Consider the following 72,089-nt stretch of genomic DNA (forward strand, 5'->3'; position numbering starts at 1 on the left):
CAACTAGATTACTTGATGTCATCCATGGAGCACTAATGGCCTTGTTAACCAAGACATTGGAAATGGGGAAGGCTAAACCCCAAGTTCAAATTGTTCTCTTAGATCAAAAAATTGATATGCTATAAGCCAAGCTCGATAGGTTATAAGTAGCATTTGATATTTTAAACCTCAAGTTTGAGAGGTTGGTTCCTTCAATTGATGCATCTATAAACAAGGCGAACAAGTAAACAATTGCAGAGCCCTGTGAAATTAGATGTTGCACTAGAATGGCAGGTGACAACAACTGAGGCATTAATGGAGTTGGTTTCTACTTCTAGTTAGCCAAGGCTGGAATATGATGGCGCTAAATTTAATCTTGTTATAGGGGATTGTAGTGAAGGGTAGTTTCTTTTTTAAATTTAAATAATGTTATGAAAATAGGTACTTATCTCAGGATTTGTTTTAGAGACTATATAAGAAATGTCACATTAGAACAGTAATTAGTATACAAAGAGCTAAAATATTAAATCTTTTTCATCATTTTTTAACATAATGGAAGAATATATTGTAGCAAAAGTAAAACGTTATAGCCTTCAAACCAAACTAAATCAATAGAAAATCCCTACCCAATCCATTTAAATAGTAATAATAATAGAATAAGGTTAGTGATGGAACCCACTCCATAGAAAGAGCATGGAGGGTACAACCCTGAGGAAAAAGGAAATAGTTACTTTTACAGTGAAATTTACACCTAGGGCCCACATGGATCTAGAGGGTGCCACATGGCAAGGTAAAGCCATGTAGTTACAAAATAAGTGTAGATTCCTATTGTTAGAGAGATAGTATGGGTTGGGAATTCAGTGATGGATTTCAGTTGATTATTCAGCCTTAAGGACTAATGAGCCAGTGAGTCCTAAGGAGTGGACTCTGGAACTAGTTGATGGTGTGATTATTCAGTTAACAATACTGATTGGGTACATACTACTTTTAGAGCATGGTGTATTGGTTTCATGAACCCTTGTGGTTTTGGGAGCTGGTGGCTCTATGAGCTTAGTGGCTCTGAGAGGTTGGTGTTTTGATTATGGCTTGGTGCAATGGAGTTTTGGTGGGGAACTCAGTTTGGAGATAGTTAGAAAGTCACATTCCGGGATCTAGAACCAACTAAGGGGTTTATTTTTCCTTTTTTATTTACACTTGGACATCATACAAGAGTAGAGCTCCTGGAGCCACATGCTAAGACCATTCTGGATAACTATGTCATCCTGGAATGAGGGAACCACTGAGGGACTCGATTTGCTCCACTTGGGTACCAGTCAAGGGAACGTGATCCTATCGTTAGAGGTTGAGGTTGTTGGGGTTGGTGTCATGACCAGGGTTTGTTCTTAATTGACAGTTTTTTCCTGGCACCAAATTCATCTCCTTTAAAAATTTCATATAACAAAAGAAACCTTTCCCTTTTAAAGTGTCAAACTTTACAAATTAATCATAATTACAAAACACATATAATTATATGTGTTTCATAATTATAAAACATATAAAGAATGCATTTCACCTTTTAATCAAAGGTATCCACTTCCTTTTTAAATGTGTAAAGAGAACTTATGACAAATAAGAGTATTCCAGCCATTCTTCTTGGTAACTGATTGATCATACCACCTATTATCAATAATTGATCGACAATACCACCCTTTTTGAAGATTATTTTTGTTTTCCATCCAGTGTTCTTGAAGGTAGCGAATACAGTATGTGAAACACGCGATAGTGAATTGGTTACACTCATACCATTCTGAGCTCACCTATAGAACCAGATTCGTGAGCCGATTTTCTTTACAAAGGGATCAATTCTGTATTTTATAATAGGCCTTATATGCCCTCTCTTGAGAAACTAAGAGACTCAAATCGCCCAACATTTGTGCCCCATAAAATCGCTTCCAGCAGTTGCAAACGATGTCGAGCAATATGATCGAGCTACAAACAGGGGTACCTAAAAGATGGTGCTATGAAATCCAAGGGAGATGGAAGAAGTGCATGCCCTGCTGCTCTGATACCAGTTGTTGACATTAGAGAAACACAAGAGAGAATAAAATTAATCACAGACACATCAGAAGATAATCCTAATAATACGAATAGGCAGATATCATTAAGGAGAGAAAACTACAATGGAGAACCGCAGATTTCTACTACACACACACTTTGGCCTTGGCTTTCATTCTAAGGCTCAGGAAAATATAAATTTATAGATGAGCACAGAGCTGATAAGAATTACCTACATGTAAAATTCATGTGATTCAAATGGACAGTGTGGTAGGTTCTACTACAAATGACGTCGGTCGTGGACAACGATATCTTTTGGCGTAGGTGACAGTCGGTGACGGCTGAAGACAATGGAGTGTTGGCACCGACATTGGATCAGTATGCTTCGAATTTTGTGTTTGGCTTCATGTTTAACATTGTGAGTTGGAATATGTCCTGTATATTTCTCCCAAGTTGAGGTACATCTTGGTTCCACTTAGAGACTGCTCTGATACCATAACAGAGACATGGAAGACTCATAGAAGAGCTTATTCATTGCATTAACAACCATGGAAATTTATACACACAGATAGCCGTAAATTCTATAGCAATCTGCCGACTACCATGACTAGCTGCCGACTAACATTGATGACCCGCCGACTTCTAGAAATTACACTTTGAATATTTGTTGTATTCTCTAGATTAATCTAGCTACTGCATTAATAGAGGTAGTTGGAATTAATACCTTCCAACACTCCCCCTTAATTCCAACTATATACCATAGCACAATATACAAGACACTATACTCTTAATTGTCATGCCTGCTGGTCTAAGTCTCAACTAGGCTTACAACAAAACATTTCATTTTTGACTTCTTGCTAAAGGGTCCATGCTTATGCATTAGCTGGTACAGTTTCATCTTCACCTTCCTGGGTTTCCTTATGAAATTCCTTTGCTCCTTGCTTACATACTTGATGTCAACAACCTCTTCTGGATTGGGATGCAATGCAAGATCCCGAACAAGGTAATCTAATTCATGTTCTCCCCACTTTCCATGAGGAACCAACGAAGGAGCCATCAAAATGCAGTCATCTTTGAACATGAGTGGCCTTCGAACATCATCCATGGTAGTATCCTCTACAGTAGCAGTCATCTTGAAAGCAGATCCAATAAAACTTCTAACAATTAGATTATGAGAGAAGCAAGTTTTACTCTGAGTGATTTCTTCAATGACATGATCCTCAACAACATGATCTTCAACAACATGAGTGATTTCTTCAATAACATGATTCTCAACATGACATTGTTTGTCCAAGAACTCAAAAATACTGCTAATCCCAAATGGGTTCCTGAGAAAATGATCATTGAAAGGATCATTGTCAAAAAAGTCTAAAAAGATAGACATATCAGCTAACTTTATCACACTTCAAACAAAATGCCTCTTCTACTGCCTCTCTCGGCTCTCCTTGGCGCTCTAGGCTCCTCTAATCAGACCAGTGACCTTTTCCTAGCTGTCACAAACGGTGCTCACTAACAGCACTCTCTTGAACAAGACCCACTTGCACGATTTTTGCAAATCATCTCCACGCAGCGCTCACACTCTTTCAACATCAATGCCCTTCAATCCGCAGCAAGATTCCAGGTCTTTACATGCACTCCTTCTCATGGCTAGCTTCTCAGCAGGCAACACACCAGTGTTCAATCATCCAGGCCGCAAGAGACTCCTCACCATGCTTGAAAGAAAAATTCTACCCACAGATATCGGCCCTTTGGCACTACAGCAACAAAAATAGCACACAGTTTCCCTCCGGTGACATATCAACTCTCTACTCGGCTTTACTCCATGACAACAACATACAGCTCCTCCAAATGGCACATAGATTCACTAGCCAAGGTCCCCACAGCCACAATAATACGCTCATCACAGCAACGATCAGATGGCATTCACATGCTCTTCTTAACGCCCAATGAACAACTGTACTGTCTCTTCAGGTGCACACTTGCCCACAGCTCTCAACACATTGGATGCATCAACATCCATACAAGCACAGTAGGAGCAAGCTAGCCACACCGGTCTACCTCACCTCACAGCTAGCTCTGTGACCTCACACGGTGATATCTCCACACACACTAAGCCGAAACCCTCGGCTCTGGTACCAACTTAGAGACTGCTCTGATACCATAACAGAGACATGGAAGACTCATATAAGAGCTTATTCATTGCATTAACAACCATGAAAATTTATACACACGGATAGCCGTAAATTCTACAGCATTCTGCCGACTACCGCCGCTTGCTGCCGACTAACATTGATGACCCGTCGACTTCTAGATATTACACTTTGAATATCTGATGTATTCTCTAGATTAATCTAGCTACTGCATTAATAGAGGTAGTTGGAATTAATACCTGGAACTTGCTTTCATTCGCTGATTGCACTGATATTTATACAAGATGGAGAAACTTCTAGATATCAATTCGGACGGTGGCTTCTTGAAGAAGCTTACCCATTTGTCAACACTTTCTAGATACTGCATTAAAATCACAGTTGAAAATTGGTTCTGGGTAGTTGGAATTACTTCTAGTTTCTTCCAATAGTTCCATCCAAGACTTTGGTGTCCATGAAGTGGGTTTCACTCATATGCGCGTATAGAATAACGGGTTCTACAATGTTTAGATTTCTCTCTTTTCCTTTGAATTTTTCGACATGTTTTCAAATTTCTACACCTTCAACACCTGGATGCAATAACATAACATCATAACATCAATGTTGGGAAAAAAGAAATTTGAGAGTCTCTACAGCAATTTCTTTATGGCTCTATATGTCCAATATAGGGGATTACAAAATGATGGGAAAATTATCCCAATACGGTGTCGACATCAGGAAGTCGAAGAAAGTAGAAATTTGAATGATTGGTATAACACTTTACATTCTGATTTATTACGCCCCATACATAATATATCAAGGGAATGGTAAAATACTTTGATATGACATCAGTGTAAGGGAGTTGAATAAAGAAAAGTTTTGATGATCAGTATAACAATTTGTATTCTGAATTACAACACAGGGCATTGCAAAGCCATAAGGTATTACTCTGATGAGCTCTTTTGAAGCCTTAGAGTCGTTAACTTGGATTCTTCAAAGGAGTTTTTGATAATATACTTAAATCTTGTGGGGGAAATATGGAGGCCCCCTCACAATGGTTTGATCTTTGGTAACTGTGATGGGAAGGTTGTTGGGCACAACAATGAATCAATGAATCACAAGGTGAGTTACTTTGTTGCATCACACCTTATTCTAGAAGTTATTGCAACTACTTCTTCACTTCATTTTCTTCTGAGGCAAACTCTCTATGTAGCCTCACATTTGGAAATGGAGTGTCCATCAATAATTGGATCTATTGTTTCGCTTCTCTCTTGGATGGTATCCCTTTTGGCTTCTAGAACACTCCCTTGTATGCCTATAACAACCCTTCTAGCAAGGTATTTTTTAAGGATTTACTATTTTTCCTACATATAGTATTATAGGCAACTATTCTAGTTTGAAAATTCATACATATAGAATGAAGGCGAATATTCAATAAAAAACATGTAATTTACTATTAAAATAGATACATTTTTGGCAAATTTCATCCATTTAATCATATAAGTGTAAAAAATAGGCATATTTTTAATGAAATTGGTGAATATTATTTTCACAAAATGTCCAAAAAGTAGCCCAATTTCGCCCCCTAAAATTTCCCCTACCTTCTAGTTGACGCTTTTGTTCTTTAGTACACCCATAGGTGTTGTTGTTTCTCTTATTAAATCATTATTGGAGTGATTTTCTCTTAAGAAAATTAAAACATATTTCTTACTAGAATTGATCAACATATTGTCTTAGTTGGCACTTACAAGTGAAATCTTTGACTTGCTTATGTTTGCATTGATGATGAAGGATTTCACATCCTTGATGAGGCTACACTAGTTGGCTTCCACATGAATATTGCATCCCTCGTATACATTTGGGGACTCCTAAACATGAATGCACATGCATTAAGAGTTACCATGTTCAATTCGAAATCGACATAGACAACAAATTTTATCTTTCACTATTTATCATCTTGATCTTTGCATCCTTGCTTACCCATCTCATTGGATGATCATGATCCTCCGATCCAATTTGTTTGACTAGATCCATTCCTATGAGATTAGCCTATCAACCTGAGTAAATAGAGAATCTATCTTGGTCCTATTAACATAGGTCTCAATGTGGAAGATTTGGTCATCTCCTCTTTGTGGTGATGAAGGATACTTATATACACTTCCTTTTGACTGATATGTAGACACTTTTTTCATCTACATTAGAGCTTCTTTTGAGTTGATTGATCAAATTTGTGGCTAGAATCTTTTTTTCCTTTGCATCCTTATTGTGGTTCTTCGAGTTTAACTTTATATGAAGCTTCCAATACTTTTCCTAAGTGTGATCATGAATTTTGCAATGATCACAATGGTTGCTAGGATCCTTGCACTAAAGTGTAGTGGTTGATGTCCTCTTATCCTTTTCCGAGTTCCACTTCTTCTTCCCCCTCTAGAAGATTCTTGGTGCTCTTTCTACCTTGAATCACTTAGTGCAGTATTTTCTTTTGGCTTATGTTTTCCAAATACAATGGCCATACACATGCCTCATCTAGTATCCTTGACTTGAAATGAATCATTTGCTTTCCTAGATTGCTATGTTGACACCCAAGATATTTGAAAAATACATTTTGGCTTTTGGGAGAAACACCCAACATGATGGCCATCTTTATGAACTTAGTGACGTAGTCTTTTATATTTTACGCTGAAGTAGTCTCATTAGATCCATTGGTGCTATACTTACTTGATAGAGTAGAATTAGGAGTTAATGAGAGTTTTGAAATGATCCAAGTTAGAAGATCACCTAGCTCTATAATTGGAAATATGAGATAATTAACCTAGCATATTAACAATAGAATAAACATATTTAAAAGCTATATGAACAAAAACATGTGTGTTTTTTTATGAATGCACATGTGTATCTTACACGAATTTCTTGCAAATGCTCATATCTCTAATCTTAATTAGTAGTAGCAATCAAAATTAAATAAAAAATAAATACCTTATAACTAATTTAAAGATTGATATTATGTATGAAGTTATGAATTTGAAAACGAGGAACATAAATCTATAAATTCATTGTTTTGAACCAAACTACCTATTTAGTTCTCCATGAAAACTAAAGATATATAATATAATTTCTTCATTTTAATTTTATTTTTAATTTTATTATTATTAATAGTAGAAGAAGTAGAAGAATGTGCAACTAACCAATTCCTACAATTAGCACAATTACCACAAACTTTTAGGTCAACTATTCACATAGTTACAATTATAACTCCTAAATAGATCATGTTACCCACTATACTTGGCTTATAAAATAATACCCCTAAATGAATCATATTACCCACTACACTTTGGCTTATAAAATAATACTTCATTTTCATAACCATACTCAATTAAATTAAAAAAAAAACTATAAAATATAAAATATTATTATTATTATTCAAAAACTGGAAATTTAGCTTTGGTCACCAGAGACACCGACGGTACAATTGCACCACACGATACAGGTAGAAGAGGGCATTCACATTTTATAACTATTTGGTTTGCAGATATTTTCTTCCTTATGGGGAGGTTGAACAGAAACATCTACGCGTGTGTTTATCTTCGTCCAATTGTTCATTGGAGGGAGGGCCCGTAGGGTGAGTATTGACCACGAACAGATGGGTTTGGTATGCAATTAGCTTGACAACCGACGCTTTGACAGGGGCGATGTTCTTCGGAATAACCATGCATTTAAGCGAGGCAGGAAATATTAGTAAGGGTTCCACGAATCACGAGTGAGGTTTCAATCTCGAAAGTCACGAACCAGCGTTACAGATTTCAACGTGGCACTTATTGCATGCCTTGGGCACAAAATGAGACGAGATTGTAAATGCTTCCAACAATGTCACTGCTGAGGTGCATTCAATTTCGACATAATGTATCACTACTAGGACGTCGGTGCATTCAATTTCGACATTAATGTATCACTACTAGGACGTCTGGTATTCATTGGGGTATTTAATTTCTGCACCATTTGTGGTCAATGCTTGTTTTATAAGTTATTAATGCCATTCTGACTCGTATCAATCAGGTGAGTGCTTTCTAACGTGTAACCAGAGGGCAACAATTATTCAACTTATTGTTGCGCGGTAGTTAATGAGCAGTAATTGTATAAAAGTATGTTTAGATTTTCAGCTGGCACTTCATTACATTTTTATATAGATTTTCAGCTAGTTCTCTATTACACTTTTTTCAATGGAAAAAATCGTTCTTGAATTCTCAGACAAATCCTCAAAGCAGTAGTCTTTAACGCGACTTTTTGAAAGATTTTCCGGCGATTTTTTCCGGTGAAAATCCGGCAGTAATTTATTGGAATCCAAGTTTGATAGCTAATTTCTGCACAATGAAACCTTCCCAGGGGTTTTTCAGGGTGCTGAATCCGAATATGCAGTTGAAAAACCATTTTAACTGCAACAAATCATGATTTCATCTCAATTTCTTCTGCCGGATTCCGTCACCGGAATCTCAAAAAGTCGCATTATAGACAACTCCATAATCAAACATAAACTTCATGACATTCAAAGTATCAAACACGGTTTTGCCGCTTCATTCCCTCTGATCACATCGTCTGGCTTTCTGCAAACTAGTTGCTACCTTCCATAATTTTCTCCCATCTCTTATTTTGCCCTCCATCATACGTATTTATGATATAATATAAGATAATGTAGACTGCCACTATTGGGATCGTCCTCTCTATATTTAGGTCTGGCATACACTCTCTCTCTGGAGAAAGAAAGGCAGCCCTAGTTATGTAAAGTCTAAATAAAATGAATTTCTGTACACATTTCCTGGGGGTTAAAATGCTCTCTTGAATGGTATAATCACTATAATTTCTTGTGTTCTAAATAAAGAATTTCTTGTATTTCCGAATGGTAAGTGCATATGTGTGGTTTTGTTGTTTCTCTGTAATTTGTTCAACATCCGTTTGGTGCATTTGAGAAAATATTTGGTAATTTTTCATATCAATCTTTGCTGCCAATCGGATGTATTTCTTAAGTAAAGTATTATTATAATTTTTCCATAGAGTTGTTCATCTTTTTAAATAAACTGGCATCTTTCTATGTAGTGTATACATGTAGGGTAGTTTTGAAAGTTATTTTATTATATTTTTAGTAGTTTAATCAGTGGTTTTATCAATTTTTACAATTTTAATTTAATTATTTAACTTCACATATTATTCTATAATATTTATAGTAAATATTAATAAAATTTGAGAGATGTGTTTAAAATAATTATATTTATTTTTACTTAAAATATTTACAAACTTGGATTATAATTTTTCAAACATGTAATAGATATTGGTTTATGTTATTGTAATAAATTCTATTAACAAATTAAAAATTTCCATAATTTTTTTTAATAATATATATTTTTAATTTATATATAATTTTGTTATTTATTTATTAATGATTTTTTATTAAACTAAAGATGTAATTTAAAGGGTTTTTTATATTTAAGAAATTAAGAATTGATGTCTTTCTATTTTTACCAACTATTTAATTTATATAACTATATTAATATTTATCATTTTTATTTATTAAATATGTTTAGTTTCATGTACAAATATAAAAAAAAAATTATATATAAATAATTTTAAATTAATAAAAAGATTTATAGTTATTAATAAAAATATATTAATATATAAATTTTAAATATATTTGAAAAATAAATAATTATTTTTTAATTAATATATCATAAAAAATTAAAATATTAATTTATTAAAAATTAATTAATAAAATTAACTTAACACATTATGACATTAATTATATAAGAAATAGAAAGAGATAATGATAATATTAATATTTTAAAATTTTTATATATTTATAAAATAGTATAACTATATTAAATTAAAGTTTTATAAGATTTATTATATGGTAAATATTTGATTGAAATTGAAAATATTGAATTGTGAAATAAATTACTGTGGATTGATTTTAATTTCAAATTTATTATACATGGAAGGAATCATTTTTTAGAGGCTTAAACATTTGCTCAAATTTCATCCTTTTTGGTATAGGATATAATAGAATAAGAGTTGGGATGAATTTATGCTTGCTTTTAATATGTTATGTGAGAACTCTATGTTGAGCTCAAAAGGATTTACACATTTAGCTTAAATTAGTACAAATACAATTGGAATGTTTTAGCCACCATGCATTGAGAGGGATCAAATCCCTAGAAGTGCAAATCTTTCATCAAATTTTGATTCATGAACATGATATATAGAGATGCTAAGATGATTTACAATGATGACATTGAATAATTTATACATCTCCTTACCAACATACCATTGAAATGTTTATATACATGTGTTTGGGAATATTTCTTTAAAATCAACCATCCACTTTATATCAAAAATTGAATAAATTATATATTTTTAGGAAATATAAAATACCTATTAGCAAAATATCAAATTTTTTATTTTAGTAATTTTTTATCTCATAAAATTATTTTAATTAAAGTGACATTGAAATATAAAATTATTTTAATTAAGATGACATTATATTTTGTTCAATAGAAAGATTAAAATAATTCACATTATTAGAATTAAAAATAGTGAGAGAAATCATAAATCAACAACAATAAATCATATAACAACAACTTTCTTTTTTGTAAGTGTGGTCGCTTTTGCACGTGGTCGTATAGCGGGCGTGGTTGGGATGGCTGGCTTGTGGCCTCCCCACCTGGGTTTGATTCACATTGCATGAAGAGCTGCTCTGCAGCATATGGTTCTATTTCCTCTTGCCGCTTCGCGAGATTTGAGTTGTCTGAGCCCAACAGATGTTTGTCTCATGTTGGGTTGCTGTCACTTGTTGAGTTGCCTGGGCGCAACAGATATTTCTCTCATGCTGGGTTGCTGTCAACTGTGATCCAACAGATGGATTCAGATGTCCAGATGATTGTATATAATGTAATATGTTGCTTCTTCAGTAGGGATGTTGTCTTATGCTGGGTTGCTGTCAACTATGATCCAACAAATGAGTTTCCTAAGCGCAACAGATGTTTGTCTCATGCTGGGTTGCTGTCACTTGTTGAGTTGCCTGCGCGCAACAAATGTTTGTCTCATGGTGAATTGATGTCAACTGTGAACCAACAGAGGGATTCAGATGTACAAATGATTGTATATGATGTAATATGTTTCTTCTTCAACAGGGATGCTGTCTCATGCTAGGTTGCTATCCAATGTGACCCAACACCTGGATTCAGATGTACAGATGATTGCAGGGATGCCCTTCCCCCTAAAAAAAAAATATGGTCACAACTCTATGAGAGTACACTCACCATGTTCATTGATTTCTTTTACCAATGCTTACCTTACCAATGTGATGAAAATCGATCCAGGGGTTTGCTCATTTCAACTCCCTGATGGCTTCATTCTGGAAGCATGTGGGTTATGGGACCACAGAACTCGCTCACTCGAATTAATTTGCAGCAACGAGCTTGCCATCAGAACTCACTCCCTCGAACTAATTTGCAGCAACGAGCTTGCCATCCATTGGGATCTCAAAGCAAAGATTCGTTTCTCACCAGAGTCTCATAAAAGGCTAATGTTCTCGCCATATTCCCTCAAGGGAAATTTACTCGGCGGCTGGACTCGAAGTCCCACCTGGAATCGGGGGCCGAGCGTTGGCGGTTAGTCGGGGGTCGACCTTCTGTACATTCGTTGACCCGTGCTATGCGTCGATCGACCATACTACATGGGTACCGAGTCCCGACCCGAGTCGGGGTTCCGGACTTTAGACGAGGTCGTCCTACTCGGTGGTCGGCGTCTTATTTTTTTTAATTAAGTCGATGTCCTGACCAATGCTATCGACGTTGACAGACACCAACTTATGGGTACCTTTACCTTTGCGGGTTTCGTTTTACGATTGGACATTGTTAATGCCAAAGTACTTAACTCATCTCACATTATTCACATGTGTGGACTACGGGGTTCATGGGTTAACTCATCACTCCACTGGATGTTGCACGCTTGCTCACCTTCCTCGACAATTCTACCTACAACCATAGCTATGGAATTGCCACAACAACTTCTACTCTTGAAAAAAAAAATTCCATACTCTGATACCACTTAATGCGAACCGTTCTAGGGTCTACTCATTTCGATTCCCTAATGGCTTCAATTTGGAAGCATGTGGGTTATGGGCCCATGTAACTCAATCCCTCAACTTAATTTGCAGCAACAAGCTCGCCATCGATTCAAATGTCAATGCAAAACTTCGTTTCTCACTAGAGTTGCGTACAAGGCCAATGTTCCTGCCATATTCCCTCAAGTGAAATTTCCTGGGCAGTCGGATTCAAAGGTGCCACTTGGAACCAGGGGTCGAGCATTGGCGGTTAGTAAGGGGCTAGCTCTCTGTCCATTTGTTGACTCGTGCTATGCCTCGACTGACCCGACTACATGTGTAAGGCCTTCGTGAGTGAAGTGCGACGGGCAACGGTGACTCATACACAAGAGCGGGCACGCGGGCGGGCGCACGGGCACGCGAAGGAAATGTGCGACGGGTGCGACAAATGTGCGACGGATGCGACACTTGTGCGGAGGAAATGCGACGATATATGCGACGTTAGAAAAAACACTTATGCGACTAAGTGTTGAGCTAATGCATATATATATGCGATGTTGAAAAGAAATGCAAGCCGACTTGTGAACGTTAACTTGTGGGCGTGCGTTGACAACTTTGGGGGTCGACCATGGGGCTGCACACCCCTTTAAACCTACGCAAGGATGGATATATATTAGTGGAGCTTGAGGCTCATTTCATCATCAAACAAACTCATCACTTCTACGCATAAGAGAGGGGTAAAATCTGCGCAAGGAAGAGATAGAGCTGCGCATATCTCATGCGCTCTATCAAGGTGCAGTTTTGGTGTATTCTTGTGCCGGGTGAGGTGTAGGCAAGCGTGTCGGGGTTCAGTTTGGATGCAGATTTGTGCAGGACTTGGTAGAGAGGAATAAGTGGCTCGGGTGAGCACTTCTCTTTGTGCAAGGGTGCACATGATTGTAAAAGCAGGTTGCTTATCTTTGTAAATTTGTCTAAGTGTGAGACTTGGTTCGGCCAAGACACACTTGTGTTGTAAATCTGATATTCTTAATAAAATTGTCGGGCAGACTCACATTACGGGGAGTTGCCCCTCCCCTTTATACTTGTTGCAATTGTTGTTGTTCTCGGTATAATTGCATGATGATAATGAATGAGTATGGGCTTCATTAAGTATAAAGGATAATTGCTTTTACTTAGTTGCGAAACACAAGCTAAGTATGTTAATGTGAAAGTAGGTGTAGTCCACGAATGTTAGTATTGGTGAAAAGAAAGCGTTCGGTGGTGTCGCACCTTGCTACAAGCGGTTGGAAGACTACCGCAGGTGTAGGGGCGTGACAGGTGGTATCAGAGCTCGAACAGGTTCGGGTGTTGGATGGTGGAGACTAGATCGCAAAGGAAGAAGAAGCTGTTAGAGATGGCAGCCGGGTCTCAAGTTGGGTCTAGCCATGAAGCCGGGACTTTATCACTTATGGAAAGAATACTGCAGAGGATGGAAGCCATGGAGTCTTCCTGCGATACGAGGGAGGACTTTCTCACTAAGGAGCGAGAGGTCAGCTCGAAGCTAAGGGAAGAACTTGATGAGATCCGAACGCAGCATGAGTACATTGATCTTATGTGTACACAACTTGAGATAAGGGTCAAAGAGGTCGAAGAAGCAAGGGATCAGGGTCTTGCAGAGATCGTGAACTTGAAGGGATCTCTTGACAGGGTGAATAAATCTCTTGATGAAGCCAAGGATGAGATCGCAGTGTTGAAGAAGGCCGTGAGGCATAACTCAGGTGGAGGAGTGCCTCATGTGAAGGTCAAGGAACCAGAATCTTATGATCGCACAAGGAATGCAAAGACTCTTGGCAACTTTCTATGGGACATGGAACAGTACTTGGAACGATTGAGTCTACCTGATGGTGAGACACAAGTCAAGGTGGCCGCTCAGTTCTTGACAAAGGATGCTAAGATGTGGTGGCGAAGGAGGGTGGATCAGATTGTCAATGGCAGTGCTGATGACATCACCTCGTGGGATGACATGAAGAAGGTTTTGCAGACCCATTTCAGTCCTCAAGATGAAACGTGGGAAGCAAGGACGAATATTAAGTACATCAAGCAAACCGGAAGCCTACAAGCATACCAGCGAGAGTTTGCAAGTGCAGCTCTGGAACTTCCTGACATGGCGGAAAGGGACAAGGTGTTCAACTTCACTATTGGGTTGAAGCCTTGGGCATGCAATGAGGTGAAGAGGCAGAAGATTAGGACACTTGAGGAGGCTTTTGCTGCGGTTGATAGGTTGGTGGATCATTATGATGAGACTTCTGATGAGAAAAAGAAGTCCGACAAGCCGAAAGAAAAGAATAAGGATGATGCTTCGAAATCGGATGATGGTTTGAAGACAAAGAAGCCTTTGAAGTGTTGGATATGTGCAGGACCACACATGGTGAAGAATTGTCCCTCTAAACCGAAGGTGGTCGCTATAGCACAATCTGATGGAAAGAATGAAGATGCTTCTGTGGGGATGATGTAGATACTTGGTGCTTCTGCTACTACCGAAGTAGCCTCTAGAAGGGATCCTGAAAGGAACAAGTTGGAGTATGTTCGAATGAAGGTTGGAGGTGCTGATGTGCTCACTATGGTAGATAGTGGGGCTTCTCACAACTTCATGGGTGAAGATACTGCGAGAAGAATTGGGCTGAAATTTGTACCGGCAAAGGCACAAATGAAGACAGTGAATTCTCCTCCTATTGAGATACTTGGTATAGCTGAAAGGGTGGACACTACACTTGGTGAATGGACCGGGAAGGTGGACTTCACTATAGTGCGGAATGATGACTATGAGGCTGTATTGGGGATGGAATTCATTAAACAATTTGATGCTATGATCGTTCCACATTTGAAGAAGCTCTACATTTATGATGGAAGGGAAGATGTACCCATTGGTGTGCCAACCATTGGTGTGACAAGGCCTGATTGTAAATTAGGAGTGATGCAAATGGAGGATAAGGAGAAGATGAACAAGCGATTGTCTAGTGTTGAGACAAAGCTTGTGGAGCAGTCATTGGTCATCAAGACACTTTCAGATAGCATCTTGGATTTGACAAGAAGGCTAGAGTTGGTGGAGGATGATGATGATGATGATGAGGTATATGTGAGGCCGGATGTCCAGAAGGAAGACCGGGTTGCTTATCTACAAAGGATGGAGGTTGAGGATCCTGATAGGTGGATCGAGTTGATTAGTGAGGGAGAGCCTTCAGGCTCTACTCCCTCTACATCTTCTTAGATGGATGAAGAAGATGGGGCTCATTGTTAGCTGCTCATGGCAGTGAGTCCTTAAACATGTTTGAGCAGGTATGATTGATGGTGCAGGGATGGCTTGGCATCAAGCATCATGACATGTTGCAGATGAGATGGATGGAGTTTCCATGGACCTGAGCATGGACTATGGAGATGGATTCTTGAGGAGTCAAGGATGTGGCAGATGTTTGAGGAACAGCTGATGATGGCATGAGGATGTTCACTCTTATGGTTTGAGCATATGGTTGGACTGATCACCCGACTAGTTCAGACATGAGGTCCGGAAGTGTACATAAATGTGTTGGCATTATGCTGGAGTATCATGACGAAGGTTAAGATGGGGACACATGATGAAGACAAGAGGTCAGAAATCATGGATCAAGAAGATATCTGATGGAGAGCATACCGTGGAGGTGCATGCCTTGGTATGGTGAGCTTGGTGGCAGCTGGTCATTGAGCCGGGACATAGTGGAGAAGAGTCTCTACATATGTTGCAAGGATGTTTGCCTTGCGAAGAGGAGTTCACATCACGGATGAGTGATGATCTTTGTGGATGGCTACCGGGATGGTATGTTGTCGAGGACGACAACGATTTCAGGTGGAGGAGAATGTAAGGCCTTCGTGAGTGAAGTGTGACGGGCACCGCGACTCGTGCACGAGAGCGGGCGGGCGCACGGGCGCGCGGAGGAAATGTGCGAAGGGTGCGACAAATGTGCGACGGATGCGACACTTGTGCGGAGGAAATGCGACGATATATGCGACGTTAGAAAAAACACTTATGCGACTAAGTGTTGAGCTAACGCATATATATATATATATATATATATATATATATATATATATATATATATATATATGCGATGTTGAAAAGAAATGCAAGCCGACTTGTGAACGTTAACTTGTGGGCGTGCATTGACAACTTTGGGGGTCGGCCATGGGGCTACACACCCCTTTACACCTATGCAAGGATGGATATATATTAGTGGAGATTGAGGCTCATTTCCTCATCAAACAAACTCATCACTTCTATGCATAAGAGAGGGGTAAAATCTGTGCAAGGAAGAGATAGAGCTGTGCATATCTCATGCGCTCTATCAAGGTGCAGTTTTGGTGTATTCTTGTGCCGGGTGAGGTGTAGGCAAGTGTGCCGGGGTTCAGTTTGGATGCAGATTTGTGCATGACTTGGTAGAGAGGAATAAGTGGCTCGGGTGATCACTTCTCTTTGTGCAAGGGTGCACATGATTGTAAAAGCAGGTTGCTTATCTTTGTAAATTTGTCTAAGTGTGAGACTTGGTTCGGCCAAGACACACTTGTGTTGTAAATCTAATATTGTTAATGAAATTGTCGGGTAGACTCACATTACGGGGAGTTGCCCCTCCCCTTTATACTTTTTGCAATTGTTGTTGTTCTCGGTATAATTGCATAATGATAATGAATGAGTATGGGCTTCATTAAGTATAAAGGATAATTGCTTTTACTTAGTTGCGAAACACAAGCTAAGTATGTTAATGTGAAAGTAGGCGTAGTCCACGAATGTTAGTATTGGTGAAAAGAAAGCGTTCGGTGGTGCCGCACCTTGCTACAAGCGGTTGGAAGACTACCGCAGGTGTAGGGGCATGACAACATGGGTCTCATCCCGAGTGAAGGGTTGGCACTTCAAATGAGGTCAACCTACTCAGGGACCCCACTCTTCTTGTATTTTCTTTGAATTAAGCAGATGGCCCGACCAATGCTTTCGACGTTGACTCACACCAAGTTTTGGGTACCTTAACCTTTGCGGGTTTTGTTTTACCGTTGGATGTCGTTAACTCCCCAAGTCCTTAACTCATCCCACATTTTTCATTCATTTGGGATATGGCGTTCCTACCCTCTGGATTGAAATCCTCAGTGATAAAACATTCCAAGAATCGATGTAATCGGGTTTGTACACATTTAATAACCACACAAAAAATAAAAATAAAAATAAAAACATGATCATATATCATGGCCTCTTAGGGCCTGGATTCAAAACAAAATTACACATTACGACCTCTTGGCCTGATCTACATTAGTTCTGGCCACTGCCTCAAAGCAGACATGCCAGCAGATTATAAAACAGAGAGAGATAACAAACCCTTAACAAAACATTTAAAATTACATAAAATTCAAAGGAATCAATGTCCTTTGTTCAAGATTGCCACGTTAATCAATGTCCTTTGTTCAGGATTGCCACGTTGCTCCTTCAGGAGCTTTTGAAATCAAGTTTGATTAGCAGTGGGGTTCATGCCCGGCATCAAAATGCATTTATGCCATTATCTCACCTTGCTATGTTCATCTTCCAATATGTTTTGCACAACCTCCTGCTATATCTTTCACTTACAACTCTTTGAAAGACGACTTTTTATTGAATCATCAAAGTTTTTACATCCATCCAACTACATAACCTCATTCATCAAACTAGTTCCCAACGATATCATATGTCTTCGTATGTTCGCATTTAATCAAAGATTAAACATCTCCAACATCAAGCTAACATACACGTACACCTAATACCCTCATGCCTAGGTGGTTCAGTAAACAACTTGATCCTACATCTTCTTTTTGTCTAAGATGAATAACTCCATGGGATGCCACATTATGACATTTATGCTTGAATAACAAAGCTTACAACAAACATATGGAATTCAACCTACCAATAAATCTTGAGTAGAGCTTCAAATTTGATTACTTACAAACCCCAAACCCTAAGTCCTTCACAGAGACACCTAATATGATACTAGTTGTTAGAATTAAAAATGAAAGAGAAATAATAAATCATCAATAATAAAACATATAACAACAACATATAGTTCATGACACATGATTTATCTTGGACAACCCTCCCATCTCCCTCCATTGTAAAAGCACCTTTACAATGAGATTTTTTTAACTATATATATAGAAGGGAGATAGAGAAAGAGATTTTATTTAATATAGATATTCAAATATTTTATTTATCATTTAGTTTGAAAGGGTTTTTTTATTAATATTTTTTAAATGCTACCTATCCATTTCATACTAAGCAATGAAAATTTTGAATTATGCATCTTTCTTATATATTTTTATTATAATATTTTTTTAGATATTCCCTGTCCACACCATACTAAGCAATAAACAAATTACACATATCCCTCATACTAGAAAGTAGAAAATAGAAAATGTGATGCACAAGAATTTCTTCAAGCCAACAAGATCTAGGAGGATTTACCACATTTACTAAAGGGAGTGGATTCCCTTAATTTAATTTAATTTAATTAAGGTTAGAAATTCGATTTTCTAAATGAAATGGGGATTAATTAGAGAAATGAGGGATCATTTCCTCATCGACAAATAATGCACTATTTCAGGTGATTTATTGAAGGAGTTAGAGGTTTTAGGATAGATTTGATATTTTCAATGTATGGATTATTAGATACATCATTAGTGGGTCTCAACAAAACCATTATATTGTATATAGACAAATTAGTAATGACTAGAATAAGATAGGGCAATAGAGAAGAGATAGAAGAGAGAGTTGAGAGTGGCTAAGGACTGAAAGAGGTCTGAGAGAGTGAAGAAGACAACCAATCAATTGTGTAATTGGGCCAATTTGTATGAACTGAGAGGTTTCTTAGGAGTCATTAGTGTAAATGTATGTACATACATATACTTGACGAAGTGCGTGCAAGAGAATTTTGAGTTTTCAGTGTCAAAGAGGAAGACTATACAGTTCCTGTAATTTTGTAGTCTTTCTTTATATAATGAGTTAATACATCTACATTGTTCTTGTTTACTATACGAATTGAATGCATAAATGATCAATTTCATGTTATTTTAAAAGGATCATATCTTGTAGTTAAAAATAGTTTGATCTTAGATCCTAGAATCCACTATTAGAAGACATAGGTTCTAATTTATTCACATATCCAATTTGGATTTAAGTTTGTAAATACTAGATCCATATCAAGTCCAATTTACACCAAATTTGTTAATAGACAAAGACATGCATAGTTCTATCAAGCGAAGTGAATCAATATAGCTGGTAATGTATCCTGGTGAATAAACATCTGACCTTTGCAACCTTTCGCAATACGATTTAAAACTAAATCTTCATTCAAATAGGAGTGGACCCACAACAATTGACCAAGGTGCATCTAGTCTTATGGGGTATCCAAATGTTCAAGCGAGTGTGAAGTGAAGCAAGGGTCATATCTCAAATCAATTTTTATTTGGATCATATCATATCTAGTTGATTCAGGTGAATATTGATGGTCATCCACCTACTCCACTTATTCAAAGCATAGTTCTCCATCTTGGAATTTTTTCTACAATTTTTCAGGTCATAAAAGTTCCTAAGCCATTTTAAGGCCCTAAATGACAATTGTTTGACATGGCAAGGGCCCAAGCAATAGCCATAGGGATTCGCATGGACTTCAGTTAGAATGTGTACTCTCAACTAATCTCTCCAATGGGCTACCAATCATGTCAAGTAGAGATCGTACGCAAAATTTACAACCCTGGGAAGTTAATGTACCAACTAACCCAATTAAGGCCCGTAAACCTGTTAGCATTTCATCTTTTAGGGTTATGTTATTGGGCCTCTAGGCTTCTATATTCATGTTAACGGCCATTCTCTCAACCTCTTGTAATATATTTTACGAAAGAATGTAATTGTCATCTCTTTCTTTCATAGATAGCTACCACCATTCTAGCTAGTCTATGTTATACAATATTTTGAATTTCATATATTAACAGAAGATGGGTTTTCACTACATTATTTTAATTCCTACTATATTTCTATATGTTTGTTCCATTTATTTTCCTGCATTTCATTTCACTCCTTGTATGACTTATATTAGCGGTATCAACATAATGTTCTCCTTGTTGTTTCTCATTGCATGTCCCTAATGAGTTCATGCTACAAAAACTTGGGTCTCGAGCTAGTTTCACTTAGGAAAAATCACTCTCGCAAACCCAAGTGGCCTCCCATCGTGGAAGAAAATAGAGATAATGGAGCAGGATATCTTATGAAGTTTTTTCTCAAGGAAGTACTCACGTGAAAAACGAATGAGATGATGGACAATTTCACCCACATCTTTCAATGACTACCAATAGTGATTAAGGCACCTTCAACGATTAGTGAGTGAAAGGTACAATTTAATTTTCATGTCCTCTTATTTGAAGGTCCAATAGATGCATAAGATCTGGAGAAAAGGTTAAATCTAGAGGGCTATTGCTCTATCCAAAAATATGATAATGAGAAGATGACCTTCGCAATACTAAAAGTCATTCCCCCCACAAAACATTGGTGGGAAGGTTACAAAGAGAGAAGTAGTGAAGATGAGTCTGCAATGTTCAATGTAGGACCAACTTGGGCCACTTTTTTTGATGCCCTTAAGTAGGAATTATACCTTATAGGGAACTATGATGACCAATGCATGAGATGAAAAACACTATAACAAGAGAGAGACTAGATAGTGTTAGAGTACATAAATAATTCCATACCTTGTGCTCAAAGTTTGGTATCAGAGACTCCGAGTGGAATCTATTATTCAAGTACCATAGTGGCCTACGTAGTTACATCCAAACGAAGATGGATTTCTTATAAATCTCCTCATAAGGAGCCACTTACTGATATGATTTCAAAATTGAGTAGAAGTTGAAGTAGCAGAATAAGTGGCAATTAAGGCCTACAAATCTACTGCGATAGAAGCTCAGAAAAGGAAACCCTACCTAAAAAAACAAAGTAAAAAGCAAGGGGATTCAAACTCAAGACAACCATTCCAATTCACATGCAAATAAGGGTGATGGGAAATTTAAAAAGAACACTAGAAAGTAGTGTGAGTTCCAAAAAATCCCCTGGAACAACACTAATGAATGTCACTCGAAGCAATCACTATTAGCAGAGTTGAAAGAAAAGGAAAAAGAATCTAGCTCTAATTCTAATTCTAATATAGAATAGTATAAATGGAAGCATATCATTGATGTAAAACCCAGTGCTACTGTCATGACCTAGAGGATCCAACTAGAAAATCTCAGGGATCTTGAAGAGGGTGAGCGCCTCTTCCACTCACAAATGTGGCTGAAGGGGACCCCATTCCATTTCATCCTTGATAGTGAAACCCAAAATAACCTTATATCAACTGATGTCATCAAGAGATTGAAGACTTTGATAGAGTTACATCCCCAACCATACACAATTGGTTGGTTGAGCCATGGACAAGACATTTGTGTCATCCAACAATACCTCATGTCCTATGGCATTAAGCCCTTGAAAGATGACACGTTGTGTAATGTTTACCCACTTGAAGTTTGTGATGTTCTTATATGACAACCTTATATGTTGAAACATCATGATGTTTATATGTCTCATCCTCTTAATGTCATTGTTACTTTCAAAGTTAAACCCTACATGATACCATAGGTAGTCCCAACTATTGCAATTTCATTCATCTCAAAAAACTAGTGCCAAAAACTAACCTCTTAAACTACAAAGTTTGTTCTCTTCATGGTCCATACAAAAGTTGAAAGGAAGGTCACTTCAACCACCACAACCTTTGCACGAATCCTCTCTACAGTATAAGAAAGTAGACAAGATTGTAGAGACATATAGAGATATCGTTGCTCCACCTATGGGTTTCCTCTACACCGCCATGTCAAACACCTAATTGAATTGATGCATGGTGCTCCTTTACTTAATTTCCCAATATATAGAGTCTCTCTCTTGGAGAATGAGGAAATAAAATGTTATATTCATGATCTCATCCAAAAGGGCCACATTCGACCAAGCTCCTCACCTTATGAGATATCAGTTGTATTGGTGCAAAAGAAGGATGGGACATAGAGACATTGTATTAATTATCGAGCCCTGAAAATAATCATTGTCAAGAATATCTAGCTAATTCCTACGATTGAAGATCTTCTTGACCAACTTAAGGGTGCCAAGTTCTTCAGTAATATTGACCAGAAGTTAGCCTACCACTAGGTTCCAATTAAATAAAGTAATGTATGGAAGACATCATTCAAATCTAAAGAAGGAATTTTTGAGTGGTTGGTCAGGTCCTTTGGCTTGACTAATGCTTTAGCAACATTCATGAGGATATGGATGATATCGTATAGTAAAACACTATTTTTTGGTTGTATACTTGGATGGCATCCTCATCTTTAGTAAAACTTGGTGAAACATTTGCGGGACACTCAAAAAGTTTTGAACATCCTACACTAACACAATTTGTATGCCAATTTAGAGAAATGTTAATTTGGCATGCAAAATATTCAATATTTGGGATATATTGTGGATGTGCATAGGGTGTGTATGGACCTAATCATGATCTAAGTCATTGGGGATTCACAGGCCTCGATGACTCTAATAGAGGTTTGTAGCATATTGGACCTTGCTAACTTCTATTGAAGATCTGTCTGAGTTCTATTATATTGCTTGGAATTTGAGTCAAGTGACCAAGGGACGAGAAAAATAAAATTTGTCTGGTCTAAGTCACAATAGAAGGCATTCGAGGATCTAAAACATCGCCTTTTCTCTACACCAATCCTCACCATACCATACTTGCAACAACCATTTGAGATTGAGACTAATTCCTTTTGACTATGTTATTGGTGCATTCTTCACTCAAAAAGGACATTAGATGGTTTATCATAGTGAAACACTCTTTAATATTGTCCAGAGATACCCCACATATAATAAGGAGATGTACTCCATCGTGCAGGCCTATTGATAATGTAAACATTATATTATAGGGAAGAAGATGATCATCCACACTAATCATAGGTATTTGCAATTTATGAAAACATAAGGAAATTTATAGAAGGATTTCCATAAAAATATATCCACATACCTACAACATTTCCATTTCAACATTAAATACAAGAAGGGTGGCACCAAGCATCTCGCAGATTGCCTCAATCAACACCTAGTTATGGCACTATGCATGGTTCTTAACTCTTATGGGCACGAGACCTCTAAGAAGCCACCATAACACAATAATGAATTTGGCTTCACTGCCACATACTAGATGTTTATGGAAGGGAAGCAAGTTTTAGAATTCCACCTCCACGATGCACTCTCATGCTACTTAGGCCACCTTTTTCTTTCATCAAGTGAGAATGCTATGCTTATACGGGAGGAAAATTATGGTTGGGTGGAACGCAACTTTGGTGTGGAGAATATAGTAGTAGTTCTTCAACAATATTTCTACTGGCCAAAGCTTCAATAAGATGTCTAGCAATATATTATATCATGCACTACCTATGTTATTGCTAAAACAAGCATCAAGAAGCAAGGGTTGTATGCTCCTATACCTATCCGATCTTGAGAAATCTTGGGCATCAATATTTAATTGATTTATCTACTTATGATAATTGCTTGTGATAGACTTTTTCTTCTTGATTATGATCTTCGGTTTCTTGTAGTTATTGTTTTATTCTTTTCATCAGGACAATTACCTTATCATGAACAATAAAGAGGCAAGAGACATAGTATATAGGCTTGTCATCCAGGGCTAAAACCTCTCACTCTTTGAGAGCAAAACCCAATCTAAATTCCACTTATAGAGATTCCAATTGATGACTACGAAGACCAAGACCCTTGACTTATTATCCAGTCCAAGACCAAGACACTAGTTCTCTATCCTTTTCTTCTTCGACCTTCTTAACACAGAGATCATCTCCTCAACGAATTGTGTCTTCTTTATAACACCACACAGTAGTTTCCATGATAGCATTGGGTTGTGATTTCTTCAAAGGATCGAGCTCTAATATATATATATATATATATATATATATATATATATATATATCCCTCTATCAAATAATGTTCCTTTTATGTAGCACCGAGATTCTTATCTCATGAAATCTGAACTATTATTCCTATACAAAACTTTGATGTCCCTTCATCACTCCTTGCTGTCCCTTTATCACTTCTTGTTGTCCCATCCAAACTATTCTCCATTTCTATGATCTTAATCTTAAAGGGATTTGAATTCCCTGGACTATGAGACAACACCAAATTGTAGTCTCCTTTCCTTTACTTATTACTGTAGTCTCCACAGAGATATTTGAACTAGGCCACCTCAATTCAGAGAGATCGAACTTGATTACTACCATTGCCCATCCAAAAATATTAGAGATACATCTGAACTGTTGACTTTGATTGTCCTCTAAAATGACAAAGAGATATGCGAGCTTCTTCGTTGTACTCCTATCCTAACTTCAGAGAGATATGAAAATTTTTGTTTTTGCAATGTGAAATGCCTTCACCCATATATAGTAGTCTTCCTATTAATATAAGCTGACATAATGGTTCGAATAGGCGTGTCTCCATATAATGTGAGCCGACATGAGTTTCTTCTACATCTTGAGGCCGACTTTAAGAGGAGAAATAACACTTGTCTATGGAGGGCTTCATGAAAATTATATAGACTCATATACATTCATTATATGCCCAAGAAGGGTTATTCATACATGAAATTGACTCTCTTTGATTTTTATGACTAGATGACGAATCCTAAAGGCTCTCAATGGGAGCCATCTAAAATAAAACCTCTTGCCCATGAAGCCCATGAAGCAAGACATTATAATAATAATTTTATTTTCTCCTTTCCATCACTTGAAAAAATAAAAATTGCATGTCATTATGAAGACCGAACCTAGTTACACTTTTCAACACTCCCTCTTAAGTAGGGAGGTATTCATAATGGTACTTGGTCATTCTCAATCTGAATAATTTCTCATAAGAAGAGTCGGAATGGTAACCCATCTGTATAGGATCATATCAACCAACATTGTTACATACCAAGGCCTTGACTAACAACTCTATCTGTCCACAAGATATGAGTTCAATGTTGGCGATGTAGATTTTCCTATAGATTCACAAGCTCATGCAATTTACTAAAGCACAAGACAAGAATCTACTTCTACTTTCAACCAGCATAAGCCAATATATTGATGAAAACAATATGAATAAGAAGAAGAAAAATCAATGGCACATAACACAATAAGTTTTCCTGGGGAAAGCCACTACTCAAAACCCCACCTATCTGTATTTCATTAATCATAAATATGAGTGAAGATACAAAACATGTTCTCACTAGAACAATTCCGCACAAGTATTCTTAACTCTCTGCCTCACAAGCTTTCTCTTAGCAAACACTTAGCCAATTTCCACTGCATTCCAAGCCCCTATTTCCTTGTACAAATCCTAGGATGAATAGCCCGTATTTAAAGTTAATTAATGCTTCCAAAATGTGAAATCATAATTAGGTCCTCTTACTGATCGCATGCATGATATTTACAACTCAGTAAATCATACAACTAATAGTACATTGTCCCTGCACTCTAGTCTCAATTGGGTATTTCTCAGAACTGACATGCATGAATTTACGATGAGTGAATCTTTAGTTATCTGGAGTAGCACTTATGGATGCACCAGTGCACTAACTAACAGCTAATCCTCTACTAGTTCAATAGAAAGTTAGAACTAGTTTAACTTACTATAACTCAGTAAACTGAGTTATATAATTACAACTCAATCTAAACTCATACTGGACCCCTCAAATTTAGGCAAAACAATTACATGACTTCCAAAAGACTTCCAACTCGAAATTCCTAAGATAATTAAGTTAATTAAAATTAATTAACTATTCACAAGTTGCTATGAGAATAGAATTCGATTTCAATTCATAGTTTAATTCAAGGACAAATTAAACTAGAATTTCTTGTTTCCATTTCTCAACACTCCCACTCAACAAGAAAGGGATTATCTGCTTACCCTCATCTTGTCTCTGTGAAACTTGAATTCACATCTTGACAATGCCTTTGTCAAAATGTCAACATCCTGCTCCTCCATGGAAATGTACTCTAACAACATGATTCACCTTAATACACAATCTCGTAGATGATGATATCAGATATCAATGTGCTTGGACCTATCATGAAAAATTGGATTTTCAAAAAGTTTTATACAACTCTGATTATCGAAATAAACCAATCCATCTACTCACCAAATAGATCAATCAGGATCTTCCTCATCTAGATGGCCTCACATGATGCTTGACTTGTAGCCATGTACTCTGCCTCTTCTGAATTGAGTGCAATTAATCTATGTTTCCTATTGTACTAGGAAACTGACGCTGACCCAATACTAAAAATTCCTCCTGATGTGCATTTCTAGTCAGATGGACTCCCCAACCAATCAACATCCGTGAAGCCTTGAAGCTTCACTCTCTCTATCTGTCTCTACCATAATCCATATTGAGTAGTTCCTCTGAGGTATCTCAATACATGCTTTGTCGCCTTACAATACAACTTGGTAGGCCTAACCATCACTTGACTAAGTTGTTGAACTGCATAGTATAAATTTTGTCATGTGTTCACCAAGTACGTGAGAGAACCCACAAGCTACCTATAAACAATAGCTTCCACTACATATCCAAAAGTAGCATCCTCCTTCCTCGAATTACCAACTAGAGGAGTCTCCATATGATTGCATCTCTCCATGCCGAACTGATGCAAGAGCATACAAACTTAGCCAGCAATGTGAAAGTTTGTTCACATGTTGTGGCTAAACAAGTTGAAATTCATTGACCTGATGGGTCAAAAGGCAGTTTTACTGAGAGGGTTTGATCTCTCAAGAAATGAGTTGTATTTCATTATTGTAATAAGTTAGAAATTGTCGTATTTTAGGCTAAAGAATGAGTTGTTAGCATAGGTGTGAGATAGAGCTAGGAATTAGAAGATTTGTTGTTAGATTTATTAAAAATAGGGATTGATTTGTTAGATACAATTAGAGTGGTATTCAAATTATAAAAAGGAGGAAAAATGTAATGAAACAAATAGAGGATTGAGGAGTGGATTTAGTGGAGCGAAAGCAAAATTGTGTGGGGATTTCATAGGAAACAGAGGTATTTTATTTTGTTGTAATCAGGCCCAAGGCTGAGACTCTATAAGTAGCTTATTATGAATAAATCATGATGTGTGTAAAGCTGGTTATCGAACCGTGGAAACCCTTATTTGCTTGCAAATCCTTTGTATTCGGTACAAATTGTTATTTCCTTTATTATTCTGCGTTTCATATCTAAATCGTGGGTTTTATAGAAGTCCGAGGCCTTTTTCTTTAAATATCATTGCTTGATCTGCTTAAATCCTGACCGTCGAATCACGTTTATTGGGTCAGCAGATTTTATCGTGTAGTTTCGACCTCGCAAGTGTGAAGCCCAGTTTGCACTAAAAACAAGTGCAAGCCATAGTTGGATTTGGAATCTGGACTTGAAACAATTATAGGTGAGGATCTATACCATATCGGGTCCATAAGACCAATATCGGATCAACGCTTTGAGTCGGATCGACGCTTTGAATCAGATCAGCACTTTGAAGCATAGGAAGCCTGGCAATTGGACATTGCGACTTGTGATCAAGCGATTAAATCACAGCCACTAGATCGCGACCAATCGCGACCATTGGATCCCCAAGTGGTTTTTACTATAATGGATGGTTATCGGGCATGTTAAAGGTTGTAAGTGGTTTTGAAGGTCTGACCCCCGATTCCATTGAAACGTCGCCACGTAGCAAAAGTGGCAGGGAATAAAACCGCTTTATCGAGTGGTTAACTCCCGATCTACTATTCTACCCGAAATCTCTGACAGCCATCAGATCTCACAGATCCAGATCAACGGTTCCAAAGCAACGGTGCATTGACTTTCGGCGTACGATAAGCGCTCCAATATAAAAAGGTAAATATTAACGTTTTGAATTGTTTTCAGTGTATTCCGTTAAAAAGAAAAACAGTCGGGTTTTAGTTGAAAGAGGATCCACAGAGTGATTTTGGGGTTTTTGTGAGGTCCACTTCCGCGTTGTGCCATTTTTGGTATCAAAGCAGAAGAAAGGGTTGTTTGCAGCCAAAATGCCGCCAAGGAGAGGCATTGGTTGAGGAAGACCTGAAGCAAATGCAGTTCTACTGGAAGAGGTATGGAGTCTACATATGAGAATGGAGACAATTGAGACTGCCGAGAGAAGAGCACCTGATGAAGGAGATGAAAGTTCTTTAGAAGAATCTCCTGCAGAGGAGGTAGTAGAAGAAGATAATGAAATTGCCAAAGTCATTAAGATGTTGGAGAAAGTAGGAGGAAAACCTAAGGCGAAAATTCCTATGTATGAAGGGATTTTGAACGCAGAAGAGCTAATGGATTGGATCAGATCCTTAGACTAGTACTTTGACTATGAAGAGGTTGATGCGAGGAAGATGGTGAAGTTTGCAATTACTAGATTGAAGGGTCATGCAGCTATCTGGTGTGACAAGTTACAGACATCAAGAACGAGGAAAGGAAAGTCCAAGATCAAGCTATGGGACAAAATGGTAAGTAAAATGAAATCCAAGTTTTTTCCTAAAGACTATCATTTCAATCTTTTTAAGCAATTGCAAAATTTAAGGTAAAAAGGAATGTCTGTTAAGGAATATACAGAAGAGTTTATAGGTTGAATATTAGAGCAGGACATGTAGAGGATGATGTGGAAAAGGTAGCTAGATATATCAATGGCTTAAGGTATGATATACAAGATGAAATTAGCTTGTTAAGTCTAAATAATATTGAAGATGCCTATCAAGCAAGTTTGAAGGCAGAAGAGAAGATATTGAGGAAACAAAGTCAAAGGAATAGAGGAAAATCTCAGCAAGAGATAGGGGAACTACCAGACCAAGGGGACAATAGCATCAGCATGAAGCAAGAAGCTCAAGTAGCAAACCACCACATAGTGGAGAATCTAATAGAGGAAGATTTGTGCCCAGAGGAAGAGGGCGAGGAAGAGATGTTCGGTGTTATACATGTGGAGAATGGGGACATATGTCATTGGACTTTCCTCATAATAAACCAGCAAGTCAGAGGAATGTGAATGTGGTTGAGGCAAAGCCAGAACCACCTCGACTTATGGAAAAGGAATAACCCCCTAAAGAAGGTGAATTACTGTTATTGAGAAGGACTTTGCTTAGGGCAGAGCCACAGATTGGAGAACCAGCACAGAGGAAGAATTTGTTTGGAACTACCTGAAAATTCTTAGGTAAGTGCTACAAAGTAATAATTGACAGTGGAAGCACTGACAATCTTGTTTCTACAAAGATGGTGGACAAGCTCGGACTAGCAAAGACCATGCACCCTACTCCTTACAAGGTATCATGGTTACAGAAGGGACATCAGATTATTGTGACTGAACAATGCAAGGTGGAGATACAAATTGGTACGTATAAAGATGTGATGTAATGCCCATGGATGTATGCCATGTATTGTTGGGAAGACCGTGGAAATTTGATCGAAAAGCTATTCATGATGGAAGGAGAAACACTTATACTCTGGAGAAGGATGGAACTAAACACACATTGCTGCCATTGAAGGACGATGCTGACAAAGGAACACCTGGAAGTAGTATAATGTTGATAAATGGAAAGGAGCTACTACAGGAAGTAGTGAAGAATGAGGAGTTTCATTTTTCTATTATGGGAAGACCAAAGGCAATTTTGGCTTCCACAAACTTGGATGATTTGCCTGAAGAAGTTAAAATGTTGTTAGTTGATTTTGCTGATATTATTGTGGATGAGTTTCCAAATGCATTTCCACCGATCAGGAGTATTAGTCATCATATTGACCTAATACTAGGAGCAAGTTTGCCAAATAAAGCAGCATAAAAATTAACTCAAGAGATTGGAGAAGTTGGAAGCCAAGTGCAGGAGCTGATGGATAAGGGGCTAATCAGAGAAAGTCTTAGTCCATGTGTTGTACCAACAGTACTCAATCCAAAGAAAGGAGGATAATGGCATATGTGCACAGATTCCAGAGCCATCAACAAGATTACAATTAGGTACAGATTTCCTTTGCCATGCATGGATGATTTAATGGACTATTTGAGTGGATCAAAATACTTTACTAAAATATATTTGAAGAGTGGATATCATCAAATAAGAATCTGAGAAGGCGATGAGTGGAAGACTACATTTAAAAAAAATAGTGGGTTGTATGAGTGGTTAGTGATGCCTTTTGGACTCACTAATGCACCTAGCACATTCATGAGATTAATGAATGAAATCTTGAAGGAGTATGCAGGCAAGTTTGTTATTGTTTATCTTAATGATATTCTAGTTTTTAGTAAAAGTAAAGAAGAACATTTAGAGCATCTTAAGTTGGTCCTAAGAACTCTGCAGAAAGAGAAACTACTGATAAATCTAAAGAAATGTAGTTTCATGAAGGAAGAGCCGGTTTACTTGGGATTTGTAGCTTCTAAAGAAGGCTTGAAGATGGATCCAGAGAAAGTCAAAGTAATTTGGAACTAGCCTACTCCCAGAAATATATTTGAGGTAAGAAGCTTCCATGGTCTTGCAAGTTTTTACAGAAAGTTTATCAAAAGCTTTAGTCAGGTTTGTGCACCAATCCTTGAGACAATCAAGGAAATCAATCAGCCATTCAAGTGGATAGAAGTAGCAGACAGAAATTTTAATTGGATGAAGAAGAAGATCACAGAGGAACCAATTTTAGCTTTACCTGATTTTGAGAAAGTAAGTAGAAACAGATGCTAGTGGAGTTGTAGTTGGAGCAGTTCTAAGTCAGGAGCAAAGACTAATAGCATACTTCAGTGAGAAATTGAATGATGCAAAGAAGAAATATTCTTCTTATGATAAAGAGTTTTATGCTATTGTGCATGCCTTAAAGAAATGGAGACATTATTTGCTGCCAAAAGAGTTCATATTGTATTCGGGCAATCATGCCTTACAGTTCATCAATAACCACCCAAAGTTGAATCAGAAAGATGCCAAATGGGTAGAATTTTTGAAAAGATTTACTTTTGTAATAAAGCACGAGAGTGGTAAGTCAAATAAAGTAGTAGATGCATTGAGCGGGGTAAGTTTTATTGTGCGATAATTCAATGTGGGCATTGTAGGATTTGAGGAAATGATTGAAATGTACAGGGATGATGCAAATTTCAAAGATATCTATACAACAGTTTAGAATCCAATGAGTCATAACAGAAGACAGTGGTTGGACTATCTCATACAAGGAGGCCTATTGTTTAAAAGCAACAAGTTGTGTATTCCCAAATGTTCCATGAGGGAAAAAAGACTATCTCATACAAGGAGGCCTATTGTTTAAAAGCAACAAGTTGTGTATTCCCAAATGTTCCATGAGGGAAAACATAATAAAGGAGAAACATAGTGGAGGATTATCTGGTCATTTTGGACAAGATAAAACCTTTGCTCAGGTGAATGCTTTTTATTATTGGCCAAAAATGCAGACTGATGTTAAGAAGTTTGTTGAGAAATACAGGATATGTCAACATGCAAAAGGAAGGAGTTAGAATACAGGATTGTATCAGCCATTGCCAATACCAAACTGGCTGTGGGATGCAGTTAGCATGGATTTGTTTTGGGATTACCAAAAACCTAGAGAGGGAATGATTCTATTTATGTTGCAGTAGATAGATTTTCCAAAATGGCAAATTTCATTGCTTGTAAGAAGACTAGTGATGTAACACATATAACTAATTTATTCTTTTCAGAAATTGTAAGATTACATGGATTGCCTGTAAGTATTGTTTATGATAGAGATACAAAGTTTGTAGTGCATTTTTGGAGAACTCTTTGGAAGAAACTGGGAGCTAACCTCAATTTTAGTTCAGCATACCATACTCAAACAGATGGACAGACCGAAGTAGTAAACAAAAGCTTGGGGAATATATTGAGGAGTTTAGTGTATCAAAAACCTAAGCAGTGGGATTTAGCACTAGCTCAAGCTGAGTTTGCTTATAATGATACTCCAAACCGAAGTACTGGAATGAGTCCATTTCAAATTGTTTTTGGAATGAATCCAAGAGGTGTGTATGAGCTTAGGGATTGGGTAAACAGGAGACCAGAAGTGAAAAAGCTGAAGAGTTTGCAGAAAAGATGCAGATACTATAGGAAGATGTGAAAGGAAAATTATAGGAAAGAAGCAAAAAATACAAACAAAGGGTAGATATGAAAAGAAAAGAGAAAGAATTCCAAGTGGGAGATTTAGTGATGGTATATCTAAGAAAATAAATATTTCCTGTTAAAACTTACAATAAACTGAAAATGAAAAAGATAGGACCATGTAGAATTAAAAGAAAGTTTTCAAGTAATGCATATGAAATTGAGTTGCCGGAAGGGATTGGAATATCCCCCATATTTAACGTTGCAGATTTGTATCCATACAAAGAGGCAGAGACAGAGCTACAAGAGGAAACTATAGGAGATGAAGTTCAAATTGTGAACTGGGAAGAACAAATGCCAAAGACAACTAAGAAGGAAGTGGAAGCTGTTTTGGAGAAAAGAGTATCCAAAAGAACCAGAGGACAAACTTATTTTCAATATCTAGTCAAATGGAAAGAACAGTGAGTGGAGGATGCTAGCTGGTTGACAACAACAAAATTACAGAAGTATGGAGTAAGTCCTGACAGTTTGAAGGACGATTCTTTTCTTCCCTGAGAGTCTAATGCAAGAGCATCCGGACTTAGCCATCAATGTGAAAGTTTGTTCACATGTTGTGGCTAAACAAGTTGAAATTCATTGACCTGATGGGTCAAAAGGCAGTTTTACTGAGAGGGTTTGATCTCTCAAGAAATGAGTTGTATTTCATTATTGTAATAAGTTAGAAATTGTCTTATTTTAGGCTAAAGGATGAGTTGTTAGCATAGATGTGAGATAGAGCTAGGAATTAGAAGATTTGCTGTTAGATTTATTAAAAATAGGGATTGATTTGTTAGATACAGTTAGAGTGGTATCCAAATTATAAAAAGGTGGAAAAATGTAATGAAGCAAAGAGAGGATTGAGGAGTGGATTTATTGGAGCGAGAGAAAAATTGTGTGGGGATTTCATAGGAAACAGAGGTCTTTTATTTTGTTGTAATCAGGCCCAAGGCCGAGACTCTGTAAGTAATTTATTATGAATAAATCATGTTGTGTGTAAAACTGGTTATCGAACCGTGGAAACCCTTGTTTGATTCCAAATCCTTTGTATTCAAGACAAAGTGTTATTTCCATTATTATTATGTGTTTCATGTCTAAATCGCGGGTTTTATAGAAGTCTGAGGCCTTTTTCTTTAAATATCATTGCTCGATCTGCTTAAATCCTGACTGTCGGATCACGTTTATGGGGTCAGCAGAGTTTATTGTGTAGTTTCAACCCCGCAAGTGTAAAACCCAGTTTACACTAAAAACGAGCACAAAACATAGTCGTATTTGGAATCTGGACTTGAAACAATTATAGGTGAGGATCTATACCATATCGGGTCCATAAGACCGATATCGAATCGGCGCTTTGAATCGGATCGACACTTTGAAGCATAGGAAGCCTAGCAATTGGACATTGCGACTTGTGATCAAGTGATTAAATCGCAGCCGTTGGATCACGATCAATCGCGACCGTTGGATCGCCAAGCGGTTTTTGCTACAGTGGATGGTTATCGGGTGCGTTAAAGGTTGTAAGTGGTTGTGAAGGCCCGACCCCCGATTCCATTGAAATGTTGCCACGTAGCAAAGGTAGAGGGGAATAAAACCACTTTATCTGGTGGTTAACTCCTGATCTATTGTTCTACCAAAAATCTCTGACAACCATCAAATCTCACAGATCCATATCGACGATTCCAAAGCAACGGTGCATTGACTTTAGGTGTAAGATAAGCACGCCAATATAAAAAGGTAAATATTAAAATTTTGCATTGTTTTTTAGTGTCTTCCATTAAAAATAGAAACAAACGGGTTTTAGTTGAAAGAGGATCTGAGGGGTGATTTTGGGGTTTTTGCAAGGTCCACTTCCGCGATGCATCAGGAACCCCTTTTGTATCTTGTTGGCATACTTGCCTTGAGACACAAACAACTCCCCATCACCCTGCCATACTTCCATGCCCAAAAATTAATGCATGAGCCCCAAGTCCTTCATCTCAAACTCTCTTGCAAGGTCCTCCTTGCAAGTTTTGATCAGCTGATCATCACCTGTCAGTATGGGATCATCAACATAAAGTACAATGATAAAAAATTTACCTTCCACCACTATGTGGTACAAGTTTGCATCCACTTCACTCTTCATGAAGCCCAACCCAGCAAAGTAGCCATTTATCCTTGTGTACCAAGCACGAGGTGCTTCCTTCAGCCCATACAATGCTCTCTTGGGCTGACACACATGTGACTCACGGTCGAAGGTTTCAAAACCTTCAGGCTACTCTATGTACACCTCTTCCTCAATCATGCCATCAAGAAAGGTTGTCTTTACATCCATATTATGTATCTTCCAAACCATCTATGTTGACTGTTCCAATATAGATTTGATCGACGAGTACCTTGCAACAGGAGCAAAGGTCTCATCACATTCAAACCCCTCTACCTGTGAAAAACCACAGGCCACAAATCTAGCCTATGCTTCTCCACACTACCATCTGCAGCGTGCTTTACCTTGTAAATCCAACAGGAGCTCACCATGGACTTATCCTCGGGTCTTGGGACCACAACCCAAAAACTATTATGAACTATGGAGTCATACTCCTCCACCATGGCATCAACCCAAATTGGTTGTTGCATTGCTTCCTCAAAGGAAGTTGCCTTTTCACAACACATCCGCTCATAAGATCCATGTATCTAGTGTACCTATCAGGTGACCTCCTATGTCTGTGTTGTGATGTGGGTGCTCCCACATTCTCTCTATCATCCGACAAGAATCTATCCACCTATCTATTGTGCTTTCTCCCATCTCTGGAAGACTCTACCTGAGTGGATGTCTCCACTCCCGGATCCCTTGCATGTGGCTGCTCCACATCAATCTGAGGCTCCTCAACCTTAGGATCTAAATGCTCCTCAACCGCATGTAGTTGAAGCTCCCTCTCAAGGGAAACTCACATAGCCTTCTCCTCACTGAATCTGACATCCTTTTGAACCATTTTCATTCTGCTGGTCGACAAATACACTTGATAGTTGTGAGCTATATCAGTGTACCCCACAAATATCCACAAATATGTTGTCAGCTCAAGCTTATTCTATGCATCTTTGGTCACATGGAAATATACCAATGACCCAAAAATCCTAAAGTGACCAACATCTGGCCTCTTACCAGTATAAGCCTCCTCTGATGTCTTCATCCCAAGTATCTGATGTGGGCTATGGTTCTGAACATAAATCACTATGGTGCATGCCTTAGCTCACAATTTTAGTGGGAGACCCTGGTCATGCAACATCTCCCTCGATGGCCCTACTATGCTTTTGTTCTTCCTCTCATCCACCTCATTTTTCTGAGGGTTATGGGGTGTCATTGACTCCCGTATAATCCCTTCTGCTGCGCAGAAGTTCTTAAACTCATTTGAGACATACTCATCACCATTATCCCTCCATAAAGATTTAACGTTCTTATCAGACTCTTTCTCCACCAATTATTTTAACTCACAAGACTTTGGGAAGCTTTGATCCTTTTTTGGCATGAAACATATCCAACATTTTCGAGAAAAGTCATCACCAAATATAACATAATACCTATGTTTGGTCGTGGATGCTGTTGAGAATGGTCCACACACATATGAATGGACTCACTCTAGAATAGCCTCTTCTCAATTGTCTCTGTTGTGAAAGGAAGACTTGGTGTATTTAACCAAAGTACACCCCTTGCATGTATCAACTTTCTCAAACATACCTTTGGGCAAACCGGTTGAGATTTGTTCTATGATCTTCAAAGCCCCATGATGCAAATGACCCAATCAATTGTGCCACAACTCGCCAACGTCTTGGCTCTGCACAATCTTTGCTTTCATGCTCAAAGCAACAAAATCATCTACCTCTAGCTTATAGAGATTCTTAACTCGAATTCCTATCTACTTTACTTGACCTGTGGTTATGTGTCAAAGGAATGCCTTTCCTTTTAATAATATCACATCATAGCCTCTATCCTCAAGCATGGCAATGGATACCAAGTCCTTCTTTAGCCCGGGCACATACATAACAGTCTTCAAGGTGAGTGGATCCCCATGCTCCCTCTGAAAAGTAACCGTGCCCAATCCAATAGCACTATACCTCCCATTGTCACCCATCTCGATATGCATCTGGAGATCTTTCTCCTCTAGGCCATTGAATAGCTCCTTCTCGCCAGTCATGTGGAATGAAGATCCATTGTCTAAGTACCATACACTTCCAATCATTGATGATGCAATGCATGTAATGAGGGAAAAGTCAAATTCAAATTGAGAGGCCAAAGCCTCACCCATCGCTTCTCCTGAGGAATTGTTCTTGGACTTCTTGAGTGGAGAATTTGTAGCAAAAATGGCCCAGCTCATGAAAATGAAGGCACTTAACTTTCGTCATGTCTTTCTTCTTACCTCCATGGAAAGAATCCAATTTGGAGTGGGAAGCATTCCATTTCCCCTTCTTCGCCTTAATCACTAAGGCAGAATTCTCTTCATCATCAGTCTTTGATGAAGTCATCCTTGGTGTTCCTCCTGATCTCCTACTGCATTAAATCCGACCACAGTCGTTCCCAATCTGTTAGCTTCTCCCGACCATTGACATAGTCCTGATAACTATGCCAACTCTTTGGGAGTCCCAGAAGTGCAAGGCTCACCATATCATCCTCAGCGGTCATGATTCCAACACTTCCAAGTTCATAACGACATTAAGTGAACTTGGTCAAGTATTTTGGAATAGTCTCGCCTTTCTCCATTTTGATTTTTTATAGCTTGTCCTTTAGTGCCAATTTCCTTTGGTCACTGCTATTCTAATACAAGTATGTCAATTCTTTCCACATAGCATACAAATTTCCTTGCCATGGAGACTCCAGACAATGTGGTCTCGAACTCCCTCAAGGATTATCCACCTCGCCTTCACCACAAACTTCTTCCATTTGGCTAGATTATGGGCATCCGATGTTGCTGGCTTAGGAATGTCTTGATCAACGAATTCCTTCAAGCCATTATCCTCTAGCATGGCCTCCATTATGTCCCTCCATGCTATATAATTCGAGTTTCCTTCCAAGCCATACTCGAGTTGCAAACTGTAGAATGCCATGTGTCAATCTCGAAGTATGTATTCCAAATTCGAATTTCACCTATAACCCAAAACTCAAAACTTCAAAATATCCTCTAGTATACTATCTTTAGCTCTGATACCATGTAGAATTTCTTGTAGATTCACAATCTCATGCAATTTACTAAAGCATAAGACAAGAATCTACTTCTACTTTCAATCAGCGGAAGCCAATAGATCGATGAAAATAATATGAACAAGAAGAAGATAAATCAATGGCACATTACACAATATGTTTTCCTGGGGAAAGCCACTTCTCAAAACCCTGCCTATCTATTTTGCATTAATCAGAAATATAAGTGGAGATACAAAGCTTGTTCTCACTAGAACAATTACACACAAATATGCTCAACTCTCTGCCTCACAAACCCGCTCTTAGCCAACACTTAGCTAATTTCCATTGCCTGCCAAGCCCCTATTTCCTTGCACAATTCCTGGGATGAATAGACCTTATTTAAAGGGAATTCATGCTTCCAAGACTGTGAAATCCTAATTAGGTCCTCTTCCTAATTGCATGCATGATACTTACAACTCAATAAATCATACAATTGATAGTACATTGTCCCTACACTCTAGTCTCAACTGGGTCTTTCTCATAACTGACATGCATGAGTTTCTAATGAGTGAATCTTCAGTTATCTGTAGTAGCACTTGTGGATGCACCAGTGCACTAACTGATTGCTAATCCTCTACTAGTTCAACAAACAACTAGAACTAGTTTAACTGACTATAACTCAGTAAACTAAGTTATCTAATTACAACTCAATCTAAACTCATACTGGACCCCTAAAATTTAGGGATAACACTTACATGCCTTCCAAAATACTTCCAACTTGAAATTCATAAGCTAATTAAGTTAATTAAAATTAATTGACTATTTACAAGTTGCTATGAGAATAGAATTCAATTTTAATTCACAGTTTAATTCAAGGACAAATTAAACTGGAATTTCTTGTTGCCATTTCTCAACGGGCGAGACCAATGATTTATAGAAACTCTCATCATTGTCTCTCTTAGAAAATACCCCACCCAGGTTCTCAGAGTGTGTTCCATCAGGACTATTCTTATCTTGGACTCCCCAGTCCTCAAAGAATATTAGTCCTTTATGACTACTCTTATCTTGGATGCCCTATCTCATCCTCAAAGAATATCAGTCCTCTACAACTACTCTTATCTTGGATGCCCTATCTCATCCTCAAAGAGCATCAGATGCCAAATGATTACCCAATCCTCCATTCTATCTTCCTAGGTGAAGACTAGAATGATGTGTCTATCTCTCCCTCTTAATTAGGGAGGACATATCTATTCCAATAAAGGAATGTACTCATTCCCATAGAACTAAGCTCCCTCTTGGCTTAGGAATTTCCAATTTTCTTCCAAGTAAGAAACTTTTTTCCAGGATCCCTCTTAATTAGTGACGTACAACAACTTAGGTGGAGATAATGGGACAATCAACTACTTGAAGAAATCCTTCCTTCGATGCCATGAATTCTTTGTCACAGAGTCTTCATCTTTTGGGACTTCTTCATACGGAACAAACCATCCATCATTTTCATTCATGAGTCAGTCATGTCATATTTTATTTCATCAGGAAGTGATCCATTAGTCTTCATCTGGCCTTGCTTTATGTCATGTCTCCTTCTTCATGTCATATTTTCTAGAAGGATCTTACATCCTTCTATATGGTCCTCGTGTAAGACATCCACAGTTCTTCCCTTGGTAGACCTGCATAAACCCATCCAGATATTCGTTCAAAAAATAAGAAGTGAACAATTAAATAAGAATTACCTTTGTGATGGTCTTTCATCATGACATCTTCTAGTTTGAATTAGTATCCTACATACATGTTGACATATCTCTGAAAGATATTCATTTTCAAAGGTCTCCATCTTTTTTAGACTTCCATCCAAGTCTTCATATCCTTCCAAGAGATTTCCTAGTCAAATATTCTTGGTCTTTCGGATGTTGATTTCCTTTACCATGGTTGCATATCTCATGATATCTTCCTTCCTTTATTCACACATTTCATTCTAGTAGCTTCAAATCATATTCCCTACCTCATACTTCATATGAGGACATATTACGTTGATTCCATCTAGTGTGACCCATGCCTTTCGACATCCTTTTAGAGGAGGAGATCCTTTTCCCTTGCTCATGCTTCTCAAGATAGAGAAGTGATCCATGTTACCTACAACCATTCAACATGACATTATAGCACTAAATACAAGCATACATGCCATATTTACCTTTAGGTCATCTATGCTTCTTTCAGCAGCTTCCTTAATTTAAAGGAGCTTCAACCCCTCGATCTGCTTCATCTCTTATTTCATCATACCATCATCCTGTTAATTCCAAAAGTTGGAGTTCCTGATGAAACAATTGCTTCCTCTCTAGATTGGTGAACCTTCCAATGAAGATTTCATCAGAGAATCTTGAGGATCTTATATATCCCTATCTATCATATGTCACCTTTTGATGTATGTTGAGCCTTGTCCTAGATGAATTCTTCCTTTCCTTAAGTTTCCAGTGAGGTTCCCAAGAGCTATATGACTACCAGACATCCTTCATGTTTCCTATGGTTATGTCACGAGCTCTTACTTCTAATTCTTTTCCTCTTCCTTGGACTTCCTTTTTTTTTAGCTTCCTCCACTTCTTTGGTGAAATCGAATTCTTCTCTATCTTCCTTGTTATTTCCCTTCTTAAGATTAGGACAATATTTCATGTAATGATCATAGAATTGATTCTTAGCTATGTTCTTCTTTCCTTTTGACAAATGTATGAATATTTTTTTCTCTCAACCTCTCTTCCTCTATCTTGCATAGAAACCACAAGTTCTTGAATGGGATAGCCTTTTATCCTCATAGACATTTGTCACCTTGTTCATCAATTATTGCATTTAGAAAAAAAAATATATTATTTCCTTATCCAAAATTGAAAATATTAATTTTATTTGGTTTTATCCTCTAAGTATGATGAAAGAACCTCTTGATCTAGTTCATGTGCAAAGGGAACTAGAACCATGGAGAATACCCCAGGAGGAATCCAAGGAAGAGGACATGGATTACAAGATTGTGTAGTAACTAATTCAGATTATGAGTAAATCATGCACTGAGGAAGGTGCATAAAATCTAGGGGGGAGGAATGTTACACCCCTTCCCGACCCCTGTGTTGTACATGTATGTATGTGGATATTGAGGCTAGGGTGTCTCTGGAGGTATCCACATGATTAGGCCAGTGGGTTGAGCTATCACATGTTATGGTTAGAGAAACTATGTAAAGAATGTAGAGCAACATCAAGGCTAGTGAGATGGAATTATATTATGAATCTTATGCACCCATGTAAAAATATAAAACATCCTTTGCGATCAATGCCCCTAAATTTATATTCATGTAAAGGTTGTGAGGCCTTAGAGCCTTGATTTGTAATTATATTGTAATTAAACATTATTAATAATAAAATCAGGCCTAGGGAGGCAGGAGTATGAGGGGTTATTTTTTTCCCCGACAAAGAAATAGAGACACAATATGATAAGGGCTTAGGAAGTTCAACTAATAACCGAGACGAATTCTTAGCTTTGTGGCAGGGTCTCGAGTTGGAAATATTAAATAAAAAATAGCAATTAATGGTGTTTGGAGACTCGATTTTAGTTATTCAACAGGTGTGCAAGATCAAAGAGAAATCATTGCAATCTCAATCCTCCATTCTACATAGAATAAGTTTGCAACTAGAAGAAAATAAGCTTGATGAATTCTTCCATGTCAAGAGACATCAAAATTCAATAGTAGATTCATTAGCTAATAAAGGTGTATCACTAGAGCAAGGAATGATGGATCAGGATGACAGAAGTCTAGTTATGAAATCTTTACCATGAAAATGCCAAAATAAAATAAGGTTTTAAGGGTATTGAAAGTACTAATTTGCATTATAGAAAGAATAAATAGGTTGGTTGTCCCACATCTCATTGTCAAACTGCAACATGGTTTGTCATTTATGTATTTTCTCTCCCTCTCGTTTCGATGACTGCCCCTTAATGTCAAATTTTGGGATAATGTGTACACCTGTACAACCCAAGAGAATCCAGTCATGGCAATATAAAGGTGGAAGTTGTTTCATCTCATTAATAAATTTAGATGTACGTAGCAAGTTAGTATTTCCATAACTGAGATGCAGTAAACACACTCACAGATCTTGGATTTAATGGGACTGGATGGAAGTTCCATAGGAATTATCCCTTTGATTGAATTCATGAGTCAGAGAAAGTGCGAGGAGGAATTTTGTAATAAATATGATGTGTGAAGTGACGATTTGGCAGAGGGAGGCTCTCAAGGTTATAAAGAGAGCTTGTGCTTCTCCATCTCCCCAGGAATTAGACTCTGTTTTTTCAACAGTGCTGCAAAGAGGGTAAATTGCGGTATGGATGTCCAAATAGAACATTTGTTAGGTGTAGAGAAATATGAAGTCATTTGTCAACTAGATTACTTGATGTCATCCATGGAGCACTAGTGACCTTGTTAACCAAACCATGGGAAATGGGGAAGGCTAAACCCCAAGTTCAAATTGTTCTCTTAGATCAAAAAATTGATATGCTATAAGTCAAGCTCGATAGGTTATAAGTAGCATTTGATATTTTAAACCTCATGTTTGAGAGGTTGGTTCCTTCAATTGATGCATCTATAAACAGGGCGAACAAGTAAAGAATTGCAGACCCCTGTGAAATTAGACGTTGCACTAGAATGGCAGGTGACAACAATCGAGGCATTAATGGAGTTGGTTTCTACTTCTAGTTAGCCAAGGCTGGAATATGATGGCGCTAAATTTAATCTTGTTATAGGGGATTGTAATGAAGGGTAGTTTCTTTCTTACATTTAAATAATGTTATGTAAATAGGTACTTATCTCAGGATTTGTTTTAGAGACTATATAAGAAATGTCACATTAGAACAGTAGTTAGTATACAAAGAGCTAAAATATTAAATCTTTTTCATCATTTTTTAACATAATGGAAGAATATATTGTAGCAAAAGTAAAAGGTTATAGCCTTCAAACCAAACTGAATCAATAGAAAATCCCTACCCATTCCATTTAAATAGTAATAATAATAGAATAAGGTTAGTGATGGAACCCAATCCACAAAAAGAGCATGGAGGGTACAACTCTGAGGAAAAAGGAAATAGTTACTTTTTCAGTGAAATTTGCACCTAGGGCCCACATGGATCTAGAGGGTGCCACACGGCAAGGTAAAGCCATGTAGTTACAAAATAAGTGTAGATTCCTATTATTAGAGAGATAGTATGGGTTGGGAATTCAGTGATGGATTTCAGTTGATTATTCAACCTTAAGGACTAATGAGCCAGTGAGTCCTAAGGAGTGGACTCTGGAACTGGTTGATGGTGTGATTATTCAGTTAACAATACTGATTGGGTACATACTACTTTTAGAGCATGGTGTATTGGTTTCATGAACCCTTGTGGTTTTGGGAGCTGGTGGTTCTATGAGCTTAGTGGCTCTGAGAGGTTGGTGTTTTGATTATGGCTTGGTGCAATGGAGTTTTGGTGGGGAACTCAGTTTGGAGATAGTTATAAAGTCACATTCTGGGATCTAGAACCAACTAAGGGGTTTATTTTTCCTTTGTTATTTACACTTGGACATCATACAAGAGTAGAGCTCCTGGAGATACATGCTAAGACCGTTCTGGATAAATATGTCATCCTGGAATGAGGGAACCACTGAGGGACTCGATCTGCTCCACTTGGGTACCGGTCAAGGGAACGTGATCCTATCGTTAGAGGTTGAGGTTGTTGGGGTTGGTGTCATGGCCAGGGTTTGTTCTTAATTAACAATTTTTTCCTGACACCAAATTCATCTCCTTTAAAAATTTCATATGACAAAAGAAACCTTTCCCTTTTAAAGTGTCAAACTTTAAAAATTAATCATAATTACAAAACAAATATAATTATATATGTTTCATAATTATAAAACATATAAAGAATGCATTTCACCTTTTAATAAAAGGTATCCACTTCCTTTTTAAAAGTGTAAAGAGAACTTATGACAAACAAGAGTATTCCAAACATTCTTCTTGGTAACTGATTGACCATACCACCTATTATCAATAATTGATCGACAATACCACCCTTTTTGAAGATTATTGTTGTTTTCCATCCAGCGTTCTTGAAGGTAGCAAATACAGTATGTGAAACACACGATAGTGAATTGGTTACACTCATACCATTTTGAGCTCACCTGTAGCACCAAATTTGTGGGTCGATTTTCTTTACAAAGGGATCAACTCTCTATTTATAATAGGCCTTATATGCCCTCTCTTGAGAAACTAAGAGAATCAAACCGCCCAACATCTGTGCCCCATAAAATCGCTTCCAGCAGTTGCCAACGATGTTGAGCAATATGATCGAGCTACAAACAGGGGTACCTAAAAGATGGTGCTATGAAATCCAAGGGAGATGGAAGAAGTGCATGCCTTGCTACTCTGATACCAGTTGTTGACATTAGAGAAACACAAGAGAGAATAAAATTAATCACATACACATCGGAAGATAATCCTGATAATACGAATAGGCAGCATTCATTAAGGAGAGAAAAACTACAATGGAGAATCGTAGATTTCTACTACACACAGGCTTTGGCCATGGCTTTCATTCTAAGGCCCAGGAAAATATAAATTTATAAATGAGCAGAGCGCTGATAAGAATTACCTACATGTAAAATTCATGTGATTCAAATGGACAGTGTGGTAGGTTCTGCTACAAATGACGTCGGTCGTGGACAACAATATCTTTTGGCGTAGGCGACAGTCGGTGATGGCTAAAGACAATGGACTGTTGGCACCGACGTTGGATCAGTATGCTTCGACTTTTGTGTTTTGCTTCATGTTTAACATTGTGAGTTGGAATATGTCCTGTATATTTCTCCCAAGTTAAGGTACATGTTGGTTCCACTTAAAGACTGCTCTGATACCATAACAGAGACATGGAAGACTCATAGAAGAGCTTATTCATTGCATTAACAACCATGGAAATCTATACACACGGATAGCCGTAAATTCTATAGAAATCTACCGACTACCGCTGCTTGCTGCCGACTAACATTGATGACCCGCCGACTTCTAGAAATTACACTTTGAATATCTGTTGTATTCTCTAGATTAATCTAGCTACTGCATTAACAGAGGTAGTTGGAATTAATACCTTCCAAAACTCCCCCTTAATCCAACTATATACCATAGCACAATATACAAGACACTATACTCTTAATTGTCATGCTTGCTGGTCTAAGTCTCATCTAGCCTTACAACAGAACATTTCATTTTTGACTTCTTGCTAAAGGGTCCATGCTTATGCATTAGCTGGTACAGTTTCATCTTCACCTTCTTAGGTTTCCTTATGAAATTCCTTTTCTCCTTGCTTACATACTTCACTTCAACAACCTCTTCTGGATTGGGACGCAATGCAAGATCCCGAACAAGGTAATCTAATTCATGTTCTCTCCACTTTCAATGAGGAACCAACGAAGGAGCCACCAAAATGCAGTCATCTTTGAACATGAGTGGCCTCCGAACATCATCCATGGTAGTATCCTCTACAGTAACAATCATCTTGAAAGCAGATCCAATAAAACTTCTAACAATTAGATTATGAGAGAAGCAAGTTTTACTTTGAGTGATTTCTTCAATGACATGATCCTCAACAACATGATCTTCAACAACATGAGTGATTTCTTCAATAACATGATTCTCAACATGACATTGTTTGTCCAAGAACTCAAAAATACTGCTAATCCCAAATGGGTCCTGAGAAAATGATCATTGAAAGGATCATTGTCAAAAAAGTCTAAAAAGATAGACATATCAGCTAGCTTTATCACACTTCAAACAAAACGCCTCTTCTACTGCCTCTCTCGGCTCTCCTTGGCCCTCCAGGCTCCTCCAATCAGACCAATGACCTTTTCCTGGCTGTCACAAACGGTGCTCACTAACAACACTCTCTTGAACAAGACCTACTTGCATGATTTTTGCAAATCATCTCCACGCAGCGCTCACACTCTTTCAACATCAATGCCCTTCAATCCGCAACAAGACTCCAGGTCTTTACACGCACTCCTTCTCACGACTAGCTTCTCAGTAGGCAACACACCAATGTTCAATCGTCCAGGCTGCAAGAGACTCCTCACCGTGCTTGAAAGAAAAATTCTACCCGCAGATATCAGCCCTTTGGCACTACAACAACAAAAATAGCACACAGTTTCCCTCCGGTGACATATCAACTCTCTACTCGGATTTACTCCATGACAGTAACATACAACTCCTCCAAATGGCACATAGATTCACTAGCCAAGGTCCCCACGGCCACAATAATACGCTCATCATAGCAACGATCAGATGGCATTCACACGCTCTTCTTAACACCCAATGAACAACTGTACTGTCTCTTCAGGTGCACACTTGCCCACAGATCTCAACACATTGGATGCATCAACATCCATACAAGCACAGTAGGAGCAGGCTAGCCACACCGCTCTGCCTCACCTCACAGCTAGCTCTGTGACCTCACACGGTGATATCTCCACACACACTAAGCCGAAACCCTCAGCTCTGATACCAACTTAGAGACTGCTCTGATACCATAACGAAGACATGGAAGACACATAGAAGAGCTTATTCATTGCATTGACAACCATGGAAATTTATACACACGGATAACCGTAAATTCTACAGCAATCTACCAACTACCGCCGCTTGCTGCCGACTAACATTGATGACCCGCCGACTTCTAGAAATTACACTTTGAATATCTGATGTATTCTCTAGATTAATCTAGCTACTGCATTAACAGCGGTAGTTGGAATTAATACCTGGAACTTGCTTTCATTCGCTGATTGCACTGATATTTACACAAGATGGAGAAACTTCTGGATATCAATTCGGGTGGTGGCTTCTTGAAGAAGCTTACCCCTTTGTCAACACTTTCTAGATACTGCATTAAAATCACAGTTGAAAATTGGTTCTGGGTAGTTGGAATTACTTCCAGTTTCTTCCAACAGTTCCATCCAAGACTTTGGTGTCCATGAAGTGGGTTTCACTCATATGCGAGTATAGCATAATGGGTTCTACAATATTTAGCTTTTTCTCTTTTCCTTTGCATTTTTCGACATGTTTTCAAATTTCTACACCTTCAACACCTGGATGCAATAACATAACATCATAACATCAATGTTGGGAAAAGAGAAATTTGAGAGTCTCTACAACAATTTCTTTATGGCTCTAGATGTCCAATATAGGGGATTACAAAATGATGGGAAAATTATCCCAATACGGTGTTGACATCAGGAAGTCGAAGAAAGTAGAAATTTGAATGATTGGTATAACACTTTACATTCTAATTTATTACGCCCCATACATAATATATCAAGGGAATGGTAAAATACTTTGATATGACACCAGTGTAAGGGAGTCGAATAAAGAAAAGTTTTGATGATCAGTATAACAATTTGTATTCTGAATTGCAACACAGGGAATTGAAAAACCATAAGGTAATACTCTAATGAGCTCTTTTGAAGCCTTAGAGTCGTTAACTTGGATTCTTCAAAGGATTTTTTGATAATATACTTAAATCTTGTGGGGGAAATATGGAGGCCCCCTCACAATGGTTTGATCTTTGGTAGCTGTGATGGGAAGGTTGTTGGGCACAACAATGAATCAATGAATCACAAGGTGAGTTACTTTGTTGCATCACACCTTATTCTAGAAGTTATTGCAACTACCTCTTCACTTCATTTTCTTCCGAGGCAAACTCTCTATGTAGCCTGACATTTGGAAATGGAGTGTCCATCAATAATTGCATCTATTGTTTCGCTTCTCTCTTGGATGGTATCCCTTTTGGCTTCTAGAACACTCCCTTGTATGCCTATAACAACCCTTCTAGCAAGGTATTTTTTAAGGATTTACTATTTTTCCTATATATAGTATTATAGGCAACTATTCTAGTTTGAAAATTCATACATATAGAATGTAGGCGAATATTCAATAAAAAACATGTAATTTACTATTAAAATAGGTACTTTTTTGGCAAATTTCATCCATTTAATCATATAAGTGTAAAAAATAGGCAGATTTTTAATGAAATTGGCGAATATTATTTTCAAAAAATGTCCAAAAAGTAGCCCATTTGCGTAATTTCGCCCCTAAAATTTCCCCTACCTTCTAGTTGATGCTTTTGTTCTTTAGTACACCCATAGGTGTTGTTGTTTCTCTTATTAAATCATCATTGGAGTGATTTTCTCTTAAGAAAATTAAAACATATTTCTTTCTGGAATTGATCAACATATTGGCTTGGTTGGCACTTACAAGTGAAATCTTTTACTTGCTTATGTTTGCATTGATGATGAAGGATTTCACATCCTTGATGAGGCTACACTAGTTGGCTTCCACATGAATATTGCATCCCTTGTATACATTTGGGGACTCCCAAACATGAATGCACATGCATTAAGAGGTACCATGTTCAATTCGAAATCGACATTGACAACAAATTTTATCTTTCACTATTTATCATCTTGATCTTTGCATCCTTGCTTACCCATCTCATTCGATGATCATGATCCTCCGATCCAATTTGATTGACTAGATCCATTCCTATGAGATTAGCCTATCAACCTGAGTAAATAGAGAATCTATCTTGGTCCTATTAACATAGGTCTCAATGTGGAAGATTTGGTCATCTCCTCTTTGTGGTGATGAAGGATACTTAGATACACTTCCTTTTCACTGATATGTAGACACTTTTTTCATCTACATTAGAGCTTCTTTTGAGTTGATTGATCAAATTTGTGGCTAGAATCTTTTTTTCCTTTGCATCCTTATTGTGGTTCTTCGAGTTTAACTTTATATGAAGCTTCCAATACTTTTCCTAAGTGTGATCATGAATTTTGCAATGATCACAATGGGCTAGGATCCTTGCACTAAAGTGTAGTGGTTGATGTCCTCTTATCCTTTTTGGAGTTCCACTTCTTCTTCCCCCTCTAGAAGATTCTTGGTGCTCTTTCTACCTTGAATCACTTAGTGCAGTATTTTCTTTTGGCTTATGTTTTCCAAATACAATGGCCATACACATGCCTCATCTAGTATCCTTGACTTGAAATGAATCATTTGCTTTCCTAGATTGCTATGTTGACACCCAAGATATTTGAAAAATACATTTTGGCTCTTGGGAGAAACACCCAACATGATGGGCATCTTTATGAACTTAGTGGCATAGTCTTCTATATTTTATGCTGAAGTAGTCTCATTAGATCCATTGGTGCTATACTTAATTGATAGAGTAGAATTAGGAGTTAATGAGAGTTTTGAAATGATCCAAGTTAGAAGATCTCCTAGCTTTATAATTGGAAAGATGAGATAACTAACCTAGCATATTAGCAATAGAATAAACATATTTAAGAGCTATATGAACAAAAACATGTGTGTTTTTTTATGAATGCACATGTGTATCTTGCATGAACTTCTTGCAAATGCTCATACCTATAATCTTAATTAGTAGTAGCAATCAAAATTAAATGAAAAATAAATACCTTATAGCTAATTTAAAGATTGATATTATGTATGAAGTTATGAATTTGAAAGCTAGGAACATAAATTTATAAATTCATTATTTTGAACCAAACCACCTATTTAATTCTCCATGAGAACTAAAAATACATGATATAATTTCTTATTTTAATTTTATTTTTTAATTTATTATTATTAATAATAGAAGAAGTAGAGGAATGTGCAACTAGCCAATTCCTACAATTAGCACAATTACCACAAACTTTTAGGTGAGCTATTCACATAGTTACAATTATAACTCCTAAATGAATCATGTTACCCACTATACTTGGCTTATAAAATAATACCCCTAAATGAATCATATTACCCAATATACTTGGCTTATAAAATAATACTTCATTTTCATAACCATACCCAATTAAATTAAAAAAAACTATAAAATATAAAATATTATTATTATTATTATTATTATTATTATTATTATTATTATTATTATTATTATTATTATTATTATTATTATTATTATTATTATTATTATTATTATTCAAAAACTGGAAATTTAGCTTTGTTGACCAGAGACACCGACAGGACAATTGCACCACACGATACAGGTAGAAGAGGGCATTCACATTTTATAACTGTTTGGTTTGCAGATATTTTCTTCCTTATGGGGAGGTTGAACAGAAACGTCTACGCGTGTGTTTGTCTTCGTCCAATTGTTCATTGGAGGGAGGGCCCGTAGGGTGAGTATTGACCACGAACAGATGGGTTTGGTATGCAATTAGCTTGACAACCGACGCTTGGACAGGGGCCATGTTCTTCGGAATAACCCATGCATTTAAGCGAGGCAGGAAATATTAGTAAGGGTTCCCCGAATCACGAGTGAGGTTTCAATCTCAAAAGTCACGTTACAGATTTCAACGTGGCACTTGGGCAGAAAATCAGATGAGACTGTAAATGCTTCCAACAATGTCACTGCTGAGGTGCATTCAATTTCGACATTAATGTATCACTACTAGGACATCTTCACCATTTGTGGTCAACGGTTGTTTTATAAGTTATTAATGCCATTCTGACTCGTATCAATCAGGTGAGTGCTTTCTAACGTGTAACCAAAGCGCAACAATTATTCAACTTATTGTTGCGTGGTAGTTAATGGGCAGTTATTGTATCTAAGTATTGTTAGATTTTCAGCTGGCACTTTATTGCATTTTTATATAGATTTTCAGCTAGTTCTCTATTACACTTTTTTCAATGGAAAAAATCGTTCTTGGAATTCTCAGACATAAATAATCAACCATAAACCTCATGACACTCAAACTACCGAATATCAAACACGGTTTTGCCACTTCATTCCCTATGATCACATCGTCTGGCTTCCTGCAAACTAGTTGCTACCTTCCATAATTTTCTCCCATCTCTTATTTTGCGCTCCATCATACGTATTTATGATATAATATAAGATAATGTAGACTGCCACTATTGGGATCGTCCTCTCTATATTTAGGTCTGGCATACACTCTTTCTCTGGAGAAAGAAAGGCAGCCCTACTTATGTAAAGGTCTAAATAAAATGAATTTCTGTACACATTTCCTGGGGGTTAAAATGCTCTCTTGAATGGTATAATCACACTATAATTTCTTGTGTTCTAAATAAAGAATTTCTTGTATTTCCGAATGGTAAGTGCATATGTGTGGTTTTGTTGTTTCTCTGTAATTTGTTCAACATCAGTTTGGTGCATTTGAGAAAATATTTGGTAATTTTTCATATCAATCTTTCCTGCCAATCGGATGTATTTCTTAAATAAAGTATTATTATAATTTTTCCATAGAGTTGTTCATCTTTTTAAACAAACTGGCATCTTTCTATGTAGTATATACATGTAGGGTAGTTTTGAAAGTTATTTTATTATATTTTTAGTAGTTTAATAAGTGTTTTTATAATTTTTACAATTTTAATTTAATTATTTAATTTCACATATTATTGTATAATATTTATAGTAAATATTAATAAAATTTGAGAAATGTGTTTAAAATAATTATATTTATTTTTATTTTTTAATTAAATTGATTAATTGAAAAAATATTTATAAACGTGGATTATGATTTTTCAAACTTGTAATACATATTGGCTTATGGTATTGTAATAAATTCTATTAACAAATTAAAAATTTCCATAATTTTTTTAATAATATATATTTTTAATTTATATATAATTTTGTTTATTATTTATTAATGATTTTTTATTAAACTAAAGATGTAATTTAGTGATTTTTTTATATTTAGCAAACTAAAAATTGAAGTCTTTCTATTTTTACCAACCATTTAATCTATATAGCTATATTAATATTTATCATTTTTATTTATTAAATATGTCTAGTGTCATGTACAAATATAATATATATATAAAATTTAAATTAATAAATTTTTTTATAGTTATTAATAAAAATATATTAATATATAAATTTTAAATATATTTGAAAATTAAATAATTATTTTTTAATTAATATATCATAAAAAATAATAAAATATTAATTTATTAACAATTAATTAATAAAATTAACTTAACACATTATGACATTAATTATATAAGAAATAGAAAGAGATAATGATAATATTAATATTTTAAAATTTTTATATATCTATAAAATAGTATAACTATATTAAATTAAAGTTTTATAAAATTTATTATATGATAAATATTTGGTTGAAATTGAAAATATTGAATTGTGAAATAAATTACTCTAGATTTATTTTAATTTTAAATTTATTATATATGCAAGGAATCATTTTTTAGAAGCTTAAACATTTTCTCAAATTTCATCCTTTTTGGTATAGGATATAATAGAATAAGAGTTGGGATGAATTTATGCTTGCTTTTAATATGTTATGTGAGAACTCTATGTTGAGCTCAAAAGGATTTACACATTTAGCTCATATTAGTACCATGCATTGAGAGGGATCAAATCCCTAGAAGTGCAAATCTTTCATCAAATTTTGATCCATGAACATGATATATAGAGATGCTAAGAGCAAATCTTTCATCAAATTTTGATCCATGAACATGATATATAGAGATGCTAAGATGATCTACAATGATAGTATAGAATAATTTATACATCTCCCTACCAACATACCATTAAAATGTTTATATACATGTGTTTGGGAATATTTCTTTAAAATCAACTATCCACTCTCTATCAATAATTGAATAAATTATACATTTTTAGGAAATATAAATTACGTATAAGCAAAATATCAAATTTTTTATTTTAGTAATTTTTTCTCTCATAAAATTATTTTAATTAAAGTGACATTAAAATATAAAATTATTTTAATATAAAATTATTTTAATTAAGATAGGCAATTTTTTATATTTTAATTAAGATGACATTGAGATATTTTGTTCAATAGAAAGATTAAAATAATTCACATTATTAGAATTAAAAATAGTGAGAGAAATCATAAATCAACAACAATAAATCATATAGCAACAACGTTCTTTTTTGTAGTGTGGTCGCTTCGCGACTCTATGGGAGTACACTCACCATGTTCATTGATTTCTTTAACCAACACTTACCTTACCAATGTGATGAAAATCGATCCAGGGGTTTGCTCATTTCAACTCCCTGATGGCTTCATTCTGGAAGCATGTGGGTTATGGGACCACAGAACTCACTCCCTCGAATTAATGTGCAGCAACGAGCTTGCCATCAGAACTCACTCCCTCGAACTAATTTGCAGCAACGAGCTTGCCATCCATTGGGATCTCAAAGCAAAGCTTCGTTTCTCACCAGAGTCGCCTAAAAGACTAATGTTCTCGCCATACTCCCTCAAGGGAAATTTCCTCGGCGGCCGGACTCGAAGCCCCACCTGGAATCGGGGGCCGGGCGTTGGCGGTTAGTCGGGGGTCGACCTTCTGTACATTCGTTGACTCGTGCTATGCGTCGATCGACCCTACTACATGGGTACCGAGTCCCGACCGGAGTCGGGGTTCCGGACTTTAGACGAGGTCGTCCTACTCGGTGGTCGGCGTCTTATTTTTTTTTTAAGTCCATGTCCTGACCAATGCTATCGACGTTGACACACACCAAGTTATGGGTACCTTTAGCTTTGCGGGTTTCGTTTTACGATTGAACATTGTTAACGCCAAAGTACTTAACTCATCCCACATTATTCACCTGTGTGGGCTATGGGGTTCCTCTGGTTAACTCATCACTCCACTGGATGTTGCACGCTTGCTCACCTTCCTCGACAATTCTATCTACAACCGTAGCTATGAAATTGCCACAACAACTTCTGCACCTGGATTTTTTTTTTTCCATTCTCTGATACCACTTAATGCAAACCGATCTAGGGTCTACTCATTTCGACTCCCTAATGGCTTCATTCTGGAAGCATGTGGGTTATGGGCCCATGTAACTCAATCCCTCACCTTAATTTTGCAGCGACGAGCGCGCCATCGATTCAAATGTCAATGCGAAACTTCGTTTCTCACTAGAGTTGTGTACAAGGCCAATGTTCCTGCCATATTCCCTCAAGTGCAATTTCCTGGGCAGTCGGATTCAAAGGCTCCACTTGGAATCAGGGGTCTAGCATTGGCGGTTAGTAAGGGGTCAGCCCTCTTTCCATTTGTTGACTCGCGCTATGCTTCGACTGACCCGACTACATGGGTCTCAACAGGAGTGAAGGGTTGGGACTTCAAATGAGGTCAACCTACTCAGGGACCCCACTCTTCTTGTATTTTCTTTGAATTAAGCAGATGCCCAGACCAATGCTTTCGACGTTGACTCACACCAAGTTTTGGGTACCTTAACCTGGAAAGAGCTAACCAGCCATCCCTAGGGTATTTATTTAATGCCAGGGGATATCCACCCGGGTTAACGCGATAACACGCGAAAGCCAAGTTTCGGCATTAACTAATATTTTAGCTTTGAGTGTTATCCGGCTAACCTGCCTACATATCCCCAGACATTAAATACCCTGGGGATGGCTGATTAGCTCTTTCCCCTTAACCTTTGCAGGTTTTGTTTTACCATTGGATGTCGTTAACTCCCCAAAGTCCTTAACTCAATCCCACATTTTCCACTCATTTGGGATATGGCGTTCCCCTCGTAACCATCTGGATTGAAATCCTCACTAATAAAACATGCCAAGAATCGATGGAACCGGGTTTGTACACATTTAATAACCACACAAAAAGTAAAAAGAAAAACACGATCATATATCATATATCATAGCCTCTTAGGGCCTGGATTCAAAACAAAATTACACATTACTACCTCTCGGCGTGATCTACATTATTTCTGGCCGCTGCCTCAAAGCACACATCCAAGCAGATTATGAAACAGAGAGAGATAACAAACCCTTAACAAAACATTTAAAATTACATTAAATTCAAAGGAATACATGTCCTTTGTTCAAGATTGCCACGCAGCTCCTTCGGGAGCTTTTGAGATCAATTTTGATTAGGAGTGGGGTTCATGCAGGGCATCAAAATGCATTTATGTCATTATCTCGCCTTGTTATGTTCATCTTCCAACATGTTTTGCACAATCTCATGCTATTTCTTTCACTTACAAATCTTTGAAAGACTACTTTTTATCGACTCATTAATGTTTTCACATCCATCCAATTACATAACCCCATTCATCAAACTAGTTCCCAATGATATCATATGTCTTCGTATGTTCCCATTTAATCAAAGATTAAACATCTCCAACAACATCAAGCTAATATACAAGTACACCTAATACCCTCATGCCTAGGTGGTTCAGTAACTACATCCTATTTATATCTAAGACGAATAACTCCACGGGATGCCCCATTATGACATTTATGCTTGAATAACAAGGCTTACAAACCCTAAGTCCTTCACAATAAGATAGACACCTAATATGATACTAGTTGTTAGAATTAAAAATGAAAGAGAAATAATAAATCATCAATAATAAAACACATAACAACAACATATAATTCGTGACACATGATTTATCTTAGACAACCCTCACATCTCCCTCCATTGTAAAAGCACCTTTACAATGAGATTTTTTAAACTATATATATTAATGAGATTTTTTAATATATATATATATATATATATATATATATATATATATATATATTAATGAGATTTTTTAATATATATATATATAAAGAGGGAGAAAGAGAGATTTTATTTAATATAGATATTCAAATATTTTATTTATTATTTAGTTTGAAAGATTTTTTTTATTAATATTTTTTAAATACTACTTATCCATTTCATACTAAACAATGCAAAATTTGAATTATGCATCTCTCTTAAATATTTTTATAGATATTGCATGTCCAAGCCATACTAAGCAATAAAGAAATTACACATATATCTCATATTAGAAAGTAGAAAGTGTGATGCATGAGAATTTCTTCAAGTAGACAAGATCTAGGAGGATTTACCACATTTACTAAAGGGAGTGGATTCCCTTAATTTAATTTAATTTAATTAAAGTTAGGAATTTGGTTTTCTAAATGAAATGGGGATTAATTAGAGAAATGAGGAATTATTTCCTCATCGACATATCACGCACTATTTCAAGTGATTTGTTGAAGGAGTTAGAGGTTTTAGGATAGATTTGATATTTTCAATGTATGGATTATTAGATACATCATTAGAAAATCTCAACAAAACCATTATATTGTATATAGACAAATTAGTAATGACTAGAATAAGATAGGAGAATAGAGAAGAGATAGAAGAGAGAATTGAGAGAGGCTAAGGACTGGGAGAGCTCTGAGAGAACAAAGAACATGACCAATCAATTGTGATTAGGCCAATTTGTATGAATTGAGAGGTTTCTTAGGAATTATTAGTGTAATGTATGTACATACATATATTGGACGAAGTGTGTGAGAGAGAATGTTGAGTTTTTAGTGTCAAATAGGAAGACTATACAGTTCCTGCAATCTTGTAATCTTTCATTTTATAATGAGTTAATACATCTATATTGTTATTGTTTACTATACGAATTGAATGCATACATGATGAATTTCATGTTATTTTAAGAGGATCATATCTCATAGTTAAAAATAGTTTTATCTTAGATCCTAGAATCCACAATTAGAAGACATAGGTTCTAAGTTATTCACATATGCAATTTAGATTTAAGTTTGTAAATATTAGATTCCTACCAAGTCCAATTTACACCAGATTTGTTAATAGACAAAGACATGCATAGTTCTATCAACGGAAGTGAATCAATATAGCTGGTAATGTATCATGTTGAAGAAGCATCTGACCTTTGCAAGCGTTGGCAATGCCAATTAAAACTAAATCTTGATTCAAATAGGAGTGGACCCACAACAATTGACCAAGGTGTATCCAGTCTTATGGAGTATCCAAATGTTCAAGCGAGTGTGAAGTGAAGCGAGGGTCATATCTTAGATCAATTTTTAATTATATCATATCATATCTAGTTGATTCAGGTGAGTATTGATGGTCATCAACCTACTCCACTTACTCAAAGCATAGTTCTCCACCTTGGAATTTTTTTTTACAATTTTTCAGGTCATAGAAGCTTCTAAGCCATTTTAAGGCCATAAATGACAATTGTTTGACATGGCAAGGGCCCAAGCAATAGCCATAGGGATTCGCGTGGAACTCAGTTAGAATGTGTGCATCAAGTAGATATCGGATGCAAAATTTACAACCCTAGGAAGTTAATGTACCAAATAACCCAATTGAGGCCCGCAAACCTATTAGCATGTCATCTTTTAGGGTTAAGTTATTGGGCCTCTAGGCTTCTTACTTTATGTTAAAGACCATTCTCTCAACCTCTTGTATTATATTTTATGAAGGCATATAATTGTCATTTGTTTCTTTTCACAGATAGCTACCACCATTCTAGCTAGTATGTGTTATACAATATTTTGTATTTCATATATTAACAGAACATGGGTTTTCACTACATTATTTTAATTCCTACTATATTTCTATATGTTTCTTTCATTTATTTTCCTGCATTTCATTTCAGTCCTTGTATGACTTATATTAGCAGTATCAAAGTAATCTTCTCCTTATTATTTCTCATTGCATGTCCCTAATGAGTTCATGGTACAAAAATTTGGGTTTTGAGCTAGTTTCACTTGGGGAAAATCACTCTCGCAAACCCAAGTGGTCTCCCATGGTGGAAGAAAATATAGATAATGGAGCGGGATATCTTATGAAGTTTTTTCTCAAGGAAGTACTCATGTGATAGATGAATGAGATGATGGAAAATTTCACGCACATCCTTCGATGGCTACCAATAGTGATTGAGGCACCTTCAACAATCGGTCATTGAAAGGTACAATTTAATTTTCATGTCCTATTATTTGAAGGTCCAATAGATGCATATGATTTGGATAAAAGGTTTAATATAGAGGGCTATTACTCTATCCAAAAAAAAAATGATAATGAGAAGATGACCTTTGCCCTACTAAAAGTCATTCCCCACACAAAACATTGGTGGGAAGGTTACAAGGAGAGAAGTAGTGAAGATGAATCTGGAATGTTTAATGTCAGACCAACTTGGGCCACTTTTGTTGATGCCCTTAAGTAGGAATTATACCTTATAGGGAACTATGATGACCAATGCATGAGATGAAAAACACTATAACAAGAGAGAGACTAGATAGTGTCAGAGTACATAAATAATTTCATACCTTGTGCTCAAAGTTTTGTATCAGAGACTCAGAGTGGAATCTATTATTGAAGTACCATAGTGGCCTACGTAGTTACATCCAAACGAAGATGGATTTCTTAGAAATATCCTCATAAGGATCCACTTACCCATATGCTTTCAAATTTGAGTAGAAATTGAAGTAGAAGAATAAATGGCAATTCAGACCTACAAATCTACTACAGTAGAAGCTCAGAAAAGGAAACCCTACCTAAAAAAAAAGTAAGAAGCAAGGAGAGTCAAAATCAAGACAACCATTGCAATTCACATGCAAATAAGGGTGGTGTGAAATTTAAAAAGGACACTAGAAAGTAGTGTGAGTTCCAAAAAATCCCCTGGAACAACACTAATGAATGTCACTTGAAACAATCACTATTAGCAGTGTTGAAAGAAAAGGAAATAGAATCTAGATCTAATTCTAATATAGAATAGTATAACTAGAATCATACCTTTGATGCAAAACCCAGTGCTACTGTCATGACCTAGATGATCGAACTAGAAAAGCTAGGGGATATTGAAGAGGGTGAGTGCCTCTTCCACTCACAAATGTGGCTAAAGAGGACCCCACTCCATTTCATCCTTGATAGTGAAACCCAAAATAACCTTATATCAACTGATGTCATCAAGAGATTCAAGCTTCTGATAAAGCTACACCCCCAACCATACACAATTGGTTGGTTGAGCCATGGACAAGACATCTCTGTCATCCAACAATACCTCGTGTCCTATGGCATTAAGCCCTTCGAAGATGACAAATTGTGTGATGTTTACCCACTTGAAGTTTGTGATGTTCTTATAGGACAACCTTATATGTTGAAACATCATGATATTTATATGTCTCATCCTCATAATTTCATTGTTAATTTCAAAGTTAAACCCTACATGATACCATAGGTAGTCCCAACTACTACAATTTCATTCATCTCAAAAAACTAGTGCCAAAAACTAACCTCTTAGACTACAAAGTTTGTTCTCTTCATCGTTCAGACAAAAGGTGAAAGGAAGGTCACTTCAACCACTATGATCTTTGCACGAAGCATCTCTACACAATAGAAGAAAGTAGACAAGATTGTAGAGACATATAGAGATATCTTCACTCCACACATGGGTTTCCTCTACATCGCCATGTCAAACACCTAATTGAATTGATGCATGGTGCTCCTTTACTTAATTTCCCAATATATAGAGTCTCTGTCTTGGAGAATGAGGAAATAAAAAGTTATATTCATGATCTCATCCAAAAGGGCCACATTCAACCAAGCTCCTCACCTTATGAGAGCTCAGTTGTATTGGTGCAAAAGAAGGATGGGACATGGAGACACTGTATTGGTTATCGAACCCTAAAAATAATCATTGTCAAGAATAGCTACCTAATTCCTAGGATTGAAGATCTTCTTGACCAGCTTAAGGGTGCCAAGTTCTTTAGTAATATTGACCAGAAGTTAGCCTACCACTAGGTTCCAATTGAATAAAATAATGTATGCAAGGTAACATTCAAATCTAAAGAAGGAATTTTCGAGTGGTTGGTCATGTCCTTTAGCTTGACTAATTCTTTAGCAACATTCGTGAGGATGATGGATGATATTGTATAGTAAAACACTATTTTTTGGCTGTATACTTGGATGGAATCCTCATCTTTAGCAAAATTTGGTGAAACATTTGTGGGACACTCAAAAAGTTTCGAACACCCTACAACAAATCAATTTGTATGCCAATTTAGAGAAATGTTAATTTGGCATGCAAAATATTCAATATTTGGGATATATTGTGGATGTCCATAGGGTGCATATGGACCTAACCATGATCCAATTCATTGAGGATTCACAGGCCTCGATGACTCTAATAGAGGTTTGTGGCATATTAGACCTTGCTAACTTCTACTAAAGATATGTCTAAGTTCTAGTTCTATTATATCACTTGGAATTTGAGTCAAGTGACCAAGGGATGAGAAAAATAAAATTTTTCTGGTCTAAGTCACAATAGAAGGCATTCAAGGATCTAAAACATTGCCTTTTCTCTACACCAATCCTCACCCTACCATACCTACAAAAACCATTTGATATTGAGATTAATTCCTTTTGACTATGTTATTGGTGCATTCCTCACTCAACAAGGACATTTGGTGGTCTATCATAGTGGAACACTCTCTAATATTGTCCAGAGATACCCCACATATAATAAGGAGATGTACGCCATCGTGCAAGCCTACTGATAATGGAAACATTATATTATAGGGAAGAAGACAATCATCCACACTAATCATAGGTCTTTGCAATTTATGAAAACATAAGGAAAATTATAGAAGGATTTCCATAAAAAATGTCCACTTACCTACAACATTTCCATTTCAACATTAAATACAAGAATGGTGGCACCAAGCATGTCGCAAATTGCCTCAATTGACCCCAAATTATGGCACTACGCATGGTTCTTAACTCTTATGGCCACAAGACTTCTAAGAAGCCACCATAACATAGTAATGAATTTGACTTCACTACCACATACTAGATTTTTATGGAAGGGAAGCAAGTTTTAGAATTCCACCTCCACGATGCACTCTTGTGCTACTCAGGCCACCTTTGTCTTTCATCAAGTGAGAATGATATTCTTATATGGGAAGAAAACTATGGTTGGGTGGAAGGAAACTTTGGTATGGAGAAGATAGTAGTAGTTCTTCAAAAATATTTCTACTGGTCAAAGCTTCAAAAAGATGTCTAGCAATATATTATATCATGCACTACCTGTGTTATTGCTAAAACAAGCATCAAGAAGCACGGGTTGTATGCTCCTATACCTACCCTATGTTGAGAAATCTAGGGCATCAATATTTAGTTGATTTATCTACTTATGATAATTTCTTGTGATAGACTTTTTCTTCTTGATTATGATCTTTTGTTTCTTGTAGTTATTGTTGTGTTCTTTCATCAAGACAATTACCATATCATGAACAATAAAGAGACAAGAGACACATTATATAGGCTTGTCATCCAGGGCTAAAACCTCTCACTCTTTGAGAGCAAAACCCAAACTAAATTCCTCTTATAGAGATTCTAATTAACGACTACCAAGACCAAGACCCTTGACTTATTAGCCACTCTAAGACCAAGACACTTGTTCTCTGTCTTTTTCTCTTTTCTTCTCCTTTTCTTCTTCGGCCTTCTTAACACTGAGATCATCTCCTCAACGAATTGTGTCTTATTTATAACACCACACAGTAGTTTCCATGATAGCACCGAGTTGTGATTTCTTTAAAGGCTCGAGCTCTAATATATATATATCCATCTATAAAACAGTGTTCCTTTGATGTATCACCAAGATTCTTATCTCATGAAATCTGAACTATTATTCCTAGACAAAATTTTGATGTCCCTTCATCACTCCTCATTGTCCCTTTATCACTTCTTTTTGTCCCATACAAACTATTCTACATTTTTGTGATCTGAATCTTAGAGGGATCCGTATTCCATTGACTGTGAGACAACACCAAATTGTAGTCTCATTTCCTTTACTTATTACTATAGTCTCCACAGAGATATCTGAACTAGGCCACCTCAATTCAGAGAGATCGAACTTGATTACTACCATTGCCCATCCAAAAATCTCAGAGATACATTTGAATTATTGACTTTGATTGTCCTCTGAAATCATAGAGAGATATGTGAACTTCATCATTGTACTCCTATCCTAACTTTAGAGAGATATGCAAATTTTTGTTTATGCAAATGCGAAGTTCCTTCACCCATATATAGTAGTTTTCCTATCAATATAAGCCGACATAATGGTTTGAATAGGTGTGTCTCCATATAAGGTGATCCAACATGAGTTTCTTTTACATCTTGAGGACCACTTAAAGAGGAGAACTAGCGATTGTCTATGGAGGACTTCATGAAAATTATATAGACTCATATACATTCATTATATGCCCAAGAAGGGTTCTTCATACATGACATTGAATCTCTTTGACTTTTATGACTAGATGACAAATCCTAAAGGCTATCAATGGGAACCATCTAAAGTAAAACCTTTTGCTCATGAAACCCATGAAGCAAGGCATTACAATAATAATTTTATTTTCTTCTTTCCATCATTTAAAAAAGTAAAAATTACATGTCATTATGAACACCGAACCTAGTTACACTTTTCAACACTCCCTCTTAAGTAGGGAGGTATTCATAATGGTACTTGGTCATTCTCAATTTGAAGAATTTCTCATAAGAAGATTCAGATTGGTAACCCATCTGTATAGGATCATATCAACCAAAATTGTTACATACCTAGGCCTTGACTAACAACTATATCTCTCCACAAGATATGAGCTCAATGTTGGCGATGTTGATTTTCCTGTAGATTCACAAGCTCATGCAATTTACTAAAGCACAAGACAAGAATCTACTTCTATTTTAAACCAGCGGAAGCCAATATATCAATGAAGACAATATGAACAAGAATACGACAAATCAATGGCACATAACACAGAAAGTTTTCCTGGGGAAAGCCACTACTAAAAACCCACCTATCTGTATTGCATTAATCAGAAATATGAGTGAAGATACAAAGTGTGTTCTCACTAGAACAATTTCGCACAAGTATGTTTAACTCTCTACCTCACAAGCCCACTCTTAGCCAACACTTAGCCAATTTCCACAGCATGCCAAGCCCCTATTTCCTTGCACAAATCCTAAGATGAATAGCCCATATTTAAAGGGAATTGATGCTTCAATAAATCATACAACTAATAGTACATTGCCCTTGCACTCTAGTCTCAAATGGGTATTTCTCAGAACTGACATGCATAAATTTACGATGGGTGAATCTTTAGTTATCTGGAGTAGCACTTGTGGATGCACCAATGCACTAACTGACAGCTAATCCTCTACTAGTTCAACAAAAAGTTAGAACTAGTTTAACTTACTATAACTCAATAAACTGAGTTATATAATTACAACTCAATCTAAACTCATATGGGACCCCTAAGGTTTAGGAAAAACACTTACATGACTTCGAAAAGACTTCCAACTCGAAATTCCTAAGATAATTAAGTTAATCAAACTTAATTAACTATTCACAAGTTTCCATGAGAATATAATTCGATTTTAATTCACAGTTTAATTCAAGGAAAAATTAAACTAGAATTTCTTGTTTCCATTTCTCAATGCTCCCTCTCAACAAGAAGGGATTATCTACTACTCCGATCTTGTATCTGTGAAAACTGAATTTACATCTTGACAATGCCTTTGTCAAAATGTCAGCATCTTGCTCCTCCATGGCAATGTACTCTAACAACATGATTCACCTCAATACACAATCCCGCAGATGATGATATTGGATATCAATGTGCTTGGACCTATCGTGCAAAATTGGATTTTCAGAGAGTTTATACAACTCGGATTATCACAATAAACCATTTTTGGATCCATCTACTCACCAAAAATACCAATCAGGATCTTCCTCATCCATATGGCCTCACATGATTCCTAACTTGCAGCCATGTACTCTGGCTCTTCTGAATTGAGTGCAACCGATCTTTGTTTCTTGTTGTACCAGGAAACTGACATTGACCCATACTAAAAATTCCTCCTAATGTGTGTTTCCAATCAGATGGACTCCCCACCTAATCAACATCTATGAAGCCTTGAAGCTTCACTCCCTCTATCCGTCTCTACCATAATCCATACTGAGTAGTTCCTTTGAGGTATCTCAATACATGCTCTGTCGCCTTCCAATACAACTTGGTAGGCCTAACCATCACTTGACTAAGTTGTTTTACTACATAACATAAATCCGGTCGTGTGTTCACCAAGTACATGAGTGAACCCACAAGTTGTTTGTAAATAGTATCTTCCACTACATCTCCCAAAGTAGCATCCTCCTTCCTCTAATTACCAACTAGAGGAGTCTCCATATGCTTGCATCTCTCCATATGGAACCCCTTTCCTATCTCATTGGCATACTTTCCTTGAGACACAAGCAACTCCCCATCACCCTGCCATACTTCCATGCCCAAAAATTAATGCATAAGCCCCAAGTCCTTCATATCAAACTCTCTTGCAAGGTCCTCCTTGTAATATTTGATTAGCGGATCATCACCTATAAGTATGAGATCATCAACATAAAGTACAATGATCAATAGTTTACATTCCACCACTATGTGGTACAAGTTTGAATCCACTTCACTCTTCGTGAAGCCCAACCTAGTGAAGTAGTTGTCTATCCTGGTGTACCAAGCATGATGTGCTTGCTTTAGCCCATACAATGCTCTCTTGGGCTGGCACACATGCGACTCACAGTCAAAGGTTTCAAAACCTTCAGGCTACTCTATGTACACCTCTTCCTCAATCATGCCATTAAGGAAGGTTGTCTTTACATCCATCTGATGTATCTTCCAATCCATCTGTGTTGATAGTGCCAATATAGATCTGATCGACGAGTACCTTGCAATAGGAGCAAAGGTCTCATCATATTCAATCGCCTCTACCTGTGAAAATCCATGGGCCACAAATCTAGCCTTATGCTTCTCCAAACTACCATCTGTAACTTTCTTTACCTTGTAAATCCAACGGAAGCTCATCATCGACTTATCCTCCAGTCTTAGGACCACATCCCAAACACTGTTACGAACTATGGAGTCATACTCCTCCACCATGGCATCAACCCAAATTGGTTGTTGCACTGCTTCCTCAAAGGAAGATGGCTTTGTCACAACACATCCACTGATAAGATCCATGTATCTAGTGTACCTATTAGGTGACCTCCTCTATTTGTGTTGTGATGTGGGTGCCCCCACATTCTCTCTAGCATCTGACAAGAATCTATCCACCTCTCTGTTGCGCTTTCTCCCATCTCTAGAAGACTCTGCCTGAGTGGATGTCTCCACTTCCAGATCCTCTGCATGTGGTTGCTCCACATCAATCTGAGGCTCCTCAACCTTAGGAGCTAAATGCTCATCAATCACATGTAGTTGAAGCTCCCTCTCAAGGGAAACTCACATAGCCTTCTCCTCATTGAATTTGAAATCCCTGTGAACCACTGTCATCCTGCTGGTCGGAAAGTACACCCGATAGTTGTCAGTTGTATCAGTGTACCCCACAAATATACCCAAATATGTTGGCAGCTCAAGCTTCTTCTGTGCATCTTTGGTTACATGGAAATATACCGATGACCCAAAAATCTTGAAGTGACCAACATCTAGCCTCTTACCATAATAAGCCTCCTCTGGTGTCTTCATCCCAAGTATCTAATGAGGGCTATGGTTCTGAACCTAAACCGCTGTGGTACATGCCTCAGCCCACAAGTGTAGTGGGAGACCCTGATCATGCAACATCTCCCTCACTGCCCCTACGATGCTTTTGTTCTTCATCTCAAACACCTCATTTTGCTAAGGGTTATGGGGTGTCGTTGACTCCCGTATAATCCCTTCTGTTGCATAGAAGTTCTTAAACTCATTTGAGACATACTAACCACCATTATCACTCCGTAGAGCTTTAACCTTCTTACCAGACTCTTTCTCCACCAATTATTTAAACTCACAAAACTTTGTGAAGCTTTGATCCTTTTTCAGCATGAAAAATATCCAACATTTTCAAGAAAAGTCATCAACAAATATAACATAATACCTGTGTTTGGTCATGGATGTTGTCGAGAATGGTCCACACACATATGAATAGACTTGCTCTAGAATAGCCTCTGCTCAACTATCTATGTTGTGAAAGGATGACTTCGTGTATTTACCCAAAGTATGTAGGTTTTAACCCTGTATAGAAATTACCTACATACGAATTCTAAAACATAGAAAATAAACAATGCGAGAGCATAACACATAAAACACATATACATAGAGATTTTCCCCTGGATCCCAAAACTGGGACTACTAGCTTGATTTTTCATTATGTTCCTTTCAATGTTGCAATACATATTTATACATGCCGAAAGCATCCAATACCATGGACCAAAAACCATTGCGTCCAAAACCATTGACTAAAAACCATCACGTCCAAAACCATATGCGAAAAACATGCACAAAACCATAGGTAGGTCCGGGCAACCTAATATAGGGTCCAGAACCAAAATTTTCTGGGGCGCTGCCCCAGACCCCATAGAGTGGGGTTACCTACACCCCTCAAACCCCCTTGTGACCCCACCCCCCCAGCTACACAATCGGCTCCGCCCCCTTCTAACCCCCTAGTTAACTATGTGGGCTAGTCATGGAAAGAATATAACACAACCCAATATTCTCCCACTTGTTGTTTTCTTTCCACAGGGGGCCACAAGAGAGATTAGTCATTTATCCAGCCCTGTAACGCCCATTGTTTCTCTACACCAAGAGAACTTCTCAGAGCTCACAGATTTTGTCAATGCATCTGCAGTATTCTTCAAAGTGTGCACCTTTACCAGCAACACCTTTTTGTCCTCTATCATATCCCTCACAAAGTGATACTGAACATCAATATTCTTTGTCTTTGAATTATATGCAAGGTTATTTGCCAAGAAAATTGCACTTTGGCTATCACAGTCTATCCTTATGGCTCCATGTATTAACCCCATACTTGAACACAATCTCTGCAACCAAACTACTTCCTTGCTTGCATTAGTGGCTACCATGTATTATGCCTCTGTAGTTGGTAGTGCCACTATAGATTGTTTCTTACTCATCCAACTAACTGCACCTCCAAATAGGTTAAATACATACCCACTTGTAGATCTTCTCTGATCCAGATCTCCAACCCAGTTTGCATCAACAAAGCCATGAATATCCAACACTTTGTCCAATCCTGCTCTTCCTTGGTAGCACAAACCATAATCACTAGTGCCATGCAAATACCTGAAAACCCACTTCACTATTGTCCAGTGCTCCTTCCTTGGTTTTGACATAAACCTGTTCAATACTCCCACTGCATGTGCAATGTCTGGTCTAGTACAAACTAGGCTACCGATTACATTTGCATATGGAACACTAGACATGTCCTCTTCCTCTTCTTGTGTCTTGGGACACTGTTCAGCAGATAACTTAACACCTACAAGATTAGGAACCTTCACCGGTTTACTATCCTGCATATTAAATCTCTGCAATATTGTCTCGACATACTTCCTCTAGTTTAACCAGAGCTTCCTCTTTGCCCGATCTCTTTTAATTTCCATGCCCAAAATATAGTTTGCAGCACCAAGATCTTTCATGTCGAATTTGGAGAACAATTGGGTCTTCAAATCCTAGATAACTTCTTTGTCATTTCCAACCAACAACATATCATCCACATACAAGACCAGATAAATAACACAATCACCAATTAATTTAAAATACACATAGTGATCTGCTTTGCTTCTGGTGAAGCCAAGTCCCCGTATAAATGTATCAAATTTCTGATACCACATCCTTGGTGACTGTTTTAACCCATACAGAGACTTCTTTAACTTGCATACAAGTTCTTTCTTACCCTTGACTGCAAAGCCTTCAGGTTGCTTCATATAGATCTCCTCTTCCAGATCCCCATGAAGAAATGTTATCTTCAAATCCATTTGTTCTACCACAAAATCAAAATCAACAGCAACAGATAAAAGTAATCTAATAGAAGTTACCTTGGCAATAGGAGAAAAAATATCACCAAAATCAATTTTCGACACTTGGGAATAACCTTTTTCTACCAACCGAGCTTTGTATTTCTCCACCTTTCCTTTTGCATTTGTCTTCTTCCTGGACACCCATTTTCTACCAATGGGTTTCCTTCTAGGCAGCAACTCCACTAGATCCCAAGCCTCATTTTGTGCAAAGATGCCATTTCATCAACCAAGGCCTCTTTCCAGAGTTTTCCATCCTCTGAATCTACTTCTGCCTTCACAGTTTTGGGATCATCACCAGTAATAGATAAAGAAAAATTTGAACAGAAAGCAGATGGACTATACCTTTCTGGCTCCCTTCTTTCTCAAACTGATCTTTTCACACCCAGAGTTTGTGGCTTTTCATCTTCTAATTCCTCCTCTACTGTAGAGTCTGATTCTTCCTCCTTTAGCTCAAACTCTATCTTCTCAGGTTCCTTTGGTTGGACTTCATGCTTAATAACATCTTTTACCTCTCTGAACACCACATCTCGACTGTACACAACCTTCCTTGTTACTGGGTTCCAAAGCTTATAACCCTTTAAACCATCCTTATACCCAATAAAGATGCACTTTTCAGATTTACTATACAACTTGGTTTGTTTCTCCTTTGGAACATGTACATATGCGTCACATCCAAATACCCTCAGATGTGAAAGAGAGGGTTCTTACCAGTCCATACCTCTTGTGGAGTCTTATCCTCCAACACTGATGAAGGTGATCTATTGACCAGGTAACATGCTATCTCCATAGCCTCTACCCAGAATTCTTGTCCTAACCCGACACCACTGAGCATGCTTCTTGCCCTTTCCATCAACATCTTGTTCATTCTTTCTACAACTCCATTTTGTTGAGGTGTATATGGAGTAGTCTTCTGCCGTGCTATACCACACTTCTTACAGAATTCCTCAAACTTCTTACAACGAAACTCTCCACCATTATCTGTCCTCATCACCTTTATCTTCATCTCTGTCCATTTTTCCACCAGAGCCTTAAATTCTTTAAACCTATCAAAGACTTCAGATTTCTTCTTAAGGAAATATATCCATGTATTCCTTGAGAAGTCATCTATAAAGGATACATAGTACACAGACTGACCTAGTGATGGAACCTTCATAGGTCCAAACACATCACTATGCACAAGCTCTAATATCTATTTCGCCCTCTTGACACTAGAGGAGAAACTCACCCGATTTTGCTTCCCATATACACAATTTTCACAGAAATCAAAATCCAGAGAGCTATTACTCATACCTTCTACCATACCTTTTCCCATGAAGTATTCGAAGACCCTTCTCTCCAATATGTCGAAGCTTTTAATGCCACAACATGGTATTCTCTCCAGAGACCACTAGATTTTCTGCTCCACTTTCAGGAACCGCAGAACTGTTGCACCCATCAACAACAGTGCGACCTTGTAGCTTGTATAGAGTTCCAATCCGAACTCCTTGCATCAATACCAGTGCTCCCCGAACCATCTTGCAGGTATCCTTCTCGAACACTGTTTTTACACCTGCATCATCTAGCTTGCTTACAGAAATCAGATTTTTGGCTAACGCAGGAATTTGTAGAAAATCCAGAAGTGTTCTAACCCTTCCACCTTACAACTTCAACTTTACTTTTCCACGACCAATGATTCTAGCCTTCCTATCATCCTTTAAGAATTCAACATCACCATCACATTTATCATATCGGGACTACTAGCTTGATTTTTCATTATGTTCCTTTCAATGTTACAATACATATTTATACATGCTGAAGCATCCAATACCATCGACCAAAAACCATCGCATCCAAATTCATAGACTGAAAACCATCGCGTCCAAAACCATGTGCGGAAAACATGTACAAAACCATAGGTAGGTCCGGCCAACCTAATATAGGGCCCAAAACCAAAATTTTCTGGGCGCTGCCCCGGACCCCATAGAGTGGGGTTACCTGCACCCCTCAAAACCCCTATGACTCCCCCGCTATGCAATTGATGCAACAAAGGGTGGGCTCCACCCCCCTTCTAACCCCTCAGTTAACTACGTGGGCTAGTCGTGGAAAGAATATAACACAACCCAAAAAAGTACACCCTTGCATGTATCAACTTGCTCAAATGTGCCTCTGGAAAAACTGATTGAGATTTGTTGCATGATCTTCAAAGCCCCATGATGCAAATGATCCAATCACCTATGCCACAACTCGACAACATCTCAGCTCTGCACCATCTCTGCTTTCATGCTCAAAGAAACACAATCCTCTACCTCTATCCTATATAGATTCTTAACTCAAATCCCTATCTTCTTTACTTGACCCGTGGTTATGTGTCGAAGGAACACATTTCCTCTTGAGAAGATCACATCATAGCCTCTATCCTCAAGCATGGTAGTAGATACCAAGTCCTCCTTTAGCCCGGGCACATACATAACACTATTCAAGGTGAGTTGATCCCCATGCTTCCTCTGAAAAGTAACCATGCCCAATCCAATAACTCTATACTGCTCATCGTCACCCATATCGATATGCATATGGAGATATTTCTCTTCCAGGCCATTGAATATCTCCTTGTCGCCAGTCATGTGGAATGAAGCTCCACTATCTAAGTACCGTACACTTCCCATCATTGATGACACAATGCATGTAATGAGGGAAAAGTCCAATTCGAATTGAGAGGCCAAAGTCTCACCTATTGCTTCTCCTCAGGAATTATTCTTGGACTTCCTGAGTGGAGAATTTGCAGCAAAATGGCTCAGCTCATGATAATGAAGGCACTTAACTTTCGTCATGTCTTTCTTCTTACCTCCATGGCAAGAATCCAATTTGGAATGGGAAGCTTTCCATTTCCCCTTCTTCACCTTAATTGCTAAGGCACAATTCTCTTCATCATCAGTCTTTGATGAAGAGCCATCCTTGGTGTTCCTCCTTATCTCCTCCTGCATTAAATCCGACCACAGTTGTTCCCAATCTGGCAGCTTCTCCTGACCATTGACATAGTTCTGATAACTATGCCAACTCTTTGGGAGTCCCAAAAGCACAAGACTCACCATATCATCCCTAGCAACTGTGATTCCAACACTTCCAAGTTGATAATGACATTGAGTGAACTTGGTCAAGTATTTTGGAATAGTCTCACCTTTCTCCATTTTGATTTTTCATAGTTTGTCCTTTAGTGCCAATTTCCTTTGGTCACTGCTATTATGATACAAGTCTGTCAATTCTTTCCACATAGCATACAAATTTCCTTGCCATGGGGACTCTAGACAATGTGGTCTTGAACTCCCTCAAGGATTATCCACCTCGCCTTCGCCACACACTTCTTCCATTCGGTTAGATTCTGCGCATCTATTGTTACTGGCTTAGGAATGTCTTGATTAATGAATTCCTACAAGCCATTATCCTCTAGCACAACCTCCATTTTGTCTCTTCAAACTATATAATTCGAGTTTCCTTCCAAGGCATACTCGAGTCGTAAATCGTACAACGCCATGTGCTGATCCTGAAGTATGTATTGCAAATTCCAATTTCACCTGTAACCCAAAACTAAAAACTTCGAAATATCCTCTATTATACTGTCTTTAGCTCCGATACCATATAGAATTTCCTGTAGATTCACAATCTCATGCAATTTACTAAAGCACATGACAAGAATCTACTTCTACTTTCATCCAAAGGAAGCCAATAGATCGATGAAAATAATATGAACAAGAATAAGATAAATCAATGGCACATTATACAATACGTTTTCCTATGGAAAGCCACTTCTCAAAACCCCACCTATCTATATTGCATTAATGAGAAATATGAGTGGAGATACAAAGCTTGTTCTCACTAGAATAATTCCACACAATTATGCTCAACTCTCTACCTCACGAACCTGCTCTTTGACAACACTTAGCCAATTTCCATTACCTACCATGCCCCTATTTCCTTGCATAATTCCTAGGATGAATAGCTCGTATTTAAAGGGAATTCATGCTTCCAAAACTGCGCAATCATAATTAGGTCATGTTCCTAATTGCATGCACGATATTTACAACTCATTAAATCATACATCTAATAGTACATTGTCCCTGCACTCTAGTCTCAACTGGGACTTTCTCAGAACTGACATGCATGAGTTTCTAATGAGTGAATCTTTAGTTATCTATAGTAGCACTTGTGGATGCACTAACTGACAGCTAATCCACTACTAGTTCAACAAACAATTAGAACTAGTTTTACTTACTATAACTCAGTAAAATGAGTTATCTAATTACAACTCAATCTAAACTCATACTGGACCCCTAAAATTTAGGGATAACACTTACATGACTTCCAAAAGACTTCCAACTCGAAATTCATAAGCTAATTAAGTTAATTAAACTTAATTGACTATTTACAAGTTTCTATGAGAATAGAATTCAATTTTAATTCACAGTTTAATTCAAGGACAAATTAAACTAGAATTTCTTGTTGTGATTTCTCAACGGGCAAGACCAATGATTTATAGACACTCTCATCATTTTCTCTCTTACAACATACCCCACCTAGGTTCTCAGAGTGTGTTCCATTGGGACTATTCTTATCTTGGACTCCCCAGTCCTCAAATAATATCGGTCCTTTATGACTACTCTTATCTTGGATGCCCTCTCTCATCCTCAAATAGTATCAGTCCTCTACAACTACTCTTATCTTGGATACCCTATCTCATCCTAAAAGAGCATCGGATGCCA

The sequence above is a fragment of the Pinus tabuliformis genome, chromosome 4_2, assembly GCF_031772625.1.
Source record: "Pinus tabuliformis cultivar Carrire ecotype Pingquan chromosome 4_2, CPIR1, whole genome shotgun sequence".
NCBI lineage: Eukaryota > Viridiplantae > Streptophyta > Pinopsida > Pinales > Pinaceae > Pinus > Pinus tabuliformis.